Source organism: Arachis hypogaea, chromosome 6 (assembly GCF_003086295.3).
Source record: "Arachis hypogaea cultivar Tifrunner chromosome 6, arahy.Tifrunner.gnm2.J5K5, whole genome shotgun sequence".
NCBI lineage: Eukaryota > Viridiplantae > Streptophyta > Magnoliopsida > Fabales > Fabaceae > Arachis > Arachis hypogaea.
In genome coordinates, this window is record NC_092041.1 from 108,485,342 (window position 1) to 108,557,430 (window position 72,089).

Below are 72,089 nucleotides of genomic sequence, written 5' to 3' on the forward strand. Positions count from 1 at the left end.
TTTGATGGAATAAAGTATGATTTTTTATTATATATCTCATAAATAAAATATAAAAAATATTAAAAAATTAAATATCATATTTTGTATTTTAATTTAAAAAAATTGAGAAGATTCTCATATAATATTAATGTGGAAGAATTAAACATAATAGATCTTAATAAAAACATAAGATGCATTATTATAGAATTTGAGTGATGAAATGTGATTTTAGTGGAGAAACATGGACCCAAATCGGGTGGATAGTTTAAAAAAGGAATTCGTTGAAGAGATGGTATTGGAAATTTCAGTTGGACGATTGAATATAAATATATAATTAAGGAAGTGAGAAAACAATCATATAAAATGAAGAGATTTATAAAATAATAAAATAAAGTATTAATTATAGTTGAATTTATAATTTTTATTATTTGTGAGTTCTATTGAATCTAAAATTTTTAAAATGAAGAAATTAATAAAATGATAAAGTAAAAAAATTAATCACTACTAAATTTATAATTTTTATCATATAAGGATTTTATTATTTTAAATTAAAAGTGATTAACATCTTATTTTATTATTTTATTAATTTTTATACTTTAGAGGAACTTAATTAAAATCTTACTATATTGATTTAAGAGTTTAGACTCTCAAATTTTTGCTTTATCAATTTTTCATTTTAAAAAAATTTTGATATAAAAAAATGCACTTAGGAATATAAAATAAAGAGGTGACTAATGAAAAATAAATTATGGTCTAACTTGCTGATATTTTTTAATATATAAATTTGATTGTATTTAGTTTTGTGTTGGTATTCTATTTTTCTTATTTCTATGTTTTATTTTGTTGTTTTGAATTTTTTTTATATCACCAATCTTGGTTTTGAACTTTGCTTTTCACAAGCCCTTGCTAAGCATAAAAGAAAAGGAAAGAAGAAAACAGGTATGTTGAGGTTAGATGGATGAAGAGTAAAATATCAAAATTCAAGAACATATGTGTAAGTAAAATACCCACAACTTACTTGGCTCTAGGATCACTCACTCATATAAATGACGCTATCATATTTTTATCTCTCAAACTCACTAACACTCATAAAATAAAGGAGAGAATTTCAAAACATACTCATTTCATTATGGAACACACAAAATACACAAGACATATGTGTCTTTATATAGGCAATGCTTTCTACTAAAATAATAATTTATGAATCACAAATCAATTTTGTAATGACCACCATTTTATGAGTTGGCTTCATAAATCTTCTTTCAACTTGCATTCATGTAGTTTCCATAATCTTCTAATTTCAATTCAATTTGATTTTGAATTTCTTCAATATTGTAAAATGTTGTAGTTGTGCTATTCTCTTGAATGTTCTTAGAAAATCTTCAAGCTTTCAATATTAGCTTCTAGCAATATCTAGCCAATTGATGATTATTGTATTCAACTCAAACTGTGCTTCTTCAATTCTTTAATCATGCTTCATGAAAATTCTAATCCATGCAAGTTGATAGATAGCACAAGAAGTTTGTAGACTCTTGGTGATGAACCATGAACTTGTAACCACTTTGAATTCAAATTGAATTTTGTCTTTGACTTTTCTAAATTTTTGTTACTTGCATACCTCTTGATTTAATTTTCTAATATTGCCTCCCTTAAATCAAGCTTGTAGAATTAATCATTCCAATCATCCTTTTTCAACTTGTAAAATAACTCTGTTTTCAGTGGTTTTGTAAAGATATCAGCAACTTGGTCTTCAGTGGGACAATACTCAATAAAAACTTCTTTCTCATTCACCAACTCTCTAATTTTATGAACCCGAATATCAATATGCTTCGATCTTCCATGGAATGCTGGATTTTTGCAAAGTGCAATAGCTGACTTGTTATCGCAAAATATTGTTGTTGGAGTATTTTGTTTCTCATTCAATTCCTCAAGAATTCTTCTTAGCCAAAGTGCTTGAGTTGCACAACTTGCTGCTGCTATATATTCTACTTCTGCTATAGAGAGAGCAACTACTGGTTGTTTCTTTAAAGACCATGAAATTGTACCAGAACCAAGATGAAATACAAACCCCGAAGTACTTTTTCTTGTGTCTATATCTCCAGCCCAATCACTATCAGTGTAGCCAACAAGGTTTACTTCATTAGCATTCTCATAATAAATTGCATCATTTAAAGTACCTTTGATATATCAAAGAATTCTCTTTGCCGCTTGCAAATGGTTGGTACAAGGCTCCTTCATAAATATGCTAAGCAAACCAACTCCAAACACAATATCTGGTCTAGTCACAGTCAAGTACCTTAGACTTCCAATAAAGCTTTTATAGTATGTGGGATTTACTGCTCTTCCTTTATCTTCTCTCAACAATTTGAACTTCTCTTCGACTGGAGTAGAAACTGGTTTTGAGTGCTCTATCTGAAATTTCTTCAAAATATCATATGCATATTTCTTCTGGGAAATAAAAATAGCACCATCTTTTTGAACTACTTCAATGCCAATAAAGTAAGACATTAAGCCCATATCTGTCATTTCAAAGTGTTTTATCATAGCCTCCCTGAATTCTACAATTATCTTCAAATTGTTCCCAGTAAAGATCAAATCATTAACATAAAGACACACGATCAAGATATCTCCATTTTCAACGAACTTGATATAAAGAGTATCCTCAAACGGACATCTTCTGAAACCATTCTCAATGAAATAAGAATCAATCTTCTTGTACGATGCTCTTGGTGCTTGCTTTAACCCGTACAAAGCTTTCTTCAATTTATAAACTTTATCTTCTTTTCCAAGAACTTCATATCCTACAGGTTACTTAACATACACTTCTTCTTCTGGCTTTTGTCTGTATCCCTTGGCAACTAATCTTGCTTTGAAACAATCAATTTCACCATTGGGTTTGTACTTAGTCTTGTAAACCCACTTTACTCCAATCGGCTTCTTATCTGCTGGTAAATCTGTCAGCTCCCATGTGTCATTCTTTTCAATGGCATGAATCTCCTCATCCATTGCTTTCTTCCAATTGTTGTTTTTAGAGGCTAATGTAACACCCTACCATACAGAGTCTTATGCTTAAGTCATAATTCAGAGAAAATACAAGGTATTACAACCTCTAAAATAAAAATTTAGTATGAATAGTATTGTGAAAAATGATTATGACCAGGAGCCTTTTTAAGAAAAAGGGGTAAAACAAAAATCGTAACTCAAAAAGCGCAACACTCTGATTGATAACGTAACAAACAAGGATAAACTAACTTAAAATTATATATATACAAAAGAGTGTCAAAAACAGGAATATCAAAACTCAAAATCCGGTTGCGAAAATAACCGGTCCAAGCATAGCAATATATACATGTAAATAAAATAGAAAACCCCAAGGAAAACCCAAAGGGCACATAAAACTGAGGACCTATCCTCCAAAATCTCCTATAAGAGGAGTCATCACAGTTTGTATTATTTAATGGAGAAAGAAGTATCTAAGTAAGACATATAAACCAAAACAGAGTCCCGAGAATAAAGGATCTTCGCTAATCCAGAAGTCTCCAACATGCCTCATCGAGAAACCTCACGTCCTGCATCTGAAAACCACAAATTCCGCATGGGTGAGAACCAGAGGTTCCCAGCATGGTAACGGTTCCCACATATATAACATGTAATACTAGAGGAAAGCTGAAGGCAATCCTAGAACTTCCTCCAGATAAAATCAAAGCTTATAAACAAGCTAAACCATAAAGGGCATCTGACTAAAGATTCTTCAGTCTAACTAATACTTCCCTTTCCAATTCCTTCAGACCTCCCAACCGCCAGCAGGAGCATAAAATGGCAAACACAGTCATTTCAGACAAGAGATATACAAGTATGAACAGATAAGGCACTTAGACAAATAGCAAGTAATATGCAGTCAAATAGGCAATCTCAAATAATTCACATAGTATGCATATGATGAATGCCTGTCCTTAATGGCTGATGATATCATCTGTCGGTTATAGAGTCAACTCGACAAGTCTTGGTAGCTAACCATTGGACTGTCCCTTTGTCGTGTCTCCCCAACTTGAGTTATACTCAATATAAACTTGATCATAATCATGATCCATATCCATCATCCTCACTGGTGAATATTTATGGGGGTGAGCTCATCCGGGGCTTTCACAGTGCCCGGCCACCCTGACGACATAGAGTCAAAAGAGCTTCGAGTCTCAACTTAGAGCACGTGGTGGCTAGCCACTGCTTCCTCCCAGGGAAACTCTTATCTCCGATAGTGGAAGTGCAAACATTCACAATTCATTCAACAACACATATGCATTTATACTTAGCCATAATCATGGCTCCGCCGTAACACAGCAATAATCTAGCCATCCGGCTCACGATTAAATCCATAACCAGCCAATTCATTAACAATTATGGCCCTTCGGCCCATGGCATAACAAGCACTTCCACCGCCATCCTCCACATCTCACATAATCATTTTTTATCCTCATTGATCATTCGTTTTCCCTTGCTTCACTCACAAGTTACCACATCCCCTAACTCCTTTTCTCATTGCTAGGCATATCATAATGATTTAAGACACAAGTGGTGAGATCGGAGGCTTAGAAGTGTGAAATTTGACTTTTAAAACTAAAAAATCAACTTTGGAATGAAAACAGGGCCACGCGTACGCGTACTCCACACGCACGCATGGATGGCCACGAAGCTCATCAACGCGTATGCATCATACACGCAGACGCGTGGATTGAAAATCAGCCAAACGACGCATACGCGTGGGTGCATTTGCCCCCCAGGCACAAAACTGGCACAACTCTGGCACAACTCTCAGGAAAATGGCTAGGCATTTGGTGCAGCACATCGACGCGCCCACGCACACCACGCACACGCGTGGATGGTGCCTTCTTGAAGAATGACGCGTACGCGCCAAGTGCGCTTACACGCGGAGGGTCATTCTGCTAAAAAATTTTTAAGTTAAAAGTTGCAGAATTCACAAATTCAACCCCAATCTTCCGACGGACATAACTTTCTCATTTTAAATCATTTTTCGCCCATTCTTCCAACAGCATGGACATCCCGGATCCAATTTCATTTCTAAACAAGTTTGGTACAAAACGGGAATCCGTAGTCTAAGTTATGTCTCGTCAAAGTATGCTCAAAAACCATGTTTTCATACAAAACCACAAGGTGCTATTTTCAAAACAAGCCATTTTCAACTCTTTTCAAAATCAACCAAACATGCCAATTTCAACCCTTTTTGAAATCAATCAAAATGTACCAAAATCAACATCAAGCCTCCTCAACTCACACATCAACACTTCACCACAATTCACAAAATATCACCCCCACCATTTTAACACTTCTCAATTAAATGGCTAAGATACAAATACATAAACATATCATACATACTTTCTCATCCCAATTTTCAATAATACCATTTCCAATTAACCATCATTACACATACTCAATATCATACTCACCATCAACATGGTGTCACCCACAATTCAACCTCAATCAATCATCAAGCATATATCACAACATGCATATTGCTCATACATCATACCATCAAGGCATCAATAATCATCATCACATATATGAGCACATCATATATCTCAACCATTCACAATATCAATAATTCAATGTCTATTTTAGGGCCTCTAGCCTAAGTATTTCCCACCACATTACATATTAGATACGAGAAACCGAGACCATACCTTAGCCGATTTCCCAAACTCAACCAGAGCACTTCCAAATCACTTTTCCTCAATATCTCAAGGTCTCAACACCTCCAAGAACATATTTTTGCATACAAAACCCTCTTCAAGCTTTTCAAAGTCTCAACCAAGCTCAAATATTCACATATACACAACCTAAGCCACAATCATCATACCCATACACAACATCTCAATACCCAAACATCATAGAGCAACAAATTACACTAGGGTTGAGAATCTTACCACACCCAAGGTCCAAGGAGATAAGATTAATCTTCTCCTTCAAGAGATTTGGGTCCAATAACATCAAAGAGCCCAAAATCTCAATATTTTGTCCATGAAACTCGAAAACAAGGGCTAGAATTTTGAAGAAAAAAATGTGGCTTACCTCAATATTGATTGTATAAGTTTTGTAGAGCTCTCCGCGGTGAACGCATGGCCGCAAACGGTGTGACAATCGGAGCTCTAGATCAAAAGTTATGGTGATTTGAAGATCAACCAAGGGAGAGAACTTGAGAGAGTGTTCTTCCCTTGCTCTCCACCATTTCAGCGTGAATTAGAGTGTTGTGAGGAGAGAGAGTGCTGAAAAATAGGGTTTTGGTTTAGTTTAGTTGGGCCAAGGACCCACTTTGGGTCCGGTTTGGCCCGATTTGGCCCGTTCGGTCCAATCTTGGTCTGATTCCTATAAAATTGGTACCGAAATTCTCGTCTCAATCTCCTCTATCATATTAAGCCATAAAAATCACATCTTTGGCTTTCTAGAATAAATTCTCATTTATGGGTTAATTAGCCATTAATTAACCGGGTTTTACATTCTTCAAAGTTCAGCGGCTCACAATCTAAAAATAGAGCAAAATTTATGATTTCTTCATCGGACGGATCGTTGTCGTTGCCAACTTCATAATCTGCTAATCTAGCAGGTAGTCTCCTCTCTCTTTGTGATCTTCTAGATGATTTTGGTTGTTCGGTTATATCCGGTTGTCTTTCTTCTTCATCATCACATGTATTTGAAATTACAATCAGATGTTTTTCTGTCTTTGTGTCCCAGTCCCACATGGCTTTCTCGTCAAACATCACGTCTCTATTGATGATTACTTTCTTTGTTTCTGGATTGTACAACTTGTATGCTTTTGAGTCTGTGCTATAGCCAATAAAGATACACTTCTCGCCTTTGTCATCTAATTTCTTCCTTAATTGATCTGGTACGTGGGCATAAGCGATACACCCAAAGACTCTGAAATGATGAATGGAAGGCCGCTTTCCACTCCAAGATTCCTCTGAAGTTTTATCACGAACACTTTTTGTTGGACACCTGTTTAAAATATGAACTGCTGTTGCGACTACTTCTGCCCAAAACTCTTTAGGTATTTGTTTTGACTTGAGCATGCATCTGACCATATCCATGATGGTTCTATTCTTTCTTTCAGCAAATCCATTTTGTTGAGGAGTATATCTAGTTGTTATTTGATGTTGAATTCTGTGTTGCTTAAAGTATTCTGAACACGCAAGATATTCTGTTCCTTTGTCTGTTCTGAGAATTTTGATTTTACAGCTACTTTGTTTTTCAACAAACGCCTTGAATGTCTTAAAGAAAGCACATGCTTCTGATTTTTTCTTCAGAAAGTATACCCATGTATATCTAATAAAATCATCAATAAAAGTGATAAAGTACCTACTACCACCATTACTTGGAACTTCAGAGATCTGAATGCACAATTTCAAGTAATCTTCTAGCTCTCCAAGACTTTCCTGTAGGGAATGGATCTCTGTGCTTCTTTCGCAGTTGACAAATTTCGCAAACACAATTGGGAATATGAATCCGTGGTAGACCACAAACAAGTCCTTTTCTTGACAGGTAGTTTAGGCCAGAAAAATGAAAGTGCCCAAACCGCATATGCTATAACCAGTTATCATCAAGTATCACAGAACTCATGCAAGAGGGATTAACATGTTGAATTTTTAATGGAAACATTCTGTTTGAAGTCATCTTTGCTTTATCTATGAACCTTCCGTTGTTGTCAAACACAGTGCAATATCCATGATAAGTTATCATCTTATATCCCTTCTCAGATAATTGTCCCATACTCAGTAAATTGTAATCAAGTTCAGGAGCATAGAAAACATCAGAAATATAACTCAAAGAACCATCTTTCAATCTAATTGGTATGTGCCATTTTCCTTCAATAGGGATCTTTGTACTATTACCAAACTTCAATAATAGTTTAACTGAATCATCTAGAGAAGAAAATAACTCCTTTCTACCAGACATATGATTACTGCAAGCATTATCCAAATACCATATATTTTCATCTTCAACACATGAATTACTTGTAAAAAATAAAGTTTGAGTACCCGGATTATCATCCGTATTTTGATGCTAATTTTCTGCAACGTGTGCTTGATTGTTATTGACCATTTTGAATATGAAATCTGTTGCTTTGTGTCCATACTTTTCACATTGAAAGCAATTGAAATTGGTTTTTTCTTGATAAAAATTGCCCCGACCTCTTCCTCGGTTGACAGGCCTGAAATTCGTTCCACCTCTTTCTTGATTAGGTGGTGTAAAATTATTGTAACTTCCTTGGTTGTAATTGCCATGACCTCTACCTCTGAAACTTCCTCTGCCTCTACTTTGAAAATTAAAACCATGACCTCGTCCTTCTTGTGTACGGCTTGATTCTGCAACGTTGTTGAAATTCACTTGGCTTTTCAGGGCTTCTTCAGTTGATTTTTCTAATTTCTCCAATATTCTACTGATGTGACTTTCCATGGTTCCTGCAACTCTGCAATCGTCAAGGTATCCATATCGTGGGACTCTAGTATCGTAGTCACCACATGGTCATACTTCATGGCATGGTGCGAAGAATTTTCTCCACCACTTTGCTATCGGGCATATCTTCTCCATAGACTCTCATCTTATTGACAAGGTCTGTAACACGAGTAAAATATTTCTCAACAGTTTCTGAGTTAGACATCTCGTACCTTTCATATTCTCTTCTTAAAGACTGTAGCTTTGCTTTCTGAGCTTTATTTACGCCTTTGTATGACAGCTTCAACGTGTTCCATGCTTCTTTTGCACTTTTGGCATTTGCTATTTTACCAAACACCGTATAATATACTCCTTGATGAATTTGAGATAGCGCCAATTGATCTCTCTTCTGTTTGGCAGCATCTGCTCCTTTTTGCAAACCCGGTTCAATGAAATTTCACAGGTTCTGGGCCTTCAAATGGGTAGAAATCAAAGTCTCCCAATAACTATAATCGAGTTTTCCATCTAACTTGGGACCAGACCACACAATATTAAAAGTGTTTGCCATACCGACTCTATGAATCAACAACTATGTGAGAACTCTCCCACACCTCACAAACTCTCAGACACCAGGCGCTGGATTAACCAGCTCTGATACCAAATGTAAGTATAATACCCACAACTTACTTGATCCTAGGATCATTCACTCATATAAATGACGCTATCATATTTTCATCTCTCAAACTCACTAACACTCATAAAACAAAGGAGAGAATTTCAAAACATACTCATTTCAATATGGAACACACAAAATACACAAGACATATGTGCCTTTATATAGGCAATGCTTCCTACTAAAATAATAATTTATGAATCACAAATCAATTTTGTAATGACCACCATTTTATGAGTTGGCTTCATAAATCTTCTTTCAACTTGCATTCATGTAGTTTTCATAATCTTCTAATTTCAATTTAATTTGATTTTGAATTTTTTCAATATTGTAGAATGTTGTAGTTGTGCTATTCTCTTGAATGTTCTTAGAAAATCTTCAAGCTTTCAATATTAGCTTCTAACAATATCTAGCCAATTGATGATTATTGTATTCAACTCAAACTTTGCTTCTTCAATTCTTTAATCATGCTTCATGAAAATTCTAATCCATGCAAGTTAATAGATAGCACAAAAAGTTTGTAGACTCTTGATGATGAACCATGAACTTATAACCACTTTGAATTTAAATTAAATTTTATCTTTAACTTTTTTAAATTTTTGTTATTTGCATACCTCTTGATTTAATTTTCTAACAATATGAGATTCTTTTATCATTTTAAACAAATAAAACATGATTGTCACCAAGAAAACAAATAAAACATGGAGTATTATTTATAATTGTTTTAAGGATAGGTATCATTGTATCAGTAGCCTTCTCATTGACAATGTCACTGAATTCGGGGTGCTTATCATGGTCTTCTCATAAGTTTGGTCTACCATATTATGAATACATTAAAAATTAATTATTTATATAAAATATAAAAATATACATTAAAAGTATATAAAAAATAATATGTTAATTGAGTATGGAAAGATTATGCCATTTGAGTTATAATTTATTGACAAAAATTTCATTATTATTAAATAATAAATATTATAAAACTATTAAATAATAAATTATAAAACTTGATTTTCATATGTTATAAAAATATTATTTTTATTTAAAGTATTATCAAACAAATAAGTTACATTTTTTAACTCATCTTTATCGAAATAGTGCCTATTTTATTTTGTCTTAAGCTGTTGTCTCTTAGATTAATAATTGTCCCCAGACACAATCAGCCTTTTATTAATTCAGGGTCTCTTAGCTTTTGGATTGGCAAGTTCATCTGTTCATGTCTCTCGTCTATTGAGTCGTCTAAATGCCTCTTAGCCTTTTTTTATTATTTCCCTCGATGGCATATGTTTAGTTTCTTTTTTCTTTAATAAAAAATATCATGAGAGCAATGTTATGAATGTGATATAATAAAAAAATAAGGGTAAAATATATTTTTAGTTTCTAAAATATAAACGGAAAATTTTGTTCGTTTTTAACTTTTTTTAGTCCCTAAAGTTCAACATAATTTTAAAATTGTCATTTTAATTTAAATCTTACAATTTTGGATTAAATTATCCCCAACAAAAAGTTATAAAATAAAAAAAAACATAGAAGCCATTAATGAAAAAAAATAAACTACAAAGAAATCATTAATGAAACACCAATAACAAAAACACACAATATTCAACAATATAGTATTCAAATTCAAGAAGAACATCTCTTCTTCATCACAACATCAACAACAACAATAGAATGAGAAGCAAAAACAAAAGAAACAAAAGCAGAAACAACGACAACGAGCATGAAACAGCAGCGAACACGCGAGGAACAATGGCAACAGCAAAGAGTAGTGGTAACAGCGACTCTGTCTTCTCCAGGATGTTGTTTCCACCACACCCACTCATGGACGTGCTCCTCAGTGAACGGTTTTAGATCTCCTCCTCTTCCCTTCTTTGGCGGCGATTTCAGAGTACAGAGGCAACAGCGGCAGCGTGGTGGTTCCAACAAACTCGTGCACTCTCCGTCTCTTTCCCTCTCTTCCCCACATTCTCCCTCTCTTCTCAATCTCTCATTTCTTTCTTTTTTAATTTCAAAAAAATGCTGTGATGAAGGATATTTTAGTCCAAAAGGCGATTTTAAAATTACGTTAAATCTTAGAAACGATTTTGTATGCAAAAAAAAGTTGGAGGCAAAAAAATTTTCATCCTATACCTTAAGAACCAAAATCGTACTTAACTCTAAAAAATAACCAAAATCGTACTTGTCTCTAAAAAATATCATGAGAGCGATGTTATGAATGCTCTAATTATATCACGAGACGAAATTAGTTCTTAATTCCCAGATTTCCTTAATAGAGACGTGTCCCAGCTCTGCTATCTCATCTTCTCATCCTTCCCAGCTCTTGGTATTCATCAGAAGCATCCTTTAAGATTCTGTGGAACTTCTTACATATCTCCATTATGTTGAAAAGAGTATAATATAAACTCAAAAAGCTTCTTAAATATCCTCCTTACTACATGAAGTAAAAGGTACATACTTTCAAAAAATGTTAGATAACAAAACACATCTCTTAAGATGATTAATCAGTCCTCCTTTTGTAAATCCATCAAAAGAGACTGTGTGGAGTGGTTAGCATGTATTTGGTGAGAACGATGCCTATATTCTCTCTTCTTGGATTCTTCTTTCTTCCCTCTCCTGAATTTTTTCTCTATACTTGTTCGCATGCTGCACTGGCTTCAACTATTCACACTGCTACTCATCAATTCCGCAAAATTAAAGCACCATAAATAATTCCAGTGCAATGAGGTTTTTGATTTACCCATTCTGAACATATCTATCCCTCTGTTCCTTAAATATAATTCACTATACTTTCAATCTTATATCAACTGGAAGCAATCTGATGGTGCTTTGAAAGTTCTACTTGCCGGCGACCCAAATAGAATGCTGTGATTATCCACAACATACAAACCTGGTTTAGAGAAAGAAATAATGTTCATCGAATCTTGCCTACATACACGAAATATAAACACGAAAAAGGGCATTTGTGAAACAGTTGAGTAATATTTTAGACAAAGACATGAAGAATCATAAGTTTAGACATACAGGCAAAGCATAAAGGGAAACGGTTGATGGTTTCCCCTTGAGAGTACCAAAAAGTATTTTGTACATTCCAGCTGCTGCAGCATCTCCAAGCCTTTGAACCAACACATCGATGCATATCTGCATCAGGATATAGTCAGTTGAGTGTTGTCTTGACAAAATTCGTTCAGTCAATTGTTGGCCAATTGAATTTTGTGTAAATTGTAATGGTATTGCAGGGAAACCATTGGTTGAACCTAAAGTGAAAAATATGGAACTTGACTATTTGAATGTGATTCTACAAGCAAAAATAAGACAATCAGGAGAGAAGGGAAGATGACAGAAAAGAGAAGAGCATACTTTGGCTTTGTACTTCTCATCCTGTGAAACAACAGTAAATAAAAGTTCTCTTCCAGGCCTTGTCACAACATATGTAACAACCTGCAGAGTCATAGAATATGAACAGAAAATTCACATAATCTTAAGATGACAGTTAATCAACAATGTGCTGCTCATAGAGTAACAGGTTGCAGTTATGTATTTCGTTGCAAGATATCAAGATGAATTTAAGAAACAAAGCATTTCCAACTCTTATTTCTGCTCTTAAAGTAATGAAAAATACTTCAAAGTTGCAGAGGATAACCTTTCTTAATGTTTCACAAGTGGCAACAACCAGCCAGTCCGGCCAAACAGCTAGAGCAACTAAATTTAAAAGGCCAATAAAAGGTGCAGAGCATATAGCTATAGTCACCCCAGCAACAGTAAGAATGCGCCCCTGTATTACAATAAAAATATATGTACTTTTAAAATGATCAGAAATGCAACCGAAATACCGACATTATAACAAGACAAACAAATAATTCAAAAAATGAACAATTAAGCGAATCACTGGACTGAGTGCATGGATGAGTCTGTTAAAGTGTTTAACTAGAACCAGGAGTCCAGGATTTTGTTGAGCAAGACTCCGATGATGATCTGATTTTGGTGAACTAGCAAAGGAAAATGAGAAGTGTAGAAGAATGGTCAAAGACAAGGCTGTTGGTGGAGTTTTATATTTCTGAAGATGAAGAATTCAAGGAGAACAGGAATTGAAGAGTTAAAGGAAGATTAAGAGAATAAATGGGAGTCTGCCTAAGCAATAGTTGCGATCACCTTGTGTGATGTGGTTGAGATTACGTAGACTTAACATGTTATACTCCTTTAGTTTTCCTTGAGTTTTTCTGAGTTATTGTGATTTTTCATCAAGTAAACATCATGTTTTGAGTCTCCTAGATGTAACTAGGAGGACCCAAGTAACACTTGAGTTAAATATCAAACTGTTCTAACAGGCTACTTATTGATAGAAAATTAGAAATTGGCACAGCCTATCCTATCATATAATATATTTTTAAAATATTAGTTTATTGAACTTGTGGTGACACAGTTTGAGCAGTTTTTACCTAGGAGATGAAATTTATCCAAAATAGAAAACTCCCCACTCGCTTAACATATCTAGAGATAAATGACCTTTAGAAGATCATACACAATACACATATGTGCTTTAAACCAAATAGGGCCCATCTCTAATCTTATTCCACAAAATATACTACTTTGGAAATTAAGTCACAAAAAGATATGAGAATTGCACTCCTAATAAATACAAAAAACAGCAGGATAAACGGTGCATTGCAACAAAGTTATTATTCATATTTTTATTAGGAAAAGCTTCAAACTCCACTCAAGAGAAAGTTTAAATAAAGATCCAGCAGACATTTTCGAAACAGCTTACCGTCATGGACAGCTGCCCAACAAGGATAAAAGTAGCAATAAAGCTATTTATCTCTGCAAACATTTTTCTTCTTCCCAGAGAGCTTGTAACTGTAGTGGCAATCACACTTACTTTCTGCAATCACAGACGGGAAAACTTCAGCAGCAAGTATAGATTGTATGGCTTTCAAAAAGTCATCCTTAAACATGTAGCAAAAATGACTGTTTTGGAGAGCCCATACATAAAAAAAACTAACAGTTATTCAGTTTAAATGTGTGAGAGAATTGTGTAGATTGACATTCATATTCTTGTAGGATGTTTGCAGCAGATAAATGGAGTTATCAACCAGTAAAAGCTAAGAAACGCCTAATCAAATATCATTGCAGCTTCTCAGTCCAAGTGCAAAAATTTCAAATGTCCCTGTCAAGCTGGAGGTGATTGAGCTTTCAGCTCCTTACAAAAAAACCAGGCTAAATAATGACATATCCAGTTAACAACAGTCTATTCAATCAGAGTCTAAAATAGACAATTCAGATCTAAATCAAACCAAGCAGCAGGAAAATGTGGTAACCACATGACAGAACTGAAATAGATCGAAACAACTGACAAAATTGACAGAGTAGAGAGAATCTGCAAGAAGAGTTCGTTCTTAATCTGAGATGTTATTGAATCAACTGAATGAGAAATATAAAATCATGTATTTAAATGCAGAGATTGAAAATATGCATATAACTATTCTAGGGATAGTTTAGGGAATCCCAACATAATTCAGTTACTGCCAACTGTGGCAGTTATCCTAGTTGACATAGGTGTGAACTAGTCTAAACTAGCTTAGCCTACTATAGTAGAAACCACTAGTTATTTATTAGAACTCTATAAACAATTTTGATATTCTCTAGTCTCTTCCATGAAATCCAGATCCCCAACATATATGATTTTTGAAATGACACTAAACAGCAAAACAGTTGAAAACTAATAAGTCATTAATAAAAACCAATAACAAATATTATGTTGTTACTCAAGCATTCAGTATATATAATAGTTTGCTTTTTTAAGTCATCTTTCAGATTTTTCTATTTCTTTATTAAGTCCTCTAGAGAACTTGAATTTTAGAAAACTTGAATCTTAGAGAACTACAAGGAGAAAACGACGACAGTAGAATTTAAACATAGCAATATAGATTTACCATTCAGCTATGATAGAATTGCTGTTAATGAAATTGAATACCAAGGATTGTATCACAGGTGCAAAATTACATTACCTGAAAGTAGAAGAATGAAGAGATAACTGCACTCAGCCAGATGAACAATGATACATGCAACAGGTAAGTTGATGATAGTATAAGCCATAATCCATCAAATATAGGCCAAATTTGAAGTCTCGATAAAGAAGTAGATGACTTTGGAGAAGCTCTAACAGTATGTTCACTCTTCTCATCGGCTCCATTTTCATGGTTGGAATCAGATTCTCTATATTAAATCCAAATGAACATCTAATTATGATCTTATATTCGTGTTGCCTTGCACTATACATTTTTCTAAAAGAAAAACAATTTACCTTGAAAAATATTTTTACAGGTACATGCAATCCAAGATATGCCTAAGTGTGTCTTTGTTGCTATCTACCAGTTCTGATTTGTAAAATGTAACTAGAAAAGTTTTCCTATAACATTTGGTACTTTTTAGATTTAAATATTCTCTTACCGTCACTATTCCCAATTTTTTATTTTGTTAGGGATTAAGTCAATTCTCCATTTTTTATACTAATTTGCTTTTTTTTTTAACAGTAATTGGGTTGATTTTTATATTGACAATAATGCTAATGAAGTTTTTTTTTTTTTTGGCAATCTGTAAGAGACTACATTGTTTGAATGATGTTTAGACTCTATTCCTTGATTGATGTAAGTGAGAACTCTTCATGAGTTATGTACACGACTTTATTGATCTTGATTTGTAACATAGGGCGTGGACTCTAACGGGAAATGGTGCTCTTCTGAATACAATCATAGATAGTAGAACAAAAAATTTTATCTGGATAACAATATAAGCAAAGGAAGGGAGGGGGGGGGGATCATATGAACACCTTTATCAAGTTAATAGTTTTCTTTGAATAAAGTAATACATTAACTTTCATGGAAATAGGGATGTCTAGTTCTAGAGGCTGGACACTTCCTCAAGGTCCTATTTTTTCCCTCCAGATAAAATAAGGTATATAGCACATTAATTATGGAAAATTAAATTCTTCCCAGTTCTCATTCACATGACTATGAAGAAAAGAATATATGGTTCACCTCATAGGAGTCAATTCCTCTTCAGCATTAGATGAATTACAATTTATCCCTCTTGATGTCCTTGCTGCAAATTCCAATAGTAATGCAGCAAACAATAGCAAGACTGCAATTGAAGAAACTTAGATTAATGCAAGGAAAAGCTAAAAGAGCCAGGTGTCAATGGACTGTAAGGGTACATGCATACTTACATGGCCCGACAAAAGCCATTCCTGTAGCAAAAAGAGACCCAAAAAGTTGTCCAAGTGTAGCACCAGCCCCAACAAATCCAAATAATCTCGAACCTGACTGAACACAGGGCAAGTTAAATGAGCCCTGAATAACTAGACTGTGTTGAAAAGTAATCTATCTATAAACAAACCTCACTGTCCATCACATCAATTACCCTTGCCCAAGTTGAAGAAATTGTGATTAGATTAAGCAACGCAACCTTCAGAAAAGTATAAACTAGATCAAAACAATGTCTATTAAAGCATGCTTGCAGCAGAAAGAAGTCAAATTATACATTAGAACATAAAATAGTAAATATAATTATCATTGTTATATAATATATACCCAAAGAAACAATCCAATTCGGACTGAGATATAGAACCACCCATGGCTATCCCAACCTAATGGAGGTGTAGGACTGCCTTGATCACCAATCTTCCCATCTTGCTCTGAGGAATATGTCGAAGTAGTTGACTCCTGAGAACAAAACCCTAATTTAACACGATCAAATATAAATAATACTGAAGTGAACAAGAAGTTCAGAACAAAACATTGGTCAGCTATCTTATTGGCTTACTATCAATTTAGATGTTGATGAGGAGCGCCACAAGAAAAAGAAGACTATGAGTGATATGCTAAAGAACCTGTGTATTGAAACCAATGCCTGTAATACAAAGGAGAACCATTGCAGCATCACATCCAAGCAAACTTAAATTAATAACTATTATATACCATTTTCGATCATTTTATATGACAAAAATGACTAATACTTAACAAAAATTAAATATGGAAGCATGTTTTCTAGTGATAATGATTTTCCCAGAGTATAATTACACCATTGGTCACCCATTGATATATGCATTAAGTTAGGCTGCATAAAATACACCATTACATATCTATTGCACCAAAATTTCAAGTAACTATCTAATTTCTTTTGTCCTCTAGGGTTTCATCACACCTCACTCATAGTACTCCCCTGCGTACAAAGCTTTCTCATATCCTCAAACTCCAACACTGTCGAAGTAACTATCTAATTTCTTTTGTCCTCTAGGGTTTCATCACACCTCACTCATAGTACTCCCCTGCGTACAAAGCTTTCTCATATCCTCAAACTCCAACACTGTCGAAGCCCTTTGATCACCAACATCAGGCTCACTTACAAGTTACAATTTGAGTCCATTGTGGTGGTTTATTTTCGTATTTTGTGCTATTTAACTAGCTATTACAGTTCCAAGTTCAAGATACCACTCTAAAATTCCCTCACATATAACAGGTTATGATCAAAATGTCATAGAGCGATATTTAAAATCTTAAGAGGAATTAAAAACGAACTATTGGCCGTGCATCAGGGGGGAAATGTTCAATTAAGTTGCTCAAAATTATGTGAATAAGATGAGTGCATGAATATTAAGATGAATTATGAGAATTCAGTCCAAGAATAAAATACATGTACAAATTCAAGAGTACCTTGTTTTTTGAAAGATTAGGGAGAGAAAAGATGAGAGATGAAACGGGTGCGGCAATGAGTGTGAGCACCAAAGACCCAACGAATAAACCTGGTAGATTCGATAAGCCCAACGAGATAGCACCCTCGTCTCGCAAAGGAAGAACCACGAAATACGCACTCAAAATCTGCACCAAAAAATAAAACAAAAAACTGTATCAAACGAAGAAGCAGAAGCGTGCGAGCTGTCACAGTAGTTGAATTTTGAAGTTCTGTGCAGAGAAACTCACGAAGAAGAAGCAGAAGAAGGAGTGAAGCAGAGCAGAGGTCTCGTGCGGGTGCACCGTAACGAACACGGAGACGAGCGCATCCAACCGAGACCGCCCCATCGCGTTTTGGATCGGAAAAAAAATAGGAACACATCAAAAAATAAAAAATCGAAGAAGATCAACTTAACGAACACCCTCTCAGGTCAAAACTCAAAAGTCTTCGTTTGCACGTGCTACAATAAAAACAGAACACCGATAGAGAATAATGTGCAGTAGCACTATATAATAACCAAAAATTCAAATACAATCCAACGGTTCACATAACTCCACGTGAACATTCCATTTTACATGAAGCGCACCGTAACGGAAGCGTTCCACACTGGAATCGTCTACATCAGCGTGACCAAAGAATCTGAAAACAATGACTTCAGCGTTCTCTGGAGTAGCAGTGGCGCAAGGTCCAAAACTTCTTCTGAGGAGCCTCAGATTCTGCTCGAACTCGCACGCTAGCGTGAGAAATTGCCGTGCGTTCGCGATGGATTCTTCTTCTGTTAGGGTTTCTTCTTCCAATGGTGGCGGTGGCGACGGCGAGGTTCGGTTTCCGTTGTCATCGGCGGCGTCGAGCGCTCTGGTCATTCAGAAGGGAGATATCACGAAGTGGTCAATTGATGGTTCCACTGATGCAATAGTATGCTAAAACTTTCCTCTTTTTTCTCCCTTTTTTATTTCTATTTGAAGAATGGTTTTGAAAAATAAATTATAAATAAAACAAGTTGGTCAATGTATTTCTTATGCGAATTTTTTTCGTGCAAGGTGAATCCTGCCAATGAGAGAATGCTTGGAGGTGGTGGAGCTGACGGAGGTAACTGAATTTTTTTTTTCTTTTTTAATTTTAGAAGCTTAGAAAGATTTTGAACGCGTGTAAGTTATTGTTCTCAAATATGCTCCCTGAAATTTGAAAATGTTGAAGAAGAAGAATGGAATAGAAAATTCATCATTTTTGCTTCAGCATCTAGAATTGAGTACTTATGTATAGACAGTATAAAACTATTTTTCCAATTGAATACTTAGGTTTGCATGACTATTCAAATAGCTTGGGCAAAAGTCAACTACATATGCAGTTGTTTGTGATCGGACGATAATGCAAAACTTTTTCAGTTGCATTCAAATTGATTCCTTAAAGTTTCAACGATGAGTTTTTCATACTTTTTGGTAAGAATTGATCTAGCAAACTAGCTACGAATGACGCCATTTTATATGACTTCCAGCTATACATAGAGCTGCAGGCCCAGAACTTGTTCAAGCTTGCCTCAAGGTTCCAGAAGTCAGGCCTGGAATCCGCTGCCCAACAGGGGAAGCAAGGATCACACCGTGAGTTCTTATTACATTTAGAAAGCATGTTTAAAATGAAGCTTAAACTTGTGAAAATTAGGCAATAAAAAGTATGTAAAAACAGCTTTTGCTGTAAAGGGAATATATACCAATGGTAATAACAAAATAGCACTTCTGTTATACTTGTGAATTGTGATATTATAACTTCCTTTGGTTATTTATTATAAACTCTTTTCTTCGTTCATGTGCACTGCACAGAGGTTTCAAGCTTCCAGCTTCTCATGTTATTCATACCGTTGGACCAATTTACCATGCAGATAATAATCCAGCTGCCTCTCTGGCGAATGCATACAGGTAGGTTTTGTAAGGCCATGCTCTGTGCAAATATTTTGTTTCAGTTTATAATTTGAGTAAGTTTCATCCTTTTTTGTGTTTTGGTTCAGTGACATTGTATTCTGAAATTGGTTTTCAGAAATAGCTTGAAGGTTGCAAAAGAGAACAGCATTCAGTATATAGCATTCCCAGCCATATCATGTGGTGTCTATGGGTAGGTTCATTTTAAATTTTCACCCTGCCATCCTAAATTTTAATGTATTTAGCCTTATGTTTTGATTATGAATAATGATCATTTAGGGCTAGCCAATGTGGCTGCACCAATGATTTGCTTTTAGGAGATTTATATTTAATTATTTCCAAGAATAAAAAGACCATTGTGGTTATTCGTTTTAGGAGTTTGTCTTTGGAATTAAAAGAAAATCTAGTAATCTACCCAAAAAATAACAGAATAGCTGATTATGATATCAAACCCACACTATCTTTTGGAATGACCAATCTGTTGTCAAATCTCATAGTTTTAATTCCTTTCCTTTCAGCTCACTTTCAATTTTCCTATAGACCTTAAGCTTTTCATAACAATTGCATAATGCTGCATGTTTTCAGCTACCCTTATGATGAAGCTGCTACAGTGGCTATTTCTTCCATAAAAGAGTTTCCAAATGACTTTAAAGAGGTACTTTATTACGTTTACTCCTTTTTTCTTTATTGGATGAGATATGATAAGAGTAGTTATAATTAAATATACATTGCAATTCTTAATTTTAATAAAAATGAACATTCACATTACTAATAGCCCTTTAGATATTGACAAATTTAAGCACTGTAATTTCACACTAGTGTTTGATAATTGTGAGATGTCCGGCAATATTATAGGCCAAGATTAAAGAAACCTATTAGTAATGTGACTAAATATTCAGAAGTGATGATGGTGGTGGTGGGAAGGGGAGTGGGGCGTGGTTATGGGTTTGGTTTGAGGGTGAAGAGATGATTGAATGGTGGTTTGGTATAGGAGAGAGAAGAAAAAGGGTTTCATTGATGTTTCGTGTCAAAAATAAGTTAGAGGAAGATAGTGTAGATTGGATAACTAGAGGGGAGGTGAGTGTAATTTACTAATTTACTTAAATATTGGCCTTCAATGTTGATCCAACAATTATGAAAGGTCTTTCTCATATCTCACTATAAACCAAGCTTCTTACAGATTACATTGTGAATGCAAAACGTTATTACGTAATTATCTAATCATATGTAGTAAAACATAAAAGATTATTTGCATATAATTACGTCAGAGATTATATGAAAATATTGATATTGTTGTTTACCACGTAATAGTATAGAGCACTTAAAACTGACTGCATGTAAGACTAGTAGTGTCTTGGAAGCTCATTTCAACTCTTATCCAATAATTTTACATAGCAACAAAATATCAACAACTACACAAAAGAAGGATACACACACTCACACTGACACACATTTCTCACATTTTTTGTAGTTGTTAAAATAATATAGTTGTTGGTGGGAGTTGTTAATGTAAGAGTTTTGTTTTACAAAAATAACTTATATTGTATAATCAAATTAGTTGTTATTATATAACTTTCCAAATAAACTCAATTCTCAATATTGTGATTGAGTTGTGTTATATTGGAACAATATGTCAAGTCACTTTATCTATTATTAGATCGAATGTGAAATCAATTAATCCAAACAGAATCCACATTTTATTCAATGATAAGTAGGGTATTCAGTATATTGTCCCATACGTAGTATATACACTTTTCTTTCTTTTTTTTTTTCTTTTTTTTTTTATTCTAAGCATAGTGTTCCAAAGTTCAAAATCTCCGTACACACATAAATTAAAATTAACATCTAGAATTGTAATATGAGCCATGAGACAACTTACTGAGTTATTTGAAAAGTGAGAATTTAATTGGTGAAGATTTCAGATTTGTGTACAATAATGCTTTTATGACTTGAAAAGTACAAATTTGATTGGTGAATATTTATGTATTTAAATTCTAAACTTTTATTTCAGGTCCACTTTGTTCTGTTTTTGCCTGAAATTTATGACACTTGGGTAAACAAGGCAAAGGAGTTGCTGAAAGAGTAAATATGCTTCATCTTATACGGGTCCATAGAATTGAACACCATAACGCATTGTTCCACTTCAAACGGTTCCTTTTGGAAAAGATACAAGTTTTTGTAAAACTGCTTGAGGATGTAGTTTTCTCTTGAAAATTCGGGTGTTATATGTAATGACTTGGTTTGTACTAAATGAGATCCATTCGAGTGTTTGATACTTCTGCTAAATCATGGTGTGTATACATTTTGCATTTCTTCGATTTTGTTAAATAAATAACAAGCAATTTGTGGGCTTAACTACCAATTTCGCTGTCTGAAAGATCCAGCCGCTGATTAAAAAGTCCTTGATGTTATAGACAATTTCAGTTCCTAATGATTTGAAAATGTGACAAAAAAAAAACTAATAAATATTATATTTGTTGTAAGTAATAAAATTTTTTGTGTTTAGCAAATGATTTATTCATTTGTTTTGAATTTTTGTATCAATATTTGAATAAATATTTAGAAGATGAACAAAAAAATTCAGAGCAAATTTTAATCTCTAAATTTTTTTATTTAAAAAAATGGTCATCCACAATAAAAAAATTAAAAAATTCACTTGAGATAAAATTATCAAATTTTAAGGATGAAAAAAATTTATTTTTTAATAATAATTACAAATTTGCTTTAAATTCTTATTTCTAAAGTTTTTTTTTAGAATATATATTTAATATTTAATATCTGATTATTTTTATCGTATTTTTAAATCTTTCGAAGGATTTTCTATTATTAACAATTTTTTGAATTTTTTTTGTCAACAATATTTATTTTTGGATATCATTTTGATAGTTTACTTAAATTTGTGTGGATATATATATATATATATATATATATATATATATATATATATATATATATATATATATATATTGTCAAATTTCAAAATTTATTAAAATGATTTTTAACAATTAATTTAGTTTGCTTTAATTTTTTTTCTATCATTTTAAAAAGTAATCAATTTTATTCTTCTATTCAAGTTATTAGTTTTTACCATTCAATTAAAGTCTTTAAAATTTTATTTGGTAAAGGTTTTTATTTTTTCAAAAAGTAATTTATAAAAATTAACTTTTAAAAGATAATTTTTTAAGAGTTGTAATATTTATGTTTGGTAATCAAATTAAAAATAATTTTCAATAAGTACAACTATACAAGCAACAATTATATTGAATAAAATAGTTTTTAGAATTTGAAATACTATAATAACCATAAATATTATAAGAGTTAAATTTAAGAATTAATTAATTAAATATAAACACATGATTTTTTTAATTTATTAAACACAAAATAAAGTATTTGTGCTTACCTTTTCAAAGTACTATATTTAAATTAAGCCTAAATTCGAGGACATCATTTTCCCTTTTGACCGTTTAAATTATGATATTGGTATTATGTGCAATTGTAACCTGACTTGCTGAATTAGGTTAAGTGATATTTATATAAACTATCAACATACAGTTCGGTTGGGAGTTAAACCTCAAAATGTTCTCTGAAATTGATGTTATGTATTAAAATTATTTATGAGATTTTAATTACACCAATTATGTTTTTGAGATTGAAAAAAATGTATCATATTAGTCTTTGATCTATTTTCCTTTAACGGCGTGATGATATGGTTGGATGACGTGGATGGTAAGTGACACGTATCACTCTATGATTTGGCCACGTGTAATGATATGATGATGTGGGGACCAGTGACACATGGCAGGCTAATGTGGATAGTTGTGCCACGTGTCACAATGCTATTTGGTCATGTGTCCGTTTGTGCCACGTGTCGCAACAGTATTCGTCCACGTGTCATCCATTATGTCATCGTTGTAGATGCACTAAATTAGTCTCTCACTTTGCATTTAGTGACTCATTTTAGCTCCTGAAATTGAATGTCGTGCACCAAACTAGTCCCTTCACAAATTTTTTTCTCATATTTTTCTATAAATTTAAAGCACCTTTACTACTATCTCCGACACCTTTGACGTGAAGGCATTTCAAGATTCCCTCGTTACCATCTCCGTCCTCTTTCGTTTAGACTACAGAGGTCAGAGATAATAGTGAGAGTGCTTGAAGTAACTTTAATCGAGCTCATTTGCACATAACGAAAATATGTATTTTTCATAAGAATAAAAAATGTATATTTTAATTATTGATTTCTTGTTAAAAGCACATGTTTTTTATGAAAAAAATGTGTCCAATTAATTATATAATTATTTTTTTATAATAACATACTTATATTTTACAAAATTTACTAATGTTAAATTATTAAAAAAATTATATAATTAAAACTAAAATCTTAAAAATTTTTATGAAAGCACTTGTATTTAAATGATATATGAAAAAATAGAATTGAGATTAGTGCATCTAAGATATTGAAAATTTTAAATTTAAAAAAATTAGAAAAAATTGGTGAATGGACTGGTGCACGACATTTAATTTTAGGGACTAAATTGAGTCATTTAATGCAAAATAAGGTACTAATTTGGTGCATCTACAGCGATGACATAATGGATGATACGTGGACAAATACTGTTGCGACACGTAGCACAAATAGACACGTGGCTAAATAACACTGTGATACATGGCTAAATCATGGAATGACACGTGTCACTTACTGTCCACGTCATCCAATCATATCATCACGTTGTTAAGAAAAAATGGGTTAAGGATTAATATAATGCACTTTTTTCAATTATAAAAACGTAATTAATATAATTGATATATCAGGACAATTTTAGTGCACAATCAAAAATCATTTTGGGGTTTAACTGATTTACTTAGATTATAAGAAGTGAAATCGTAAACTAACTGAATGACACAATCGATTCAAAATATAAAAATCATCTAAAATTCAGCGATTTGTTTTGGTTTTCTGTTAGAGGAAGAGGAATATTTATATGAGGATCACATCATATTCACTATACATATTGAAACGAAATCAGATAAGACCGATAAATCATTTTAATTTTTCACTAAAATAGGATGGGGGAGTACTTTGATTTTGCCTAACCTTAAAAAACATTTCTGGCATATAATGTTCTATTAATTTGATTTAGGAATTAATGACTTTATTTTATTTATTTCAAAAAATATTTCATTAAAAACTACATTATTCTAAATGTGCACACAATATAGAAAATAAAACAAAATTATAGATAAAAAAAGGAAAATGAAGTGAAGTAAAAATAAAATATTTAAATGGGTAAAAGTGAAGAAGTGAAGAACGGAAAGATTGAAAAATTTAACGATTAATTAATATTTTTTTAATTATTTATTTAAAAGGTACGTAAATTTAAATTATTATATGAAATATTTAAAATTTAGTAAAAAAGAAACATCTAAAATAAAAAAAATCATTATCCGATTTTCAATTTGTGATAATCAATTAACATTAAAAAATAGTTCTCAAATAATTTTAGATAAAGTATTTTATTTTCAATGAGATTTTTATTATCTAAAAGAATTTGAATATTTTTTTTGAGATAAATTAGTCTTTTATTATTTAAAAAAAATTAATTTATTTTTAATATTTTTTAAAATTTAATTAATTTATTATAAAATTTATTAAGAATTTATTTATTCCACATGTATATTAAAAATTGATTACAAATGAAGAAAAAACCAATTTATTTATCAAAAGTAATAAATCTAAAATTGATTGGAAATTACCCATTTAATTAATTACTTATCTCTTCCCTCCTTGCATACTCCTTTCTCCCTCCAACATGTGGATTTGATTTTGTTTAAAATATTTTGAACATCATAAAGAGAAATAAAATCAAGCAAGCCACCTTTCTTGTGCGTCCTCACATGTTTAAGCATTTCAGCACACGTTGCAATAACAACATCCTTCCCTTGAAACAAAAATACATTTTGCTTTGCTCGCACAACATTTAAAACCCCGCTCCCTCCTTCTCTCTCTCATTCAAATTAATTTCAGATCCATTCATCCATCATCCCTTTTATTTCCCACCAACCCTAAATTCTCCGAACCACACTCTATTAGCTGCTTTTCCCTTTTCTTCTCTTATTCTCTCTTGATCCTTTAACTTCAAAACCTAATATGGGAATTATTGACTCTTAGATTGTTAGATGATACCTACTGTGTTACTATGGAAGCACACTGCAATTCGGAACTTGCTACATCCGAAAAGTCTATGTTAACTACACAATCGGACTCCAAGGTTGGATTTTTAATGTATAGGGTCTTGGATTTTAGTGTTCCAGTTCGTTCTACTATATAATCTGAACCAATTTTCCCTCTTTTCTTTACTTTTGTGCTTTTAGATTTTTGGGGAGAAGCGTGGAAGTTCCCATTTCAGAGAGAAGCACGACCTACCTCGGAAACGGGTCAAAATTAGGGATCTTGAATCCGTGGTTCAGTCGGCGGGTAACTTCATATTTTTGGCTCAATCTACTCCTACATTTCTCCCCGCCACCATTGGAAACAAAAATTCGGTTTTTTCAATAAAAAAAAAAGTTTTTAAGATAAATATCGGTTATTAGTGGTGGATGTTAGATTTTTATGTTCTAGAAGTTTTCAATTTTTAAATTCAATCTTGTAACTGATGTTCAGCTTGTTTGCATTTAAATATTAGTTATCACTTATTAAAAAACATAACTGCAAGTTGGACTCATTTTCCGATTTATTTATTTGAATCCTGTGCGAAAATTTTCATACCTATGTTACGGGTTGTTGTGTTAGTATTAGCCATAACTTGCACTTCTCGTCAAGTAAAAACCATAATTTGCAGTTGGAATTTTGCAGCACAAACTAGTACTCATTATTCAGATTTTACAAGCCAGGAAGAAGATTGTGATTGGCAGGCAGTTAGTGAGAAGGAGGTGTCACGAGTGGCTGAAATCCCCGAAGCTATGGGAATGGATGTTTTCGATGAACAGGAAACCAAGAGGGAAGTAATCCAGGAGGGACCCAGGAATCTCGATCTTAACAATGATGCAAGGGGCAAATTTTCCTCTCCGGATACAAGAGGCGGATGTGTTGAGAATCTCACTAATGTATCAAAGCAAGAGAAGGAACAAGGTAGCAATCTTATGATATCAAGGGGAATTAATGTCGATCTTAATGCAGAAGATGTTACTAGCTCTATAAATTTGGAAGCAACACATCGTCATAAAGGATACAGTCATCTTAAATCTAAAGATGTTTCAGAGAGTGGAAGCTGCTCTGGACCAATAGAGGAGAAGGATCCAATGAGGATATGGAAGGAGATGAAGCAAAATGGGTTTCTTTCTTCGTCTCATGGAGGCATTCCGGTGCCAAAACAACGTGGGAGAAAAAGCAAAAATGAAATGCTCAAGAAAAAGATGGAAATTGCTAAGAGAGAACAGGTAAGCAGGTTTACAAAGATTGCTGCTCCAAGTGGACTACTTAATGACCTAAACCCTGGAATTATAAATCATGTAAGAAATAGAAAGCAGGTCCATTCAATAATTGAAGCTCTTGTAAGGTCTGAAAATAATGAACACAACAATGCTGGGAGTAATCAAACTGCACACCGAACAAATGTAAGCACTGAAAACAGAAAAAGGGACTTGGATTATATGGCTGATGGGAGCAGACATACGAAAAAACATGTGGGAAAAATGAATGATTCCCCTTGGATTATGGATAGTAGAGTTTGTGATCGTGACAAGTCCATGTTAGAGAAATCTAACCTTCGAAGTTGTTCGTCACACTCGATGTTTGAAAGAGGAGATGATATTTTAGCTTTGAAATTGTCATCTTCAACGAAGGCATTGATGGGTTCGACCACTTTGTCAAGTGAGGAATCATCAAACTTAGCAATCGTTCCTTCTCTTTCCCTAAAAGGCTAGCCACTCTCCCTACCCCCCCCCCCCCTTTTCTTTTTCTCTTCAGTTTTAAATGTTTGCCTTCGCTTTCATTTATGCATATCTTTAAATAGTTTCATGTAATGCATAAATAAAAGGAAGGATCAATTGTTTCACCATATTTTCTGTTTGTGTTTGAGATTTAGCAGTTGTTTAAGATAGTAGGAAATTAATTCTTTACATGTGCTTCTTTGGCTCTGCTGATGTTGATTCTTCTATCTTTTATCAGCTGCTACTGTTGCTTCACAATGGTTGGAGCTTCTATATCAAGACATTAAAGGGCGTCTTTCGGGTAATGGCCATATTTATTCTGTTTGAGCTGTTTTTAGAAGTGTAATTGCTTATGTTTGCTTTTCGGACTTTTTTTTCTACATTGTTAGCTTTGCGCCGCAGTAGGAGGAGGGTTCGAGCTGTAATCACTACTGAGTTGCCTTTTCTTATATCAAAGGAATTTGCAAATAATCAAGAAAATGACCCTTTTGCCGTGAAAATGACTGCGGGAATTTCCACTAGCAAACCAGCAGATCTGCATCGGGCAAGATGGACTGCGTTGTTTGATCACATGGATGAAGCACTTTCAGAAGAGGAAAAACAACTTGTAAGTTTGAAAAGGACAAATAAAATAAAATATGTGTTGCACGGTCTTAAGGGTTATTTGCATTTCGTTTAGATCTGCAATGCAATGGTATAGTGATATGAATGATAAGCACAGAGAGAGGGAGGGAAAAAAGAGAAAAAGGGGGGGGGGGGTACATACATTAAAATTGAAACATCTTAATGCTGTCATCTTCATTGTCACTCTTGGAAATTTGGTAAAACAATGTTGTTTTAGCACGAGTCTCTGCTGTGTCTCCAAAACTTGGAATCGAGTTTTTATACTTTTATGCCCTTTTGGTTACATACCACTCCATCTCCTCCAATAAGATACAAACCTTGTGAAGTTCCTTGGTTTATGTCCCAAAAGGTCCAAGATACATACATTATTGGACCTTTTTAATACCAGTCACGAAAATCTTATGAAAATAGAAGATTTTCGGATAGAAGATGTAAAACATATCTTGGACATTTTAGAAATTCGAAATTGAAAGAAAAGCATTTTGCATAAATTGGAAATCCATTAGGGTTTAGGGTTTCGGGTTCATGATTCAGTTATTTGTGATTCAATTACATAAATTTGTGCCTTTTTCATCCAAATCTGGAGTATTTTTGGTTCACAATTTCAGGAAAGTTGGTTGAATCAGGTAAAAGAAAAGCAAGTGCTATGTGACCAAGGTCTGCAACAAGTAAACTGGAACAGTACATATGGTTTGCAGCAGATGGGAACTTCCGAAAATGATTCCAGGTAAATTTATTATGTATCTTATAAAAGATTGGCAATATGTCAAAGTCAAGCTTTCTGCATTAGAAGAGGTTTTGTTTATATAGCCATATCTTCTGACATGGATAGAGGTTTCTTAATGCAATCTTTTGATGGAAAATACCATCCTGTTCATGCATAGCACTCTAATAAATAATTGTTTCCCTTAATACTCATAAATTTTACGCGATCAAAAATTCCCTTGATCTACAGTTGTTACTAGAAGAAATAGTGTGTTTTTCTTTGACGCTGGATTGAAACTACTAAGACTTTCTCAAGAGTCTTCCGATTTTATGTATGAGATGGACTATAAGTTGCTCTTGTGCAACACAGTATCTAAGGCTAATGGTCCAGATGACTGAGGCTGTCAACCCTTAGAATGTATGTAACTCATGAAGTCTCAAGATTAAGAAACTCAAGTCTTAAACTTATAAGACTTTACACGACAACAAAATCCTATCTCACTAGATGAAATTAGCTACATGGATTAAATGACGCTACCAAGTCTTGCTATGGATCAAACAACTTATAAGAGTTTACCCATTTTTACAAAAATCATGATAATAGAATATATCCTGGCAACTAAATATAATAATTAAATTAAACAACATTTATTACTTTGAGTGCTAAAGATTGTGTAATTTGAGTGGCTATTAAATGGAGTTTATGATAGATCTGCCAGTGTGAGAGATAGACAAACTTTGCCCATTACCTCATGATGTTGGTCAGATGCCTGATAAGGTGATGCAGGTTTGAGAATTCTGGAGTGACATCTGAGGTTGCTCCAAAATATGGATACCAAGCTTAGTCTATCACCTATTCAGGTGTTGCGATAGAGGCAAACAAGTGTGAAATTATGGTGTGGGAGTCCTAGTAGGAGTAACTCGGGCATTTGAAGGGAGTTTGGATGAATGAAATGTAGGTCTCAATGTATATGCATGAGGGGCAGAATTGTGAGACAGTAGGAAAATAATGAGAATGAGAAATACTTTAGTTAGCAATGTAGTGAGGAGATTAGAAGCATAGACTCATAGTTGGCATACAGTGATAGCGTGGAGGTGTAGGCTGAAACCCATGATCAACCCTATGCCAGGAGTTGAAACTAGTATGACTGGCATGACTGGCTTTTGGCGTAGTTGACAAATCGTGGAACTATGTTCCGAGTCACCCTTCCGGCTCTTTGTCATCTGTCCACCAGATCTACCACCACGATAACCACCATGTTTGCCTCTAAAATTGTTATCCTGGGATGCAAAATGCGCTTGAAGAACTAGTGTGCAGAGAACTTCGCATTTGATTCAGCTTGAGGTTTGTGAGTCATGAGATATGGCTCCACTTAAGGCATAGACTAGGGCTTAGGCTTGATGTTTATGGAGGTGACAAATGCTTCGTGTTCACTTCCGAGCCTAGCAAGGATGACAACAATGTGTTCTTGCTCGGAGACTGGACCTACAACGGAGGCCAAGGTGTTCATGACAGCTCAAATGTGGAGGAGATATTCGTTAGGAGGTTGCAAAGTCTTTGATATGGTGGTCAACTCTAGTTTCCATGGTTGTACACATGCTCTTGTTCGCGATGCAAAGCAGGGATCATGTTTCTCCCACACTTGCCATGAAAACTCACAATCGACAATAAGTGTGAGCACTGATTTGGTCTTCGTTGATGTCAACCATGTGAGGAGCATCTGATCTTGCTCCTCACAAAGCTCATACTCGCTAGAGACGCGGTTGTTGAGAGCATCCTTTGGCGACGCAAGTTGTAGAGGATGAAGAGCACATTGATCAATGAGAATATGAGATTAAAGAGGCGATTGCCTTTAATGCTGATAGGACTTGATGTCGCCAAAGAAGAATGTTTAAATCTTCGAGTTGTGGAGAGATATTCGGGAGAGTACGCGAAGGAGGTGGAATTGTTGGCAGTGACAGGTTTCCTAGGTGTTGGAGGGAGGATCCATGCTCAATCTGAATCACTTGATACCATGAGTTTAAGAAAGAGAGAGGGATGGAGAATAACGAGGGAAGAGAGAAGAAAGAGCTGAGAGAATTGATCAGAGAAAGTGAATATTCATTCTATTATTATTACTGAGTTTAAACACAGTTCAATGCTTATATACATAGCAAAGTAGTTTATTTAGTAAGCTAGTACAAAGGGATAGAAGGGACTTTTCATGCTTAAGTTAATTGTAAGATCTATTTTAGTTGGAACTTACCCTAACTATCTAACAGATTAGCCTAACTGATTCTGCCTCTTCTATACACTTCAGTAGCGTTTGGAAGGGAGATTGAGATTGAAATAAATAAAGTCTCTGTTTTGTATTTAGTGTAAAGTGTACAAGACTGAGTTATGTCTTGGTATTTTGTTTGGTTTAAGATGAAAAACGGAGACTTAAATAAGTGAAATTACTAAAATACCCTTACTAATTAAAATCAAAATAAAACCCTAGTCCTTTCCCCTCTCTCTCTCTCACACACACACAGCGGCGGTCTCCATCCCTCCACGGCGACGACAGCACCCAACACTGTTGTGTCAATCATCGTGTTCGTTGCGTCCTGTTCTGTTGTGTCGTGTTCGTTGCGTTGTGTTCGTTGCTGCCGTGTTCATTGCGTTGTGTTCTGCCTTCGTGCGTTCCAGTTCTGCGCTGTGCTTGCCGATGGTCTGCCGTCTGTTCCCTATTGTGCTTGCCGCGCCGCCTCTGTTTGAGTTCCAATTCGTTGCCGATGTAGTTCGAGTTCCAATATCCCCCACTATTCTCTTTTCTGTTCTGATTTTGTAATCTTGTGTTATGAGATTGTTGAATCTGATTTTGACATATGTTTATGAGATTGTTATTTTTGGTATTATTATTGTTGGTGGTGGTGGAATTTGGTGATGGTAGTGGTGTGGTGGTGGGGTGGGAGGTGGGCTGGGGTTGGGGGTGAGAAGTAAGGGTTGTCAGAAAGTGTTGGCAGCGGAGGAATTGTGAAGGGTAGATTTAGAATATGAAATTTTGAATGAGGGCATTTGAAGAAAAAAAGTTATTAAAGTTTCAGGTTCCGTTTCAAAAAATTTCAGTTCTCTATTTTTTCATTTTTTTTGTTCTAGGATTGAAATTTTAATTCCATTTTTTAGCTATTAAACACAATTCTAAGTTTCAGTCCTCTAGTCTCAATTCCAGTATCCCAAAACAAACACTACTAGGTAGCGTTTGGAAGAGAGATTGAGATTGAAATAAATCTTAGTATTGTATTTGGTGTAAAGTGGGAGACAAAGACTAATATAAGAATGAAGCTCTAATTTAAATTGTACAAAGAGTAAAGTTGAAATTAATTAATTGAAATTGAGGTATTTTAGGTATAAAATGTTATTAAAGTTTCAGTTTTCATTTCCAAAAATTTCAGTCCCTATGTTTCTACTTTTTGGAGGTACTTAAATACTAAAATTTTGGAAACAGAAACTGAAATTTTAGTATCAGTCTCTAGGCCAACAAACATGATACTTAGTCTTAGTTTTCTAGTATCTCAAAACAAATGCTACTTAAGGCTACATTTGGAAGGGAGATTGAGACTGAGAGACATAGATTAAATTAAGTTTTTATATTGTGTTCAGTATAAAATATCCAAGACTGAGTTATGTCTCAGGATTATATTTGGTTTAAGATAAATATGAAGACCGAGGGATAGTTTAGAATTTGAAAAATTAAATGGAAGTGATTTTGGAAAGAAATATTATTAAAGTTTCGGTTTCTATCCCTCGAAATTTTGGTCTCTTGTATCCCCAATGTCTGAAGGAATTGAAATTTTGTATTCCAGGATTAAAAATCTCTTATTTATTTATTTATTTATTTAATGTTGTGCAGGGTCACAGGATTAGATGGTTCAGAGAAAGAATTAGCAGTTAATGCAGCTGCAGCTTCAATATATTCAACATGCAATTTTTTACTGTCAGAGAGCTAAGTATTTGACAAGTTTCATCTGTTTACCTTATTGTATTAATTATTCAGAATTAGTAGTGAGGTTCTTGTAATTGCCATGAGCATGCGAAAATACTAAAGATTAGGTTCCCAAATGAGGGAACCATGATACTTGTCATCAGTGTAACACTAGCTGTTTTTACCTTCTAAAATCTTTACTTGTACCAATAATTATTAGAATTAGAATTCTATAGCAGTTAGATGTTTTTCATTTCTGTATTTTAGTTACAGAAAACAATGATCAGCATCTATTTTAGCATCAGTTGGAAGCAAGCTAGGATCAGTGCTTTCTCTTCCTTTTTTTTCTTTGGTCTCGAGTGCTTTTTCGTTTGTTCAATTTAAATAAAGTTTCGCATTCGAATCTTGTGAATGTAAAGAGTGGGCTTAAAAATGACTTACGATAGTTTGTTTCATTCTTTAATAGTGAGCTGGTTAACTTGAATGTAATTAGTTGAGTTAAATAGATTTGAATTTTGGTACTTTAGACGTTGGACTCTATAAATGTAAAGATTAATTTTAGCAAATTATTCGAAACAATAATATATTGACCATTCTCTTAAAAGGTATGTATTTTAATAAAGGTGTCAAAAATATCTTCGTACAAAGATATTTGTTTAGTCACACTTTAAAAGCATCACTTAGGGGAGAAAATAGCAGTTTAAAGGAAATAATGTTTTTATAATATACTAAAATCAAATTTTATAGGTCAAAAGAAAACATCTTTATGTAAATAATTATAAAGTCTTCATTAAAATATCTCTCTCTTTTAAAATACAATATTATGAAATTTAATAAATCTTCACAATGAAAAAACAAATTTTCTTATTGGTAAAGATCAAAATGTGATGAAATCAATATAGAAATTAGAGAAAGTAGGGGAATTTAAGGTGGACAATTTGTGTGTTTTTTTTCCATATTACAAGTTTATAACAATTCAGGCACACTACATTCATACACACAAATACTAGAAGAGTTCACATCCACAACTCGACTTCTCAAATTTGAGTGGTCATTTCAAAGGCACAAGATGTGCCATTATACATTAGTACAAGCCTCCAACGATGGCAATATGTTGGATGAGTGTAAGTGAGAGACAAACACAATAGAAACAGAGATACCACAAATTTATAACTGATAAATTTTTGAGTAAATGTCCTTTTCAATTCCAGACTATTTGTTTAAAGGATAAAGCAGTCTTCCAGAATTCAAAAATCTTTAACAGGTCTTAGCGGCTCCTATAACCTGCTGATGTATCAATGACTGATTAGACTAATAATAAAGACTGCTTAAATAGTTGAATATTCAAATTTGAATTGTAGTTGAAAAATAGTTAAAATAGATAAAGTCTCCAGTTACTGACAAATAGTTAAAATAGATAAAAATAGATGTTGACAAAAAATAGTTTAACGAAAAAAGAAGGGAATGAGGAAAACATGCCAAATATAGAGTGATCGGAGAGAAGCAAAGGGTGAAACAATAACTAATGGTTTTTTGTTTGTCAAATAGATTGGGCAAAGAATTTTGAACAAATACTCTTTTTGAACCATTTATTCTGAATGACAAAATGACACTCTACAATTTGAATATTCTTATCTATTTTTCAACTATTTAAGTAACTGGAGACTATAATTTGAATAACCTGCTGATGTATCAATTTGAATATTCTTGACTGCTTTTTTTTGTCCACAATATCCTTCAATCCCGACAGGACAAGAACTAATCCGTTGCGGATCTGAACTCCATTTAAAGGTCTGCTGCTGGCCAATGGGTTGCTACATATACAAGGCAGAATTCAAACCTGCGACACTTGTTTAAGCAGACGAGTGAGCTAACCACTCAACCAACCTAAATTAGTTCACAAATGTTATATCTTTATTCTTTAGTCTTTACCCCACTCTCCTGGGTTTACGTTGGATTCAGGGGATAAGGGAGTTTGTGACTCTGATGAACTAACCTAAAGAGATGAACACTAGAAGAGAAAAACAGAGTTAAAAGAATCTATTCTTAATATATAAAAGTAGATACATAAGTTTACTCATATTACTTTTAAGATATCTTTCTTCTCCTACTAATGTCATGTCAGTAACATCGCTTACATGCAAAATTTAGAATCAACCACTCAATTTTTGTCAAATCATCTATTATTTCTAAATCAGCAAAAAAAAAAAGAAAACAAAATATACAAAAAAAAATACAATAATTACCAACAACAATAATTAGAAATTAATAGCGTCAAGCGTCTAACCAAATTTGTAACTTATAAAGACATTAAATCCATATTTCTATATTTATTATATGTTACCGTTGTAAACAATACAATAAATTTATAATTCTAATAATTAATTTATTAATTTCTATAAATAACTCATTCAATCTAATAAACATCCATATTACAAATGTCATAATAATATTATTAATCATAATAAATTTTATGTTACAACTATTCAAATTCCATACTATTTGAACTACTTATATAAGTCTATTATTACTATTCCTTCAAATAACATCGAATTTAGTACAAAAAATTTATTTTCGAACTATACATCATCTCAAACTTACTCAATGGAGATAATTATGTTGAATGTGAAAAGTGTAAGAAGAAAGCATATGAAAAAGAAGATAACTACATTTGTGACACATGTAATCAAACACCACACTATCCAACAATAAGGTGACTATATATTTTTGATAATCTCATCTATCAAATTATTAGTTACTAACTCAATACTTATTTTAGGTTCAAGATTCAATTAAAGGTTTCAAATCAAAGTGGTACAACAACTTTTGTACTATTTGATGGCGAAGCAAAAAAAATTGTTGTGTACAACTGTTTCAAATCTAATGGCACTCCAGAAAAAGTAATGACATTGAAACACCACCCCAATTGAAAAATTTGTGCAACCTCACTTGTATTTGAAGTCAATGTAAATAATTTTAATCTTAAATAAAATTCTAAACAATACACTCTTACCAAGACATTTGTTACAACAAAAAACAGTGAACCTCAACACTCATTACAACAAATAAAACAGGTAATACTAAAAAAAATCACTTATTTTAGTTATTTTAGACATCATTTTTATTTCTAACTTAAATTATTTATTGATTATAGGAACTAACTTCGCCAACACTAATATCATTAGACGAAAATCACATACCCATGAAGAGATCAAGGAGAAAGAAAACTATACAAATTCAAGACACATATTCAGAAGTAGAACATACTTGCAAAGATGGAACAAACAACACAATAAAAAGTGCATATAACTCAACAATTTATAAACAACATATCTTCACAGGAACCTACACAAAAAGAAGAAAGTAACAACTCTAACAACAATCAATAAAAAAAAGGAGGACGAGTGCCACATAAGAATACTAAGTTCATCAACTAAAACAAATGCAAAAACCAATCCACCAAATAAAAATATCATTTTGTAAATACAACTCTAATATCCAAATCTTTTGTATTACAAATTATTTTAAATAAAATACTTTTTAAATTTAACTTTACTTTACACATTTAATTTAATTCTACAAAATATAATAATTTTTAATATTTATTATATACTATCATTAATTTACCGTTCCACACATCGCGCAGGTCTCATTCTAGTTAAAGCAGAAAAGATAACTAAAATATGTATATCAGAACAGTTTGGACTTCCATTTCCTGTTCTAGATTTCCTATTGGGACATAATGAGGCTATATCTAGGCGGGCACAATTAAAAGCTCTCGTCTCCATCCACAGCAAGGAGGTACAATTGCCTTATTTGTGTAAGATAAACTAAGGTAATTGTTATTAAAAGTTAAGCGGAGATAAAGTGTATAATCTTTACACCTCGTAGAAGACAAATGTCATTAGCCATTTTATAATCTTAGTTTAAATATATATGTGATACTTGGTTTCATTTTATAACAATTTGCCATATTTCAGAAACACTGCAATGAGTATGTACATGACTATCAACGTAATTATACGATTCTCTGTTTAGTTAGTTAATGGAAAGTTTTAAGGTATATACAAAGAAAGTTGAAATTAATCCTAACATTTAGACCAAACCTAAAATAGAAATTAAAAGCCACGCAGGACTGTCGCAAGGAGAACCCCATCCCATATAATAATGGCTTATAAGAAAAAAAATTACTAACGGTGATCTAATTACCTAGAATAATTACATCACATATTTCAACTATTTCCAAGGATATACATGTGATCGAAACAAAAGTTTCACAGCCTACTAAACATAAATGTGTAGATGCTTTGGCCAACACAGCAAGATTTTCTCCATTATTTGAATACCACGTGGCACGTGCTGAAATCCGAGCACCATTGTTGTTTGTAGCTGATAAATAAAGTAGAGCACCTTATGTCTCAGGATAGGAGTGCAAATCAAAGGAAATCCTATCGAAATAGTTCAGGAAAAGACCACATCAAGAACTTGGAAAAGATGTCAGACTCCAGGAATTCGATATGTGCAGCACGCCCAATGAAAGAGTTTAAATTCTTGCCATAGGCAGTGGTATCAAAATTGACATCACAGCGCATAAATATTCTTTGTTCGGAGGGATTGGCGTAGATCTGTTCCAAACAATTATTCAGCATTTCCATGAACACAATCCCCTTCCTTGAAGTGTCATGTGAGGCAGCCAGGCACGTCTCAATTCTGGCAGAATGGTATGGCACGTACCCGTCCTGGAAATAACATTACCAATTAACAGCAAACTTACTTAGGTTCAGTTTGGATAAACAACTTAAATGAGCTCTTTTGGAAAAAAAAGCTTACCCTATAAGAACTTTTATTAATGACAGCTTATAAATAAGTTATTTTGTGTTTGGATTTTTAGTTATAAAAATACTTATTTTAAAGTTGTAGCGTTTGGATAAATAACTCAAGAACTTGTTATAACTAACTATAAAAATAATAGCAAGCTATCTAAAAATAAAATCACATGTGAAAAAAATAAAATAAAAACTGAAATTTCATATCACACACAATGTTAAATACAAATTTAATAATAAAAATAGAGTGATAAAATAATTAAAAAAAACTGGAAGAAATATATAAAGTAGGTGATTCAGATGGAACATTGTTTTAAAATAGTGTTGGAAGATCAATAGTTTCAGCAGACGAATCATTACGTAAAAATAGTGGTGAAGGGTCAGTGTTTCCAGCAAAAACAGAAAAACATTTTTACAGAGCCAAAAATAAAAATAGATTTTTTTGTTTTAAAGTCAATTTTTCTAGAGAAATAATAGAATGACTTATCGAGAAGGAAAAATCATATATTTCTACTTCTTCAAAAAGTTGTGAATTAACTTTTCAGGAAGTTAAAAGCTTTTTTTAAAATAGTGCCAAACACTCGTATTGTGACTTTTCATAATTCAAAAGTTAAAAAAAAAAAAAAAAGTAGCTTTTGCTGTTTTCCAAACGGGCTCTTAATCCTGAAATAAAAGCAAACTACCATGCATACTCTTAAAATTATTATGTGCCTCTATCCAGACAACCTAAGTTTTTCAGGAAAAAAATTATTTATGTCAACACATATTTTCTTTCTACGAATGGATTCAAGAGTCAGGAGAGAAGGGACTACCTGTGGGGAAGATATCAAAATAATATTTTTAAAATGATCCAATGTCTTCTGCTGAAAGAAAGAAAAAATAGAGAGTGAACTCCATTAGAACCTCGTCAAAGCAGTTAACTCACCTATGACAGGAAAATGCTTAGGACCATTATATCAACACTTATTCTTTAATATGCAACTAACCATGTATACATTTAAGCACCATAAAAAACAGTATACATTAATTCATTATTTATTTGAACCAAAAATAGCTCATCTGCATGAACATAAAGTAAGAAACATATTTCAAAAGATAAGGCTTGTTCACTGCAATTAAAAGTTGTGGGGTCATAGTCATTGTTATGTGAAAAGTAATAGTTATTGAAATGGAAAAGCAAAAAAGGCATACTACTAATCTAGCCGTTTTGCAAACATTTTGTAGGATAAATTGTCAAGAGATTACTAGCAGTTTGGAAGAATTCATTATGTAAATTGTTGATACCATATTATAAAAATCAAATCAACATTATTTAATGTTTTCAAATTCAAGGAAACCTTACTTGAGCAAACAGTTGATGGTCAAGCATAGTAAATGCTCATGGTATAAGTGCAAGGTATTCAAGAGTAAAAAATTATAGCTTATGCCAGTCACTTAAATCACATACTTCAAAGAAAACTTCTCGTACCTTACACAGCTGATAGATGAATGTATTTTGAATATCTGGATCATCTGTGAAGGTGAGCTGGTGAATGCACTGTGTGCCTCTTAGTTTCTTCAAGACCCATAATCCAGAATTAAACAAGGAGTTTGAACTATAAAGATACCCCAAATGAGGACCCGATAGTGAAACATAAGTATATAGATATCTTAAAAATGGCTCCATGATGCTCTCTGTAACCATAGGATAAAATTTAGTGCCAACTGTTAACGTATGAACATTGGAACATTGAAATTATGAGTTACCTGCAATCGCTGTTCTGATAATGAGGTTACCAATAGAATGTCCGACAAAACTTAGCTTAATATCTCCCAAACTCCCATATCTTGATGCTTTGTCCATTTTCTTTTTAACAAAAGAAATGACCTCCTGAGCTAGCCTTTGTCCCATTTCCCTAAAGTCTCCACTTGTTTTATCTTCATTAGTCTCTGACATAAGAAATTCTATTTTGGGATCAATCAAAAGCCATTGATTTCGAATGAGTCTTAGATCCAAATGATGCCCCTACAACATTTTATGTTACGAAGGGTAAGCATTTCACAAAAAGCATATATAAAATATAATAATATATACATGTAGCCAAATGATGCTTTGCAATCAGTTGAAATGAAATGCTTCAATTGGATTTTGATGTCTATAATATGTTATATTACATGTATTTTTGCTTATTCTTGTTCCTTTCGAAATAAACAGAAACAAAAACAGTCTTATCACCTAGTAGGTAAAATTGGCTACATGGATCAAATAATACCAATGTGCCCTATTTGGCATCATGTCAGTAAAACTCAACCTATTTATGATTAAATTCTTTTTAATAATTTCTTTCAAAGTTTTATTAAGTCTCCCTATACCCCTACCCATCGAGCTATATCCCTCATGTCTTTGTTCCTTATACTTTCCATTCTGGTGTGACCATTCATCTATGAAAACATCTACATGTCTACCATACTAAGCTCGTGTTCTTGTTGACTCTTTACCAGCCAACACTCTGTCTCATACAACATAAGCTTTAAAAGATATTGTTTTATAGCATATAAATCCCGAAGTACTATCTCTACAACTTGTCTCCACAAATCTAAATTCTCATTTATATCTTCCAAAAGAAAAAAGAAAAGGCGGAAAAACTGATTGAACATGAGCATATTAGTCAATCCTAGGTCATGGCATGAAGTGTCTGACTCTAAAATCAGCATAGGGAATCAAGAAGAATTCGCCAGAATGAATTAGAAGGAGATTTTGGTAGCTGAGATAGCACATCAATACTTGTCTTACAAACATAAAAGAAGGGTATATTTTGCAACAATTTCAACTAGAACAAGACTTGCCTGAAAACCATGCACAAAGACCACAATCTTCAACACCTGTGCATTACTTAGGGGTGTAGATTTCGTGTCTGTAGCGTCAGAACTGTGCGTTGTTTGAAAGCTATCGGAACTTAGGTATTCAACATTACTCAAGTATGAATTTTCACTCAAAGTCCGACGTGGTGCATTCATCACACGTTCAACAATGACGATTGGTGTACGTAAAGGATCCCCGAATATATGCATGTCTTGAATTGATCGACTGTTAATCTACAAGAATGTGATCCATTATTAGGCCATATATAAATAAATGTAAAATATGAGCTAGTGATTCACATATAAAAGTTGATAAATACCTTCATTTGTGCAATGCTTCTTCGATGAAGTTCAGCACGTGTAGCTGCAATCTGATGAGGCTGTATACAATTGGTGATAGAAAAAAAAAAAGAAAAAAAAGAGAAGAGAAAATAGGTTTTAGACTTCTGCTAAAAAAAAAAATTCTTAGGCAAAGCCATATGTCAAGCATATGAAGTAAAGAGCTTACCTCTTCAGATACCTTCAACAAACTAGGAACTCTTCTATGTCCACCATGATGTGACGACTCGTCGCTCTCACTTTTTGTATGATGATGAGGCATTTCTACCTTAGAGTACACCATCCATATTGACCATTCAGCTTTCCGATCCTTAGCCCATGTATCACGCAAAAATTCTAGTATCTTTGTTTTGTTATTCCTATTAAGATGTAAATATTAGCAGGTAAAACAGGTTGAGGTGATCTTACATAGGATATGCCCATGCGGGGTCATGGAAGAGACCACGTATAATGTTTACTCAAATTGCAGGTTATATGCACTAAATATGGAAATATATTCTGAAAGTCCAAGGAAAAGAAGGCTTAATGAGGAGAACAGTAGGTGACAAAATTGCTTATCAGACCCAAGAAAACTTACAAAATAAACACTTTGCAAATCAAATTACATCTGCTTGCTGGAGGAAACACACATACAAAGAGAATTTTAAGTACAAAAAGGATAAGGCATCCTCATGTGAGAGAGAGAGAGAGAGAGAGAGAGAATAATTCTAGCAGGTTAAAAAAGGAAAGTGTTAGAACAGATGATCACAAATAAAGCAATTATGTTACAGCAATGAATGCATTGTGCCAAGGGCCTTAAGATTTCACTGATCTGAGGAAAAGTAGAGCCTGCACAACTCTCCAAGACTCTGGTTACTAACAAATGTCACCAACCCATAATTTAATCCCTTCTTCTATTTCTTTATAAAGATTAACTCCCTTAACAGCAGGAAAATGTTGCAACTACATAGCAAGAGCACATCCAAGAGCCTATGCCATGGTACATGCTTTTTGTCGATGATATCGTCTTTATGGGAGAGTCAAGGGAAGACCTAAATAAGAAGTTGGAGTTATGGAGAGAAGCTCTAGAAGTGTATGGTCTGCGCATAAGCCGTAGCAAGACGGAATATATGGAATGTAAGGTCAGTATGAGAAGGGAAAACCCTAATATAGAGGTGAAGATTGGAGAAAACATCCTACGAAAAGTTAAAAGTTTTAAGTATCTTGGGTGCATCATACAGGATAATGGAGAGATTGAACAGGATGTAAATCATAGGATCCAAGCAGGTTGGTCAAAATGGCGGAGTGCATCTGGCTTTATATGCGACAAAAAAGTGTCTTTAAAACTTAAAGGTAAATTCTATCGCACCGCTATAAGACCGGCTATGCTTTATGGTACGGAGTGTTGGGCGGTTAAAAGGGAGCACGAACATAAGCTGAGTGTGGCAGAGATGAAGATGTTGAAATGGATGAGTGGTCATACGCGATTGGATAAAATAAGGAACGAAGATATAAGGGAGAGAGTTGGAGTAGCACCCATTGTGGAAAAGATGGTTGAATCGTGTCTCAGGTGATTTGGACATGTGAGAAGAAGACCGATAAAACATCCAGTCAGGAAGGTAGATGAGATGGAAGATGGACAAGCGGCGAAGGACAGAGGAAGACCTAAAAAAAAAACCTAAGAAGACCATCCATGAGATGGTCAAACGAGATCTACATGTAAACGGTCTCTCTGTAAACATGATACATGACAAAGCACAATGGCGTTGTTTGATTCATGTAGCCGACCCCACTTAGTGGGACAAGGCTTTGTTGTTGTTGTTGTTGTACATAGCAAAAATAGCTACAATATTGAATCTGATTCAGACCCAAAACTTAGATACCTATTCTTTCCTGTTAAATTCTAATGATGTGATGAAAAGCAAACCTGTGGAACTTCAGAAAAACGCTCCATAAGTGTGTCAATTGATCTCCCAATATGTGATAACAGTCCAACAGCTGATCAATTGCCAATAAATCAAAGTTCTCAACATTTAGAAAATCTGGATCACTATTTCTTTCCTGTACAGGAATACAAAGTACAATTAATAAAAAAAAGAAATAGTAAAATTGATATAAATGGAAAGTCAATAGTCTATAGCATGAAACAAAAGTAAGGACCTCAAGATCAATTTGTGGCTTGCCTTGTCCTGAAGGTTCAACATCTGTTGGGAACTGATTTGATTCCAGAACAGAATTTAATAAATTTGTGCTGCTCTTTTTAGATACAAATTCTGTAATATCAATAGGTTGATCAACTACTTCGTTAAGCTTCTGTAGTTCTTCAAGCAATATATCACGAGCTGCGAAGAATGCTTTAACAAACGTGACATTTTTCAAATCGACAGAAGCAAATTCACCCAATTCCTGGTCAAATAAAGTGTTCTGTTAATGAATGATAAGAATATCAAAAGAACTAAATCAATTGGAAGAAATATATAACATTCCTAGTTTTTATAATACAAAAACCAAACATTTAACACCACTTTTCTAAATGATTTAGAAAAATACCTCATATAATCTTTATCATATCTTTAAATAGAGTAGATTATACTAGAATATGAAAGTGAATCTTAGACGATATATTATGATTAATTTCTATATATTTCATGATTTTTTTCTTTTATTTTATTATGATAGAAAAATGACTTCATTTCTATTTATTAGGATAGATATGTATGTGACTTGTAGTTTTATTTTATATAATAATTAGATGTCTATATATTATAAAATATTATGAACTTGCTGCCTTTTTGTCTGTATGTATTAAAGAAAACAACATTAGCACAAATAATACGCAGGGACACTATGTAAGATATCAGTTATTTTAGAAGCCTAGGGTATAAATCAAGCAAAGAAAACAAACATGAAGACATGCAAAGAAAGATTTTTGCATTAAAAATTTTGTAGATAGCCACACAATGAATTAGAGCATACTTGGTCCAATGTGTCATCGTTTTTATCAGCAACAAGTTCAACATTGCCAGAATTGCTGAAATGGAGCAACTCAACAGGTTACACTATGAAATCAAACATGCAATGGGGAAAAATGCTATCAATTTTAATATATATCTAGTATAATCATACTAAAAAAATCAAGAAACATGACAAACCTGGGTACCTTCAATGCCCTCTGGGACGAGGTAGCTTTCAGTAAACTAATATGTACACTGACATCAACAAGCACCGCATGTAGCATATCAAAATGGACCGGACAATAAGAATGCAATCCTAAAAGAGCTTTAGGAGGAATGCGGAATTCATGAACAGCAGCAGGGTAAGCATCTAGAGAAGATTGCAAGTCAGCACTGTGCAGGATACACTCCAGTCAGTATGCTGATTTTACTAGAATGAGATCAACTTAAAATAAACAAGCATGTGTTTTTGGCTCTTTAAAATAAATATGCAACTTTTATCACTCACCCATTTTCAAATGTGGGAGCATACACAAGCTCAAATTTTAGAATTACAGCAGTTGTTGGTAAGCCCTGCAATTGAGAAAGCCACATAACACAATATAGTGAAACAAGAATACTGAACACGAGAAATAAATGATGAAAGATATAATTGATGAGTAATAGGATGCTTAGAATCTTAGAAAGGGTTGAGTAGTTTTATTTTGGTCATTCTATAGCTTGTCTTAGAGATTAAAGCAAAATCCTCCCGACATATTTGATTGGTTTTTACATATAAAACTGTATATGAGCAGATGAAAGTGTCAACATGACAAGAAAAACCTTACAAATATTACAGATAAAAATAAGATAAAAGTAAAACAAGTTCCTATAAAGCATTTATTTACTTTAATATTATTATTTTCTCGATACAAAAGAATTTTATTAAGATAGGGTAGAGAAGATACAAAAAAGCAGAGGAAAAGTCATCCTCCCAAATAGAATAATATAAAGCAAATCAAAACATAAGTGAAACGCAGGTTTCCAGTCTCTAAACGTGTCTAAGAGGGGAAGTCCTCTAAAGATATCATGTCCTTTGCACCATATAGATGCCTGACGCCTAATTCTATCCCATACAGCAACATTTCCCAAAAATCTATCATTAAAAGTGAGCAAACTGCATTCGAGCTAAATACTCCGAACAGTGGCATATGTTGTACATTACCACAAAGATTTTGCCTCTTTTATATCCCAAAACCCTCAAACCAGGCCAATAGAAGCCAATCTTGCGATATAGGGCACACCAAAGATTCGCCAACAACACCAAACAAAGAACTCCATGACAGTGCCGGAGCACCTCATCTTGTCATTTTCGTTCCTAATCAGCCATATGGCAGTGCAAAAACAAATGTGAGGCTGTTTTTGAGCTTACCCCACAGGCCCACACATAACACACTCACATCAGGGGATATGGCCTTATGTGGCCTTCTTACCTGCAGATTGCCATTTGTGTTAATTCTGTTGAGCACAGCTCTTCAAATAAAGGATTTAACTTTAGAGGGAGCTTTGGATTTTCCATATTGGTTTATCAAGGAGGAAAGGGGTTGTGATTGAGGGATTTACTCTGATATGATGTTTTTAGAATTTAATAAACTCAATTCAATACTGGTTATATTGAATGTTGATCTCAAAAATACTTTTGCTATAACTATAAAACCAATAGAGTCTTCAACCAGTAGCTTAAACTTCTAAGAGAGTAGGTCCTTGGCATAATATGAAAGCCCCCATGTCCACATAGTCAATAGTTACAACCTTGCTGTTCCCCCTATTATAGCATAAGTCTATTTTCATGGTTCAAATTGTAACACCTTCATTAACAGAATACCACGCTTAAGTAGATATAAAGGTAAGTTTTTGTAATGTCCTTGCTATCAATGATACCATGACTTAAGTGCGGTATTCTGTTAGTGAAGGTGCTACACAAATCAAGCACAAAAAGGGCTTGCATGATGGGGCTTATATGATACAAAAATCAATCATGACTTATGAGCATCATGCAACAACTTAATCATTTAAGAGAGTCAATACTTGACATGACAATTTTAGAGCAGACAAAAGAAATAGGATATAATCGTGTGGGGAAAAACATAATGATGTCAATTCTTTAATGTGTGATTCTGCCGATCCATCGCTTGTGCCTAGATTGGCTTGACATGCTTGTGTTAGTACACAGTGGATTAGAAGATATTTTGATTCATAAATGTAAAGATCACAAAGTGTCATTATAAAGTTTTAGCAATCATGATACTGTTTAATTAATCAGCATAACCTGATACTAGAAAAAACTTTCCAGTACATATCTTACATTCCTACACAATATTCATCCTTGGCACATCAATGGTTTTATATCATAATAATACACTCTCACATGGAAGAGCCTTTGCAGTTACAAAAATTGGTTGGTCCACATAAACCTGTTAGAAAGCTTGATCAGCAACAACAAATGGTTGTAGTCTGATAGACCACAAGACATAGTTGTTAAAAAGAATAAAAATAAATAAATAACTTGTATAGAAAACGATTTTGGATAGACGTGAAATTTTCTAGATATGATCTACAACATATAAGCTTCTAATCTAACTGTTAGAATTTTAAAAATTACACAAACAAAAAGTTATTAAAATGTTGTAACATTTACTTAAATTGAGAGAGTACCTCAAATCCAATAAGTGGTAAGTTGAATGAGATCATCATACATAAATAAATATCCTGCCTAGCATATTTTATGCGAAAGGGTTGAGTTGAAAAACTGTAGTCTGTATCGTCAATCCTCCAAATACCATATACACTACCAAGACCCAGCTCAGGAGCTGCCAGAAAATAAAGGAAAAAAAAACCTTATTAGTAATCATCAAAACAAAACTGAAATAGCTCTCTAAAAGTTTTTCATACGAAGAACAGTGTAACTTTACAAAATCTAATTTGAAATACAAAATGTCTACGGAATAATAAATCAAGAACCACAGTCAAATGCATAATCAAGAAAAATCCTTGAAATATTCAATCTATATCTACGACTTACTTTACAAATACCAATTCAATAACCTCCAAGGGAGTCAAATGTTGGTTACCAATAGGCAATAGGCATATATATGTTATTAAAATAGGACTAGACAGGGTTGGCCCTCTTAAGGCAAGTCTTATTGCTAAATCATATACTCATATTCATGGTCTTAATTACGGCAATACATTTTCCTCTGGCCAAAATTGCTTCACTACAGCTCTTTTTTCAATTGCAGCAATACATTTTCCCCTATAACCAAAAGTACTTCACTATGGCTATCTCTTCCGCTGCAGCTATTGCAATTATATCAATAATCAATTGCACATGAAATGCATTTCTTCACAAAGATCTAGAGGAAGAAACTTTTACAGTTCAATCTCCTCATTGTGTTGCTTAAGGGAAAAATGAAAAATCAATAGGGAAGATGATTGAATCATTAAAAAGCTCATCTGCGGTAGATATCTCATATCTGTAAGGAACTGGTATCTAGAGTAGGAGAAAGACAATAGAACAATGAACAAGCAACATTAGTAATAGAGCACAATATTGACCAATTACCTTCATATTGAACCACCCTAACTGGAATTCCAAAAGATGTATTTTCATTATCCTCCCATCTCATAGTAATCTTAATCTGATACCATCTAAATAATAATAAAGTACCGATATCAGTTAACCAAGTAAGAACTCATAACGGAACTTAGAAAGACGAAAAATAGAAGTTGATGCATACCCCTGCTGGAAAAGGTCGAGGTTGTGAAACCTATGAATGTAGATGCCAATCTCTTGTACAGCTTTCAACATACCTCCTGGCCTGACTTTGACAGAGTTTGCCATTACATTAGACAGCCCTTCTGTTAGCCAGGATCTTCTATTATAAACCAAAACAGAAGCCTACTTATTTCCTGTAGCATGCATGTGCTTATATATCTATGACAATACCCAGTAACACACGTAGGTAATCTTTCTTTTGTTTCACATCTAGCATCAAATTCAATTTGGCAATTCAGATCTCATGTGCTGCTGATTCTTAGCAAATTGACCAGCGGTTAAAATGAAAAACTGGATTGGATTTCACAAGCTTAGCTCTCAGTAACCTCCTCAGTCAACTAAAAGCTGCACATATAGATAAATAACAGAACGCAATTACAATGAGCATATAAACAAAAATAAATTATCAAAGGGCTTTCCAAAGAGCCAGCTTTAATCAGAAGCAACTTTAGTATGGGCGCACATGCAATGATATAAAGTATTTAGTAGTTTTAAGAATAATAGTAACAATAAAACAAAATACTTGTATACCACAGCATTTACTTCTTAGTTGGTAACCAATTTTTCTTTTTTTTTTTTTTTTTTCTTTCTCTTAAATGCTATCATGTCATATTGTCATGGCATACACAGTCCCCTTACAGTCAAATTTCTACACTGATAAGTGTTTGCAAAATCTCACAATTTCTAAAACATGGAACCATCTTTTCGCTGAATTTCATTTTCCTCTGTCTATATACCTATTAACAAGCTATCCAAAATTAAGAACAGCAACAATTAAAATTACGATGACTAATTGCACGTAATTAACCATTAATTCCCATAATATTAACATAAAAACCAAGTTAACAAAACAAAGTTCCGGTATCAAAGCATCGGTAGAGAGAAAGAAATTGGAGGGAAAGGCAATTAACAAAAACAAGGGGGAAGAAAATAATACCAAAGGATGAGAGTGAACGAAGCGAGGAACACGAAAACGGTGATCCCAGATTGGGAAATGGGAATGCGTTGGTAGTGTTTCGTAGGGTTTGCTGAGAGAAGAGAAGAGAAGAAGGAGAAAGTGAAGAAAAACTGCCCAAAGGGAAGAGGTAACTGGTAACAGAAAATTGGAAGGCGGAAGCACACCGGTGATCAATGTAATTCGGTAATATTTGATACTCTGAACGACATGCGTTTCGTTTCGTTCATATGCCATTATGTAATCCATTTCTTAAGAAATTTTTAAATATTTTATTTTAATAAATAAGTATAATTTTGATACACTGATAAATGTAAAATATTTTATAAAATCCTTTAGTTATATTTATTCTTTCGAATAATTATTCATACGATTTATGTAAAAATTAGTTATTTTTATTGATACAATATTATATAATTGGATGTACATATAAAACTATTTAAAAATTTAAAATTGAATAATGTTAAAATTAAATTTTTAATAAATATGTTAAAACTTTAAATTTTATATTTTTTTAAGAAAAATAATAATATTACTTTCAAATTAATAATGTTAATCTCCTTTAATTATCTTTTATTTATATACAACATCAACAATATTGAAACCTTCTGGGATCGGCTACATAAATCAAACAATGTTATTGAACTCTATCGTATATCATGTCTACAAAGAGATTATTTACATATAGATCTTGTTTGACCACCTCATAGATAATCTTCTAAGTCTTTTTCTACCTTTTACCTTTTATTCATCTTTCATTTTTCTATCTCATCTACCCTCCTAACAGTATATGAGTTTTTTAAATCTTTCAAATATTTTTGTTGTTCAAAATTTGACACATTGCCAAGATAACCTATGAAAACAAAAAATCCAAACTTAATACTGTGTCGGACAGATGAGATGTATCCCGCTGGACTAAAACACGAAAACCTATGATAGATCCACGAGACAAGAAGTGGCTCCACACGTTGCTTCCCTTGAAGAAAAATGGTACCGTTGTGAAGAGGAAGGAAGAAGACATAAACACTTTAATCGGTTTAGATTTTTTATTAGTTACAAATCTCAATGACCAAAGAAGTCGATAAGTTGGACGCGCTGACCATCACAAACCTAAATTTGGATTAGATAACTCTCATGATCAAATATTTCAAATTCGATGTTCTCCCAGATAAAGAAAAAGAGGCGAAGAGACTCATAAAGGACGCATGGAACTATAACTTAGTTCAATGTACTCTATAGAAGAGGAATCTCCACATCTTTACTAAAGTGTGTCCCGACATCATTACAACAAGTTCTGTCGGTTTCTTTTTCACATGTCCAAACCACCTTAGACGCGATTCTATCATTCTTTTTTCACAATAGGCGCTACTCCAACTCTCTCTTATATCTTCATTCCTTATTCTATCCAATCACATATGATCACTCATTCATTTCAACATCTTCATCTCTGCTACACTTAATTTATATTCGTGCTCCTCTTTGGCCATCCAACACTCTGTACTAGCATAGCCAGTCTAATAGCAGTGCGATAGAATTTACCTTTAAATTTTAAAGGCACTTTTTTGTTATATATAAAACCAGATGCACTCTACCATTTTAACTAACCTGCTTAGATCATATGATTTACACCTGTTCAATATCTCTATTATTCTGATGCACCTAAGATACTTAAAACTTTTAACTTTTTTAGGATATTTTTTTCAATCTTCACCTTTGTATTAGGGTTTTTCCTTCGCTGACCGAACTTACATTTCATATATTCTATCTTGCTATGGCTTATGTGCGTAGATCATATACTTCTAAAATTTTTCTCTATAAATCTAATTTTTTATTTAGGTCTTTTTTTCTCTGTACTAGTTCCATAAATTATCTTTTATTTATATATTCTTTTAAAATTATTTTTAATTTTTATTTATCATATTAATATTTTCTGATACTTTTTTATCATAACAATAAAAATGGTGGATAATTCTCGAAGAAGGCAAAAGATTATAATTAAGAGAGAGTAGAACTAATGCACTATCAATTTAAAAGTAACATTATTATTATTTTTTATGTTTTTTTTAATTGATAACCTTAAAATGTGAATTTAAAAAGCATATTAACTGTATCTTTCCACTACATCAATAACTATTAATACCAACTTTTTATACTTAAACTGTACATCTCAAAACTAAAATCTCTTTCATAATTAATCGAGACATTTATATAAGATGTGAATGGATATTTTCAATTTTTTATTTCATTTGAAAAAATAAAATATGATTTTTTACTATATATTTTGTAGATAAAACAAAAAAAATATAAAAAAATATATAAAAAATATTGAAAAATTAGAAATTATATTTTATTCTTTTAATTGAAAAAAAAAATGAGAAGATGTATTTCCTACTAATACATCTACATTTTCTCAACTAAAGGAAAATTCTGAGAGAATTTTTATGCTTAAACTTAAAGCATCTTTTTTTTTCCGTATAAAGAAGAACTAAGAAAGCAAAAAATAGAAAAAAAAAAAGACATTAAACTAATGAATCAAATCGCACTGCATCAGGGAAGCAGATCCTTATTTGGAATGAGGCGATTCACATGAGTAAGTTGATCTTTAGCATCCTATTTAACGAGCTGCTCTGCAACAAGTTTGTTGATCTATGAATTAGAGAAAACTTCATTAGTCCATCTCTTTCTATGAATTCAATAATCTTTTGAAGAACTCTTGTAAGTTTTATATCTAAACATTATACATTATACATGAGATCATCTTCTACTATTTCTAAGTTTTATATCATGCATGTTTTATATCTAACATCTTATACATGTATGCTTAATATCTAATTTTCTATTTTTTACATTATATATAAATATATATGTGTGTATTGATTTAAATATTAGAATGTCTTTTACAATTAGATGTACTTTTACTTATTTCGTGTTTGACTTCAATCACGACCATAGAGAAATGAACTTTTAATAAACAACATTAAACTTAGAACAGATTCACTATTTTACCATCCGTTTCTAACTCTGAAACATTTTAGATAAATTATAGATCATAATATTACTTTCGTCCCAAAATACTGTGCGTACGATATTAGGGATTAAGAATTTTAAATCAATGTGATTGTTAAATATTAGTGTATTAATAGTCGTTAAAATGCCCATTAATCCATCTTTTTTATATATTAATATAAATAATAATAAAAATTTTAGATGAACTAATACAACATATTACATTCAACCAAGAACTCATGGATTCACCTCAGCTTCCTACAATCAACACCCCTTATGGAAGTATTCACCTTATGATAAATGCAAGACGCAAAGAACACCAAATTCAATATGGTCTTTCATGCCTAAACATAATCGATCTAACAATTCAATATTTTGAATTTGTCATCTCTTAGCCAAATCTCGAGTGTTCCATCCACTCCTAAAACATAAAACCTTCAAAAAAATTGGACTACTGTCCCAACTATTGAAGTGCCTACAGTCAACACGAGATCAGTTACCTTATTTGGTGGTTACCCCAGTCGTTTGTTCAAAGATAAAAAAGAAAACCCAACCATTTTTGTGTCAAAATAAAGAAGATCCTCATTGAAAGTAAGAATAGCTTCTTCCAAAACTAGAAGTGTCTAACACAATAGATGCACAAATCACTGTCTCATTCAAGATTAAACAACTCTGTACAAGCATATTCTTCAGATCTAGGTTCTTGTGCCAGGGTAGAAGTACTCAATGTTATTTTCCTTGATCTTGAAATGAAAATTTTGAACCTTAATGGATGAAATTCCTTGCTGCTTTTGTGTTTCCTTATTTAAAACCATCACCTGAATCCAAAAAAGATGAATAATTAACAAGACAAAGTAACTAGACGTTAATGTGGTAAAATTCATGGTTCAGGCAACAGTTTTACCAATATTAAGTCACCATTAAATAGAAAAGAAAAATTATAAACTTCCATGCAAAGTGAAGCAATTGCTGCAGTTGCACTGTCACTAGAACATAATTCAACATTAGAAAGATTAACAATAAAGAGTTTCTTCCTTCTTTCCTATTTACTTGATAATTTGCAAGGATATGAAAGCCTTAGCACATGAATTTACAATTCCATGTTGTTTATAGATTTTGCATATCAATTGCATTGTATAACTGCCATGCTTTATTTCAAAGATAAATTGAGCATGAAGCAACTAAAGCAAATTTTAAACTTCGTATGGGTGCAGTTAGAACAAATGAATGGAATGGAATTCATGTGGAACTGAAATAACTTGTTTGGAATAGAACAAAAATGAGAACCGATATAATTTTCCAAATCCATGTTGTTGAGTTAGAATTAATTTTAGTCTGATAATATGATGACAAACATTGTTATTGGGTTAAAAGCCCAAAAATGTGCTAATGGGTTTATGAGTAGTGCAGGCCCAATATATTCACTCAGCCCACATCATGAAGGTTCAGCAAAAACTCCACAATGCTCAAATCAAAGCTTCAGCCCAATGGTGATGGTGAGTACAAAAATCAGAATCACCATACCAAGAGAGATGGTTCAACATTGCATGGTTTGACTAAGGAAGCAAAAGCAAAAAGGGACAGTTGGCTACACTATGAAGAATGAGGGACAGCAAGGACATAAGGACAGCACAAGATCAAACTGCACAAGATCATTAGCAAAGTTGGGTAGAACAAAACAAAAATGCAGAGCAACGGGCAGCTATTGTAATGGTGCAAAATGGAAAAGAAAGCACGCCAGGAAAAGGACAGCTACAACAGGCAGAATCAGCAAAAAAAAAAAAGAAGAGGCAGTGAACCAATTCAAAGAAGCAAGCTACTCACTATATAGCTGGCTCTCAACAACATTTGAAGAGTAAGGAAAATAGAGTGAAAATTTCAGAGCATCATCTTATACATGCAGAATTATTTTCCTTCATTTTTGTGCTTCATTTTAGATTTCATTGTTATAGCTATCTGATGTTTACCTTTCTGTAATTGAGAAAAAAGGCAAATCATGATGAGGTGAAAAATAAAAAAGCCATGAGAGAGAAGAGGCAAGAGAGATACGTTGAAAAAGCCAAAGATATTTTCTGTGTATTTGGTTCTTGATTGGACTAGGATTAGTTTCCCTTGCCAAGTTGGGATAGCACTTGGTGGCTGTTGAACCAGTTGGGTTCCCCTTAGCCAAGTTGGGACAGCACTTGGTGGTGACTAGACTTGGTTAGAAGCTTAGTGGTTGATACTAGATGAATTAGGTTGTAATTCATTGGTATTGGTGTATGTAATCAGTTTTGATTATCGTGAAAATTCCACCATGCTTGCCTGATTCTCTTCTTCCCTACTCTGTGCTGTTTTGGTTTTAGAGATAATATGAAAAAATTCTCCTGCATAATCTGCTTCTTGCCAGAGCAAAGAATTTAGTTTTTGAAACTAACTGGATTCAAACCCCCCTCCCCCCTCCCCCCTCTCAAGTTCTAGCATTACCATCACATGTAGTTCCACCTTTCCTGACTTCAAATCCTGTCACTTTTAATAGAATTTGTTGGAAAATGATTTGATTTAGATGACAAGAATGTAATAACATGGATCAGAGGAGATAATGTACAGGAAGGGTAGTCCAGTTACAGGGAGTTGGGGCTGTAGATCCTCTCAATTTAAAAATCCACACGATCATGTTAAACTCTATATACTCTTTTGGGACCCATGATGAGATTTTCACCAATGGTTGGACTCTCTTGTTTGGGGAGTGGAGAGGGCCATACTCTCTCAAACTACTTGAAGGTCTATTGTAGACATTCTTTTCACCTCTGCAGAGCTGCTTTAACCTAGAAGAGAGATATTGGATAACACAAGGTTCCATCACCAAACTTCTGACCTTGAATTGTTTGTTCATCTAACTTCTAACCTGAACTACCAATTGGTATCAAAGTTCCCATATTGATTTGACAGATAAGACAAACAAGGTAGCCTCCAATGTGAGACTTCCAAACACAACGAATATTTCAAGTTCATATGTTAAGCAGTGGTATAGTCAGGTAATTCATACAAGTTGAATGTTGCAGGTCTAGTGAACAGGTCAAGGAAGAAACTTTAGGATGCTGTTGTAGGATGAATACCAAGAAAGAGGGTCAGGAGAGGCCTATCCTTTGATGTGAAGGGTATGTTTGCATGAAGGAACAGCTAAGGGTAATGCTGATACACTAGAATGTTACAGGAAGACAATTAAAGCAAGCCTCCAAATTACAACATTGTCATCAAAGTGGTCTCATATAAAGTGAGGCAGAAGGGTTACGGTTTCTTGATCACAGGTTATCTCACACAATTTCATCTCAAACAAGGTGGCTGAGGAAAACGAAGAGAAACTAATCATTATGTTTGGAAAACTCTATTGGGTTTGTGAAACATTTTGTTTTCATTTTCAATGTTTTTTGTTTTCAAGATTTTTTAAAGGAAAAAGTGAGAAGAAATATAAGATTTTATTGTTTTCAATTTTTTCTTCACAAATCCTTTTAAAAAAATGCTTTTACAAATCAACCAAGCTCTAAAGGTGCCTTGAGTACGTTCACACTTTTCTTGATTAAAAGTTGGCCTCTTCAGTCTCCTTAACTGCCACCCAAAACAATGATAGCGTAGTTGCAGGGTTTATTTGGCAAACAGATGAGTAAAATACATAAGGTTTGTAGAGTCTTAGCAATTAGTCATGAAAAGAAAGGAACTGCTGAGTGCCTTCTGGGTGTCAACATCTATCAAATAGAAGTCAAAGAGAGGTTGGTCTCGATCAAAAGATTTCATTCCTTTCTAGCATGAACATTATAAATAACTGGTCTATGAACTTCTTAAAGAGAATGATAGAACCAAACCTGTCCATGCACATCTTTTGCTAAACCAGTAGCTAATGGATCAACCTTGACCAAGATGTCAGCAAGGTACTCTATCTCTAACATAAAGGCAGGCCTCTCTCCATCTGAATAAATATCTTGATGATTGAGTGCAACAAGTGCATAGCCCTGTGACAAGAAAAGAGAGGAAATAAAGAACAGAACTATATTAAAATGATCTAACAAACTGATCGAGCAAATGTTATCTTACATTTTCTGATGTTAGCGTATAGCAGTAATGCAGGAAGTCTAAAACATCATTTGATGAGCCATTAGCAGCAACTTCAAGGCACGAGATGTCATCTATGACAACAGTGACAAATTTCTTGTTTTCTGGATGTAATTCACTGATCGCTCTTTCAATTTTCTCAAAGACAGTAGCAAGTCCATCGTGCTTTGGTTTTCCTTCAACTGGTCATCAATAATGTCGGTGTTATTTGGCCATGTGTATGATCCTTCAGAGACAATGCAGATATTTCAATTTACTTACAGACTTACAGCCCCTAATGAATGGTAAGTTATAACAAAACGTTAAAACCATAAATGTTTTGTTTTCTTTTCCATGTTTCCTTTACAACATGTCGGAAACAAGAGACGGTGAAAAAGGTGACAATTTTTTGCTTAACTTTGAAAACAAGAAATGAAAACAAAATATGTTTTCTCAAACTAGAATAACCTAAGTATCTCAACTTACAAGCTTTATATCAATTAATTTTGTAAAAACAAATGGTTAGAAAAAGTTATAAACAGAATCAAAACAACCAAACATAAATAAATAATTTCCTCACCTGGACACTGCAACATAAGCATGTCAAGGAAAAAGAATCTCCCGTTATCTCTTTGAGAAGATAAGTTGCAACCCTACCATATGCAAATATGAATAATTCAAATACAATCCATAAAGAAAATAAAGGCATTTTATTTGTAAATAAACTACAGACTCATAGAAGTAACCAGTTAGCATGTAATCGAAGCACACTTCAAGGTGTGGAAATGATGCAATTCATAGACAGAAATATTGGAAATGAGAAGAGTTTAAGTTTGATGCACTAATAACAACAGTTTAAAATCAACATTGTCCATTTGCATGTATGAAAACCCTAAACCCCTTCTACTAACATGGTAATCCATAAACAATAACTGAATGTCTATGTAAAGTTTCTTCAGAAAGGAAGTATTCAAAGTTAAATTCTAAGAAACAGCGATGTCGAGAGAGAGGAGAAAAGTACAAGCTTCCTGAGAACACGGTCGTAGTGGTTAATAGGATGAGCAAAAGCGAGGAAGATAACGGCAGAAGAAGGGCGAGAAGTGAACGAGCGCTTGAGAATGTGGTGAAGAACGAACGCACCACTGGTGTCAACACAATCCTCCACAAGCACGAAGCGACCGCACAGAGGCCATGGCTGCTGCGTCATGTTGCTGTGAAATCCCAATGCTTGATCCATAAGGTTCAGGCCCTGGTGTTCCATCTTCTGTTCTTCTATCGTGCTTTCTAGTTCAAGTCTAGGGCACAAAACAAAAGGAAGCTGAAAGTTACAATTAATTAAACAATTCACATAGAGTGGAATGAACAAAGCTAAGAAAATGGAATACCAGTATCGGGTGTCTAAAAAGTGTTGTGTTGAGAAAGTTTTTCCAGGTTGGAGCGGTGCTAATAAGGACAATCGGCGTTGTGCGGCGGCGGGGCCGTCGTCGTGGTTGGTCACAAGTCACAACGCAGGCTGCTGGCGGTGGTGAGTCGGGGATGGGAAGAAAGCGGAGAAGACTTGGGCGGTCTGTGGTGCGGGTGGCGGCCTATTCAGTGAAGTGGGTTTTTTTATTTTTTTTTGGTTAGATGGATCGGATAACTCCTAATCTAAGCTTTTTTTTTTAAGTTAGTTGACAGTAATGAATCAAAACGGGCCTAGTATTATACGGCCCAATAAAGAATGAGATGGGGCTAAAAGGTGTTAAAGCAATTCGGGATACTTCTCCGTGGCCCAATAAAGAATGAGATGGCCCTAATTTTTTTAATATTTTTTTTTGTGACTACAAATTTTAATATTACATGCTAATAGACAATGACACAGACAAAATATATTTATTTTATTGTCTTGCCCAAAAATTAGGATAAAAATATTAGATATGAGACATGGATTCTTATCACAAATTTTATCTTCAATTTTTTTAATTTTATTTTCTATCATCTTCACCTTGAACACTAACGACTTCTTCATTATTAGAGGAATATTTATTATAAAAGCAAAAATCTTTTTATCGATGTATTTATTATAAAAACATAAAATGTTAGAAAAACAGAAAATGATCTTTTAGCATATTTTTAACGAGTGTCCTTCTCTTAATAATATTCGTTAACAAAAACTAAAATTTATCCCAAACCATATGACAGTTCTAATAAAGCTTTTGTAGTCAATAGTTATAGGAATGAATAAGTAGAAAATATCTTGAAAGATTTGTTTCAACAGGAAGATTCCTTTTATATTGAACAAATGTTTTAGTTTTAGCCGTGAGGGATTATAATACTAAGAAAATATCCTATAGAACAAAAAATTTTCAAAATTCTGAGGATTGACCCGAATATTATTAATCTCATATTACGATCATGCAAGTAAGAATTTTGACTACTACACAAAGTTGTCCATCAATTGTAAAGAAAAAAGAACCAATTTTTCAAAAAGTGGCTATCAGCAATTCAGCATCTGTGACAATTTATGCTAATAATAGAAGCAGCAGTATTTTTATATTCTATTCTCATTTTATAGTCGCCGCAAACAAATATCAACAATTCACAAGCCACGACTTTGTTGTGAATAAGACAGTAACTTAGTGTAACTTTGTCAAACAAGCCAAGTAATTTTATTCATGCATAATAATATTTTGAAGTATTTTGGTCAAATTCATGTGTTCGTATTATTATATCCATTTTGGATGGCAATTATAGGGTGATTGTGCTAATTTTGTAACTCTAACACCTTATGTTGACTGTAATCTAATCTAATATCTAATCTAAAATCTTATAATTTAATATATGAAAAGGCAGACATGTCTTGTGTAATGAATGAAGAGATTTATTAAATTTGAAATTAAGTGATCCGTACTTATAAAATCAGTCTGATATCATATCTTGGATAGATTACGATTAACAAACAGCACACCTACTACTATGTCAAAATAAAATTACACGGCTCTAGGAGAAATATCCGAAATTTAGTTTGGATATTTTACCGGAAATTTTGGACTGAGAACGGTCACACCTTTCGAATTTAAATAGCGCTATACAGAAAGTTTAAACACAACGATTTTACACATAAAAAAATACAACTACAAAAGTCATAGTATTGTTGATTCTTAGTCTGAAACTAACTTAAGTATCGGAGTCCTTTTTGCAGGTACTCGACATTGCTTGGACAAGAAAGGAGTTTTCAGTGCAACATATCGGAGAAAGACGTCATCAGCACTTTTCCAGCTGACACCGACCTATACCACGGAGTCAAGTCCCGAACAGGAACATTTGGCGCTCACCGTGGGGCTGAGTTTTTTCTAACCCCCATATATCTCGCTTTATCTTTTCCTTGCAGGACTATGGCCGAAGAAGTCATATCTCCAACTCTTCCTCCCATTAACGAGGAGTTAGTGGCTATGAGTGCCACCCTCTTGGCAGAAATCAGAAGGATGGCCGACCTCCTAGAGGCATCTCACAACAGAAAGTCCAACGCAGAGGATCCAAAGAGCGCAAATGGGGCACGATCTCTGGATTCAGGCTCCCAGGAGGTCACTCCACCAAAAGAAAGACTGACGATAGACAACCCTTTCTCAGAGAAGATCGTCAACTTCCAGATGCCAAAGAATTTTGTTTTGCCTACGGTGCTTAAGGCGTATGAAAGGTTTGGAGACCCCCGACTATACATTAAGAAATTTCAATCTATGATGTTCTTTAACGGTGCCTCTGACCGTATACTCTGTCATTCTTTTCCAACTTATTTAGATGGTGCTGCTTTACTTTGGTTTTCCAAAATCCCTGTAGGTTCGATCTCTTGCTTTGAAGAGCTAGCAAGATCCTTCATAGACTATTTTGCAGCCTCAAGAATATACGTGCACGGATCCGATTACGTTAGCACTATCAAACAAGGTCCACAAGAGAGTCTGAAGGACTATATGACAAGGCTCACCAAAGCAACCATGGAGATCCCAGACCTCGATTCTAAGGTGCATCGCGCATTAAAGAGCGGCCTCCGCCCAAGAAAGTTTCAAGAGACTATTGCTGTAAACAAGCCAAAAATGCTCGAAGAATTTCAGGAAAAGGCGGTAGGTCAGATGGAGATCGAAGAGCTTCGCGAAGCTTGGCGGATGGAGAAGCCACAATTCTGCCTAGATGAAGAGAAACGACCCAGGTCACACACCGACAAGAAGCCTAAGAAGCCCTTCAAACTTGTTCCCAAGTTCGACTCTTACACCAAGTTCAATACTAAAAGAGAGGACATAATTAAGGAGATCCTTCACAATAAACTCATAAAGCCGCCAAGCAAAGCGGGAACATACCAAGACCAAAGGTATGTGGACAAAATAAAGCACTGCGCATTTCACTAGAAGTTTGGACACACGGCGGATGAGTGTGTGGTGGCTAAAGACTTGCTAGAAAGACTGGCACGACAAGGACTGTTAGATAAGTACATCGGCAATCGGATGCAAAAGGACCCATCAACCCCAAAGGAGGCAGAACATCAAAAGGCGAGCATTGAAAGAGCCAATGACAGAACAATCAACCACCCAAAAAAATCATCAATTATATCTCAAGCGGGTTTGCATGCGATGGAGAGACGAGCTTGGCCAGAAAAAGAAGCTACCGAACTATGTTACCACTACAAGACAAGACGCCATCTGAAGTACTCGTATCTCGAGCTCCTGATATCACATTCACAAGTAGGGATTTTTAGGCCAAAAATCCTAACCTTGACGATCTCGTGGTCATTTCGGTAGCAACAGGAGACCTTCTAGTCCGAAAAGTCCTCTTAGACCTGGGAAGCAGTGCTGACGTGATATTCTTATCTACCTTCAAAAAGATGCAACTGAATGAAAAGGTGCTACAACCATCTTCCGGCAAATTAGTCAGATTCTCTGGGGAAAGAGTCCCCGTAACAAGTTACGTCGGGGTGAGGATGACTTTAGGGGAGTATCCTCACTCAAAAACTTTAGACATCCAATACTTAATTGTCGACAGTTTTAGTCCTTATAACATTATCTTAGAAAGACCATCTTTAAATACTTTTGGAGCCATAGTCTCCACTATTCACTTGTGTGTCAAGTTTTGTTCACAAGAAGGAGCCATAACAATAGTACATTCGGATAGGGAAGAAGCAAGGCAATGTTACAATGCAGGACTAAAAATGAAACAGGCATCAACAACGCAATAAACTCGGTATACAATACCAATGACATACCAAAACTCACCGAGCTCGACCCTCGGATCAACAATGAACAACAACCCACCCTGACAGACGATCTAAACAAGGTAAGCCTATCAAATGATAAAAATTAATATACTAACATCGGTTCCGTTTTACCTACAGGATACACGAAGCAAGTAACAAATCAACTCCAGGAAAACACCGATCTATTTGCATAGACCCCGGCCGATATGCCAGGGATACATCCAGAAGTCATATGTCACAGACTAGCCTTGGATCCTAAAGCTCGGCAGGTCAAGCAAAAGAAAAGAAAACTAGGCCAGGAAAGAACCGAAACAGCGATCAAAGAAACACAAAAATTACTAAGTGCAGGTTTCATCCGAGAAATACGTTTCACATCGTGGTTAGCAAATGTCGTAATGGTAAAAAAGAACTCGAAAAAATGGCGAATGTGTGTAGACTTCACTACTCTCAATCGGGCCTATCCGAAAGACTCATACCCGTTACCATGCATTGATAAGCTCGTTGACAATACTTCTGGTTATCAAATATTAAGCTTGATGGACGCATATTTAGGCTACAACTAGATACTAATGTACCCTTCAGATGAGGAAAAAATAGCTTTTATAACCGATCATGGGAACTTTTGCTATAAAGTCATGCCTTTCGGCCTCAAAAACACCGGCGCAACCTATCAACGTCTGATGGGCAAAGTCTTTCAGAATCAGATCGGCAAGAATATGGAAGTATACGTGGACGATATGGTCGTCAAGTCAGATACTAAAGAAAAGCATTTATCCGACCTCAAAGAAGTCTTTGACCAACTAAGAAAGCACAATATGCTCCTCAACCCAGAGAAGTTTGCATTTGGAGTCCAAGGAGGGAAGTTCTTGGGGTTTATGCTAACTCAAAGAGGGATAAAGGCAAATCCTGACAAATGCAAAACAGTCTTAGAAATAAAGTCATCATTAACAATCAAGGAAGTACAGCAGCTCACGGGAAGGTTGGCAGCCTTGTCAAGGTTCTTGCCGACGATGGCCGCAAGATTAAATCACTTCTTCAACATAATGCGAAAGTCAAACAAGTTTGAGTGGTCGGACGAATGCGAAATGGCATTCGCCGAATTTAAACAAATCCTATCATCACCACCAATATTAACAAAGCCAACAGCTGGTAACATACTCTATATATATCTTTCAGTTTTCGCTAACTCCATTTCATATGTCCTTGTAAGAGAAACAGGTCAGGAGCAGAACCCGGTCTACTTTGTCAGCAAAATCCTACAGAACGTAGAAACACGGTATCCGATCATCGAAAAGCTGGCCTATGCTCTAGTAGTCACAGCCCGACGTTTAAGGCACTATTTCCAAAATCGCAAGATTATCGTGCGAACAAATCAACCATTACGACAAGTGTTGACAAAGCCCGACCTCGCAGGAAGGCTAACCAAATGGTCCATTGAGTTATCCAAACATCATATAGAATACCAAACTCAGGGCTCATTAAAATCCCAAACACTAGCCGACTTCGTGGCAAAGCTGACCTCAACTGCAGATATCCACTTAGAATGGGAGCTGTATGTAGACGGCGCATCAAACGAAGGCGGTGGTGGAGCCGGAATAGTTCTCAGGGATAAGGAGGGAGTCTCAACTGAGCAATCAATAAAGTACATGTTCTCGGTCAGCAACAATAAATCGGAATATGAAGCACTCTTAGCTTGCCTATGCTTAGTTAAAGAGTGTGGAATACAACACATCAAGGTCTATTGCAATTTCCTGCTAGTAGTCCAACAGGTAAATGACGTATTCCAGGTATGTGAACCTTCATTAGAACAATACTATGCACATGTAAAATATTTAGTTAAGCAATTCAAAAACTTCCAAATAATACATATCAATAGAAATGAGAATCATAGAGCTGATGTATTATCTAAGTTAGCTACATCGAGAAAAGCAGGGATACTGTCTAATTTGTCATAAATAACATTGGAACAACCTAGTACATGCAACAACCTTTTTATGAGTTTGTCATAGGTTAAAGATTGGAGAACCTCTTATATCAACTTTTTAAAACACGAAACCATACCACAGACAGAAAAAGAAACCCTAAGCTCTCTTAGAGGAGAGCAAGTTTCTTCACCATTATTGGTGATGACCTTTACAGAAGAGGGTTCTCCCGACCCTTGCTCAAATGGCTGGGAGATGAAGACGCCACCTTAGTAATGGTGGAGGCACATGAGGGAATTTGTGGCACACACGTAGGGGCCAAAGCCTTGCAGCAAAGATACTAAGAGCAGGATGCTACTGGCCATCACTAAAGAAAGACTGCTTGGACAAGATCCGAAGATGTGATAATTGCCAAAAATGTGTGCCGATCATCCATAACCCAGCCGAGAAGTTACATACCTCAGAGATCGGATGGCCATTCCACAAGTGGGGGCTAGATCTACTCGGTCCTTTTCCAATTTCAAAGGGTCAGGTAAAATTTTGACTAGTGGCAATCGATTACTTTACAAAGTGGATATAAGCCCAACCGCTAGCAAAAATAACATCGGACAAGGTTAAAAGTTTCATTTGGAAATTTATTATATGCCGATATGGATTATGTATGGATATTGTAACTGATAATAATAGGTAGTTCACTGATAGGAAAATAGCTTTTTTTTTACAAAATCTAAATATAAAACACTATTTTTCATCGGTCGAGCACCCACAGACCAATGGGCTCGCCAAAGCAACTAACAAGGTCATTTTGCAGGATTTAAAGAAAAAAATAACATTCGTAAAAGGACAATGGGCCGAGCTAATACCCGAAATACTTTGGGGATACAACACCCCCTCACAAAGCTCAACCAAGGAAACACCTTTCAAACTAATGTTCGGATCTGACGCCATGATTCCAGTGGAGATATCTCAAGGATCAATCAGAACAAACCATTTCAACAAAGACACAAATGACCAAACAAGAAACGCCAAACTTGACACACTGGAGGAAGTGCGAGAGGAAGCAAGGGTAAGACACGAAGCAATGCAGCTCACAATCCAATGCATATACAATAGGAAGGTCAAACCTCGGCTGCTACAACAAGGAGACCTCATTCTCAGATGCCTTGAAGACGTTCGAAAATCACCGGGGCAAGGCAAGCTTGCCGCCAACTGGGAAGGCCCTTTCTGAGTTACAAAGATGCACGGCCGAGGTGCATACTCTTTACAAACTCTGGAGGGAGTTGATTTACCAAATATTTGGAACATCTCCTCACTACAATTGTATCACACCTAGTTGCTTGTAAACACTTGAAGCTCGAAGGTACTCTTTTTCTTACTATCGAAGTTTTATCCCAAACAGGGTTTTACTCGGGGAGGTTTTAACGAGGCCGACCACTTCAAGCACATCAAATGTCATTCAAGTCTATCAAATATCATTCAAACTTATTACAACAATACATTCTACTCAAGTGCATGTTCATTAGCAGAAACAAATGTGCATTCAAAATAAGCAACACAAACGAGTTGCACATGAAGTCATACATACCATCACAGAGTTTTCTAATACACGTAACTAAAGTCCAAAATCAATTAAAACAAACTTGTACAAATAAAACATTAACTATCTTTGGCTGCTGCATCAACAGTCTCATCCTGGACTTCTACTCTAGGTTCATTGATGAGCGGATAATTTATACGCTTTTTGGCATTGTTTTTAGTATGTTTTTAGTATGATCTAGTTAGTTTTTAGTATATTTTTATTAGTTTTTAGTTAAAATTCACTTTTCTGGACTTTACTATGAGTTTGTGTGTTTTTCTGTGATTTCAGGTATTTTCTGGCAGAAATTGAGGGTTCTGAGCAAAAATCTGATTCAGAGACTGAAAAGGACTGCAGATGCTGTTGGATTCTGACCTCCCTACACTCGAAGTGGATTTTCTAGAGCTACAGAAGCCCAATTGGCGCGCTCTCAATGGCGTTGAAAATTAGACATCCTGGGCTTTCCAGCAATATATGATAGTTCATACTTTGCTCAAGATTTGATGGCCCAAACCGGCGTGGCAAATCAGCCTCAGAATTTCCAGCGTTTAACGCTGGAACTGGCATAAAACTTGGAGTTAAACGCCCAAACTGGCATAAAAGCTGGCGTTTAACTCCAGAAAAGGTCTCTACACGAAAATGCTTCATTGCTCAGCCCAAGCACACACCAAGTGGACCCAGAAGTGGATTTTTACGTCATTTACTCATTTCTGTATACCCTAGGTTACTAGTTTACTATTAATAGGATCTTTTGACATTGTATCTGTACCTCATGACACTTTACACGTTTCTTTGTGTACTTTCCACGGCATGAGTCTCTAAACCCCATGGTTGGGGGTGAGGAGCTCTGCTGTGTCTTGATGGATTAATGCAATTACTACTGTTTCTCATTCAATCATGCTTGCTTCCATTCTAAGATACTACTTGTTCTTAAATTGGATGAATGTGATGATCCGTGACAATCATCATCATTCTCAACTATGAACATGTGCCTGACAACCACCTCTGTTCTATCTTAGATTAAGTAGATATCTCTTGGATTCTTTGACCGGAATCTTCGTGGTATAAGCTAGAATTGATGGCGGCATTCAAGAGAATCCGGAAGGTCTAAACCTTGTCTGTGGTATTCTGAGTAGGATTCAATGATTGAATGACTGTGACGAGCTTCAAACTCCTGAAGGCAGGGCGTTAGTGACAGACGCAAAAGAATCACTGGATTCTATTCCGGCCTGATTGAGAACCGACAAATGGATAGCCGTGCCGTGACAGGGTGCGTTGAACATTTCCACTGAGAGGATGTGAGGTAGCCACTGACAACGGTGAAACCCTTGCATACAGCATGCCATGGAAGGAGCCTTGCGTGCTTGAAGAAGAAGACAGTAGGAAAGCAGAGATTCAGAAGACGGAGCATCTCCAAAACTCCAACCTATTCTCTATTACTGCAAAACAAGTACTTATTTCATGTTCTTTTTCTTTTCACAATCAATCCTGATAATTTCTGATATCCTGACTAAGATTTACAAGATAACCATAGCTTGCTTCAAGCCGACAATCTCCGTGGGATCGACCCTTACTCGCGTAAGGTATTACTTGGACGACCCAGTGCACTTGCTGGTTAGTTGTGTGGGATTGGAAAAGTGTGATTGCAATTTTGTGCACCATTCATCATCAACAAACTTACCCTCCACGACTATCTTTGTGACATCGAACTGGTTAACCTCAAAACCAGGAGAAAAAATAGAAACCTGACTCACGGCTCAGTCGAACCCTGCTGTAAACAACTCTAATCCCTCATCCTCCAACTCTCGAACAAGACTCGCTAGTTTCCCTTTCTCTACATCGGATTCTCCCAATTGCTCTTTAAGCGACTGAATCTGATATTGCAAGGTACCAGCTTTAGTCTCCATATCTTTCATCCTTTTTTTCAAATCAACAATAACTCCGTCCCTCTCTGCAAGCGACCTCTCAAGCTTACTCACTTTATCAACCTCCCTCTTTTCCTCAATTTCTAACATCTTGGTACTATGACCAATGCACAGTAACCTAGTAGCCATCACCTACAAAGAACAACGACTACAATTACTAAAACAAAACAGCAAATAAATAGCAAACGAGGACCAAACTCACCTGTAGGTATTGACCAAGGGTCTCTTTGCCGACATCTTTTAATAGCTGAATATCCTAAGGATTCTGCACAATCCTATCCACCAAAGCACTAAAAGGAAAATGGTTACTCTAGACAGATTCCGAGCTGCCACCAGAGGCAAACCCGTGCAGGCACATTTGCTTCCTCACCCCACTCCTAACCCCTGCGGTGAAAACCAAGTCAACAACAGAAAGCACTTCAACCGACCCCTGAGGTTATGGACTTTTTCGATCCTCCCCACGGGGATGCGCACTTGATTGGGCGACATCAGCGTTAGTTTCCTTCACAACTTCACTGGTCGAAACATCTTTTTCCTCATTCTTCTTCTCCAAGAATGATCTCATCTTAGCCGAAGACAAGCTCGGAACCCTTCCTCCTAGAACAAAGAAGAAACACAGAAGCTTTCTTAGAACAACAAACAGAACAACAAAACAAAACAGATTCTACAAAGCACTCACCAATATAATTACTCAACCAATCAAAGTCACTTTTGAGCTTTAGAAGCTCAGCAATGGACAACAATTTACCAGAGTAAAAACACTCAATAAGGTACTCCAAAATGAAATCATCATCCTCAGACCTTTCTAAGGCATCAAGAACCTGCATGGGTTCAGGACACCAATAGAGAGGAAACTTCTCACCCAACTCTTCATCAAGAAAAAAGGGATACTCCGTCTTGCAAGATCAAATTTTTAAAAACATTTCTTTAAAACTTTTGAAAGAAGATTTAAACAAGGAAAACAAAGAATGCCCCTGATAACTACTCAAGTTTATCCAGAGGCCCCTACGGACCCCTTTCGATTGAAAAAGTGAGAAAAACAGGTTCAAGGAAGGCGTATGATTTAGAAATGTCATCAGAGTTTCAAAACCATGGAGAAATGCCCAAGAATTGGGATGAAGCTGAGAAGGAGCACAGTTCAACTGTGTCAGAACCATGCATTCAAATTCTGTGAATGCAAGTTTCACGTTCAGCTCAGAAAACAAATAGGTGTAATAATAAAAATATGCCCAATCACCCCTTTTATCACAAACCCTCTTTTCCCCATTACAAGCCATCAGTTCAACACCATAACCAAAACCCTTGCGAACCCAGTTAGCGGCATTAAGTGAAGCTAACATTTTGGGATTCTGAAAAAGGGACGCGTGACACTTAACGTCTGCGTGGACCCATTCATAAAGGTCATCTTTGACCTCAACTACTTTATCCTCTGGTTTCTTCATCATTAGAACTAAAAAGAAAAGAAGAATTAAAATGAAAAACACACTGACCTTTCGACGCCATTTTCCTCTGAAGAAGTACAATGAAAGAACTTCCTAAACACTACAAAGGTTTCCAATGCAATAAACACTATCACACGATCAGACTTACAGTTAATCCTCAACCGTCAGATAAAAAAACTGTTCACATGACTAACATATCAATAGCCATGATTACCTCGATTCAAAGACCCACTAACAGTCACTCAAGTGCCAATAACTGCGACTTTTATTTCCCTTTTATTTTTAAATGACTTTAAGTTTCCTTCTAAATTATTTACGTTTCTAACAAATCATTCCTCAAGAGTAAGGTCGGCACCACGTTGAGCTTGGGGGCTTGCACATAGGTCAACAAGGTATGACGTCGAACAGCACAAACAAAACCTCAACTTGCTTCCGACCAGTAGCCAGTCAAGTTTGGGGGCGGTGATTTGTACTTATAAAATTGGCCTGACGTCATACCTCGGATAGACCACGACTAACAAACAGCACACCTACTACTATGTCAAAATAAAATCACACGGCTCTAGGAGAAATATCCGAGATTCAGCTTGGATATTTTATCGGAGATCTCGAACTGAGAACGGCCACACCTTCCGGATTTAAATAGTGCTATACAAAAAGCCTAAACACAACGATTTTACACACAAAAATACAGCTACAAAAGTCACAGTATTGTTGATTCTTAGTCTGGAACTAATTTAAGCATCGGAGTCCTTTTTACAGGTACTCCACACTGTTCGGACGAGGAAGGAGTTTTCGGTGCAGCATATCGAAGAAGGACGTCATCAACACTTTTCCAGCTGACGCTGACCTATACCTCGGAGCCAAGTCCCAGACAGGAACATTAAGTGAGTTTAACTTAACTCTAAAATTTAAGTTCATTTTGTGAGAGATTTTAGATTTTTTTTAATAAATAAAAAAATATTATTTTCAAAAATAAATTACTTTAATTTTAATTTCTAAAATGCCTTTTTTTAGGATGGGTTCGCCTCATCCTCCCGCGAACTTCTATAATTTTATAGAGTTCGCCGCACTCTTGGCGAAATTCACCAAAATTCTCCCTAAAATCCATTATCATCACTCGGCGGCAATAACAACCGTTATCATTGTCTCCATAAATACATAGGTACACAAAAATGAGCCATATTAACAAGGATTTTTTTGTTCCAACTTCTATCTCGTTAATCACACTTTTTCCTTTGTTTGCATGTTTCAATCCACAAATTCCAAAGCATCTAAGATCATCTAATTGCTGAATATGAAGACAGAAGATCACGAATATCCGTCGAAAAACCTGAAAATATTTCCTATGATTACTATCACGGGACATTTCCTGGTTATTCAGAATTTCATTCATTAGATACTAAAGTGATCAAGCCTCTCAAAGGTTATCAAATATGGTCACATCTCCAACAAAAATACGACTTAGTCCTGTGTACTTCTATGTACTCTGGAGATGATGATAATAATTGTCATTACCCATTGTAAAGCTTAAAAATTTGAATAAGCCAGTTATTTATAAGAATTGAAAGTTGAAATAATTTCTTTTTGAAAATAATATTTGTTTATTTTTTTTAAAAAAAATCCGAATTTTTTTATTATTTTTTAATTTAGATAAAATATTTTTTTAGTCTTTAATATTTAGGTCAAATCTTAATTTAGTTTCTAACGTTTTAAATGTCTTATTTTAATCTAAAAAGTTTTAAACAAATTTAATATTATCCCACCTTTAAATTTGATATGAATAATTAATGGAGTGAGTGACGTGAACATTAAAAATACTTTTAGTTAAATCATGTCTTTTTATTTCTGTGTGTTAGAAAAACATAACCAAAATTTTTTTGTAATACTTCTTCTTTTCATTCTCTTTTTCATATAAAACTTCAAACCCTAACAATTCATCTTCAATGCTCTAAAATCAAAGGAAAATAATTTATATTGGTGATTGTTAAAGTTCAATTTCTCTTACATACTAAAATCGAATGTTATTATCTCTTTAACATGTTAATTATTCGTATCAAATTTAATAGTGGAATAACACTGAACCCATTTAAAAAATTTTAGGACTAAAATAAGACATTTAAAATGTTAGAGACTAAATTAGGATTTAGTCTAAATATTGAAAACCAAAATAACACTTTATCTTTTTAATTTTGATATTGGGGAGACAATGATATTTTGCAATGTTATTGGAGTATGGTATGTTTAACTAGGGTGTGGAAGACACAAATCAAGCTAACTAATTTGCTATTTAATACACAAATCTAGCCTTCAATAGTTCAGTTTATGTACCTAAATTTTTAAAATTTTTACAATGTAACAATTATGACTCTTACATTTATGTACATGAATGACTCATATTTTTCGAGTTTAGGAGTTATTTGAATAAAATTGTAGAGAGTAGATTAAAGACATGTTGTTGTCATCATCCTCCTATTCTGAATTTTCAATGTCCCGAATTTGTCATTCCTAATGGTGGGGTGCACCTGCAAAATCCCCGACGCTCAAGTTAGCATGGATCGCAAGAGATACTAACTTAGAGATTATACCTTAGTGCATGTATTTAGAATAATGCATATATTGTGAGGCTGTGATGTTACAAGCTTCTTTTAGGTGGATTGCTATTTTCATGAGCTACTCTCATCATAAGATGTTTGATGCCTTTTGTGGTCTCCTTTCATACGATGCTCTTAAGCCTTTAATAGTTAATATTATAACATTCTCCTTTAATAGTAGAATGATGGTTACAATGTAATAATTAACTATATGAAATTGAGTTATTACGCATTATAATGAGTTATGAGGAGTTAGTGTCCTCTTTGTATATCTTTTGAAATTTGAGAGAATACTTAATTATCAAACCAATTCCTTAAAACTTCTTATACTCTTGAATCCAGTTTTTAGTATTAGGACTATAGAAATATTTTATAACAGACCCCCAAACTCAGTATGTCTTTTTTTCGAGAAAGATTTTTCGAGTTTCATATCTCAACACAAGCGTCTCATCCTTTAAGGTAGAGCAGCTTTTTATTTTGCTTATTTTTCTTATAAAGTCCGAACTCTGACCATAACTTCTATCAATCATAGGTTACTACCTTGATTTATGAGATTGGAAGCTAGATTTTTTAATAAAAGTTTGCATATTGTGATTCTAGGATCAAGAGTCGACATTTTCATTCCTTAAATGTCGAAATATTTTTTTAATTTTTTATTCGGTTTCATGGACTTCCTGTGGTGGGTACTCCGAACTTGTAGCTTGTAGGCTCAAGCGTCCAAATTTTCAAGATTTCGATAAAGACATATCAAAATAAATTCAAGTGTTGTCAAAATCAATAATTATTAAATTTATTATGCATGAAATAGTAACTCAATCATGAAAATGTTGAGTTTAAAATAAAAAAAATTATTTCTCTTAAAATAATTGCTTGATGAATTTTTTTTATTTAAGTGCAACCTATAAATGAAACTTTTTCTGATCTAAAGCAATTGTTTAGACAATTGAATGATGGATTTTTCAAATTTAGATTAGTTGACTCATGAATTTTTTTTCAATACACAATTATTTAGAGGTTATTCTTTTATTTGTACCACAAATTTTTATATTATTATTTTTTAAATAATAATATGCTCTAAAGTATTTTAAAAAATTTAAATAAAATAAATCATGTAAACCCCGCAAAATTATTAAATAATTAACTAAAAAATTAAATTTTAATAAGGAAAATTAAAAATATAAATCTAATATTAAAATAGGATAGAACTCCTCAAAATGAGAATTTTGACACTAATTTCAAAGAATTTGGCCCAAAATTGGGCCGGATAGGCCGGACTGGTTGAACCGAGCCCAAAATGGGCCTAAGGCCCAACCAAACCAACCCATTAAAGAGACACATCTTATTTCCCTTCTTCTTCATCATTTATGCTGGGAAACATTTCATGGAGGGAGAAGAACAAAAGCAAAACCTAACCCTCACTTCAACTTCAAATCTACGTAACTTTTGATCTGGAGCTCTGATCGTCGCATCGTTTGCGGCCACGCATACGTGGCGTCGAGCTTTACAAAGCTCGGTATATTGTAAGGTAAGGAATTCACATTTTCTTCCTCAATTTCCCCATTTACAGTTTTGAAAATGATTGGGCTTTGATATTGAGATTTTGTTTAATTTCGGTGTTTAAGATCGAATTAATTTGGTGGACTTACCGAGTCTTGTCCTAATTCTTTGTTGGTGAGGTGAGAACCCTC

At 34.3% G+C, this 72,089-nt stretch overlaps 5 protein-coding genes across 13 annotated transcripts; 2 read left to right on the forward strand and 3 right to left on the reverse strand.

Annotated features, from left to right (window-relative positions):
* Positions 1–11,473: 11,473 nt before the first annotated feature.
* On the reverse strand, positions 11,474–18,385 carry LOC112755549 (uncharacterized). Of its 6 annotated transcripts, none has more exons than XR_011862666.1 (13): positions 18,073–18,385; positions 17,806–17,970; positions 16,916–17,002; positions 16,684–16,815; positions 16,490–16,558; positions 16,320–16,416; positions 16,132–16,234; positions 15,103–15,310; positions 13,863–13,976; positions 12,738–12,869; positions 12,455–12,535; positions 12,119–12,351; positions 11,474–11,959 (listed from the first exon to the last, which is right to left on the reverse strand). XR_011862666.1 is itself a non-coding variant. In XM_025803713.3 (13 exons), the coding sequence occupies exons 1-13, from the start codon at positions 18,169–18,171 to the stop codon at positions 11,933–11,935; spliced, it is 1,431 nt and encodes a 476-aa protein (XP_025659498.1). In that variant the 5' UTR covers positions 18,172–18,385; the 3' UTR covers positions 11,474–11,932. The 6 variants fall into 6 exon arrangements, 3 of the variants coding, with proteins under 3 accessions (XP_025659498.1, XP_025659496.1, XP_025659497.1); XR_011862664.1 differs by having other exon boundaries at positions 11,474–11,984; XR_011862665.1 differs by having other exon boundaries at positions 11,474–12,022.
* LOC112755550 (uncharacterized) lies at positions 18,287–22,023 on the forward strand. Its single transcript, XM_025803715.2, has 7 exons — positions 18,287–18,739; positions 18,865–18,913; positions 19,320–19,422; positions 19,642–19,737; positions 19,856–19,930; positions 20,323–20,392; positions 21,749–22,023. Exons 1-7 carry the CDS (start codon positions 18,473–18,475, stop codon positions 21,821–21,823), a joined length of 735 nt encoding a protein of 244 aa, XP_025659500.1. The 5' UTR covers positions 18,287–18,472; the 3' UTR covers positions 21,824–22,023.
* A 3,534-nt stretch (positions 22,024–25,557) lies between these two features.
* On the forward strand, positions 25,558–33,357 carry LOC112755552 (uncharacterized). 2 transcript variants are annotated; one of them, XM_025803716.3, is made up of 7 exons: positions 25,558–26,006; positions 26,110–26,212; positions 26,591–27,655; positions 27,905–27,967; positions 28,056–28,273; positions 28,899–29,017; positions 32,868–33,357. In XM_025803716.3, the coding sequence occupies exons 1-7, from the start codon at positions 25,935–25,937 to the stop codon at positions 32,962–32,964; spliced, it is 1,737 nt and encodes a 578-aa protein (XP_025659501.1). In that variant the 5' UTR covers positions 25,558–25,934; the 3' UTR covers positions 32,965–33,357. The 2 variants fall into 2 exon arrangements, with proteins under 2 accessions (XP_025659501.1, XP_025659502.1); XM_025803717.3 differs by having other exon boundaries at positions 26,591–27,607.
* Positions 33,358–36,938: 3,581 nt separating this feature from the next.
* On the reverse strand, positions 36,939–48,859 carry LOC112755553 (uncharacterized). Of its 2 annotated transcripts, none has more exons than XM_025803721.3 (16): positions 48,630–48,859; positions 47,655–48,037; positions 47,480–47,565; positions 46,573–46,727; positions 44,387–44,451; positions 44,077–44,271; positions 43,901–43,955; positions 43,085–43,330; positions 42,852–42,985; positions 41,115–41,304; positions 40,927–40,986; positions 40,592–40,840; positions 39,512–39,770; positions 39,234–39,439; positions 38,578–38,625; positions 36,939–37,678 (listed from the first exon to the last, which is right to left on the reverse strand). In XM_025803721.3, exons 2-16 carry the CDS (start codon positions 47,756–47,758, stop codon positions 37,388–37,390), a joined length of 2,343 nt encoding a protein of 780 aa, XP_025659506.1. In that variant the 5' UTR covers positions 47,759–48,037; positions 48,630–48,859; the 3' UTR covers positions 36,939–37,387. The 2 variants fall into 2 exon arrangements, with proteins under 2 accessions (XP_025659506.1, XP_025659504.1); XM_025803719.3 differs by having other exon boundaries at positions 38,578–38,628.
* A 2,940-nt stretch (positions 48,860–51,799) lies between these two features.
* Positions 51,800–57,341, reverse strand: LOC112755554 (elongator complex protein 6). 2 transcript variants are annotated; one of them, XM_025803722.3, is made up of 6 exons: positions 57,107–57,341; positions 56,743–57,016; positions 56,302–56,374; positions 55,725–55,924; positions 55,496–55,642; positions 51,800–52,471 (listed from the first exon to the last, which is right to left on the reverse strand). In XM_025803722.3, exons 2-6 carry the CDS (start codon positions 56,980–56,982, stop codon positions 52,349–52,351), a joined length of 783 nt encoding a protein of 260 aa, XP_025659507.1. In that variant the 5' UTR covers positions 56,983–57,016; positions 57,107–57,341; the 3' UTR covers positions 51,800–52,348. The 2 variants fall into 2 exon arrangements, with proteins under 2 accessions (XP_025659507.1, XP_025659509.1); XM_025803724.3 differs by lacking the exon at positions 51,800–52,471 and adding an exon at positions 52,990–55,378.
* Between the last annotated feature and the right edge of the window lie 14,748 nt (positions 57,342–72,089).

Coding starts and splice junctions, on each gene's coding strand:
- LOC112755549 (XM_025803711.3), bottom strand. CDS start 18,171: ATGGGGCGGTCTCGGTTGGATGCGCTCGTCTCCGTGTTCGTTACGGTG. Junction 13,977..15,102: donor CTTCATTCTTCTACTTTCAG/GTAATGTAATTT, acceptor CTGTGATTGCAG/AAAGTAAGTGTGATTGCCAC. Junction 12,236..12,454: donor ATGAGAAGTACAAAGCCAAA/GTATGCTCTTCT, acceptor ATCCTGATGCAG/ATATGCATCGATGTGTTGGT.
- LOC112755550 (XM_025803715.2), top strand. CDS start 18,473: ATGACTTCAGCGTTCTCTGGAGTAGCAGTGGCGCAAGGTCCAAAACTT. Junction 19,931..20,322: donor ATATCATGTGGTGTCTATGG/GTAGGTTCATTT, acceptor GCATGTTTTCAG/CTACCCTTATGATGAAGCTG. Junction 20,393..21,748: donor TTCCAAATGACTTTAAAGAG/GTACTTTATTAC, acceptor CTTTTATTTCAG/GTCCACTTTGTTCTGTTTTT.
- LOC112755552 (XM_025803716.3), top strand. CDS start 25,935: ATGGAAGCACACTGCAATTCGGAACTTGCTACATCCGAAAAGTCTATG. Junction 26,007..26,109: donor CTACACAATCGGACTCCAAG/GTTGGATTTTTA, acceptor TTGTGCTTTTAG/ATTTTTGGGGAGAAGCGTGG. Junction 27,968..28,055: donor CATTAAAGGGCGTCTTTCGG/GTAATGGCCATA, acceptor CTACATTGTTAG/CTTTGCGCCGCAGTAGGAGG.
- LOC112755553 (XM_025803719.3), bottom strand. CDS start 47,758: ATGGCAAACTCTGTCAAAGTCAGGCCAGGAGGTATGTTGAAAGCTGTA. Junction 46,728..47,479: donor TAGGGTGGTTCAATATGAAG/GTAATTGGTCAA, acceptor ATTTTCTGGCAG/CTCCTGAGCTGGGTCTTGGT. Junction 40,987..41,114: donor TGTTGAAGGTATCTGAAGAG/GTAAGCTCTTTA, acceptor AATTGTATACAG/CCTCATCAGATTGCAGCTAC.
- LOC112755554 (XM_025803722.3), bottom strand. CDS start 56,982: ATGGAACACCAGGGCCTGAACCTTATGGATCAAGCATTGGGATTTCAC. Junction 56,375..56,742: donor ACCGTGTTCTCAGGAAGCTT/GTACTTTTCTCC, acceptor TGCATATGGTAG/GGTTGCAACTTATCTTCTCA. Junction 55,643..55,724: donor ATACGCTAACATCAGAAAAT/GTAAGATAACAT, acceptor TTCTTGTCACAG/GGCTATGCACTTGTTGCACT.